Source organism: Cupressus sempervirens, chromosome 7 (assembly GCF_028749045.1).
Source record: "Cupressus sempervirens isolate cs-2001-9-10 chromosome 7, ASM2874904v1, whole genome shotgun sequence".
NCBI classification, from domain to species: Eukaryota; Viridiplantae; Streptophyta; class Pinopsida; order Cupressales; family Cupressaceae; genus Cupressus; species Cupressus sempervirens.
This window is the reverse complement of record NC_143124.1, coordinates 105,417,795-105,489,883: the sequence shown is the minus strand read 5'-3', so window position 1 is coordinate 105,489,883 and position 72,089 is coordinate 105,417,795. Positions and strand designations below refer to the sequence as shown.

The 72,089-nt window shown below is 33.0% G+C and overlaps 1 long non-coding RNA gene across 2 annotated transcripts; it reads right to left on the bottom strand.

Annotated features, from left to right (window-relative positions):
- Window positions 1-44,422: 44,422 nt before the first annotated feature.
- Window positions 44,423-49,991, bottom strand: LOC149545710 (uncharacterized). 2 transcript variants are annotated; one of them, XR_016354283.1, is made up of 3 exons: window positions 49,885-49,991; window positions 48,552-48,660; window positions 45,776-48,437 (listed from the first exon to the last, which is right to left on the bottom strand). It is a non-coding gene; the product is annotated as an uncharacterized LOC149545710 (long non-coding RNA). The 2 variants fall into 2 exon arrangements; XR_016354284.1 differs by lacking the exon at window positions 48,552-48,660 and having other exon boundaries at window positions 44,423-46,279; window positions 49,885-49,990.
- Between the last annotated feature and the right edge of the window lie 22,098 nt (window positions 49,992-72,089).

The following is a 72,089-nucleotide window of genomic DNA, read 5'->3' as shown; positions in this document are numbered from 1 at the left end:
AACAAACTAAAACTTGGTTAAAGAATAAAGTCAAAGAAGTCACTACTACTAAATCAATAGGAAGAAGCAGTGTAAATAATAATAATAATTCTCAAGAAGGAACGTCAGTTTTAGTCATTCCATCTTTTATTCCTACATCCTTGGACTCTTTACATAGCACACAGGGGGGAGATGATGGTGAAGATCTAGATAAACAAGTTGATCTAGTTTCAGCATGTGAACTCAATGTGGTCACCAGGAAGAAGAGATCAAAACCCAAGGACAAGACCTTAAAGCCAGTTCAACAAATGATTGATGAAGCTCCTGAGATGAATACTTTACCATCATTTGTAGGTGAGATGATTCAATCCATAGCATCTCCTACATGCTCATTGTCTCCCGAAAGCATAGAAGCAATTCAAGAGGAGCCAGTTGTAGAAAATATACATAACTTGAACTTGTCATCTATAGTCTCACAGGTTCCTTCAGTAATCAACCCATCTACTAGTATTTAAAGATCTTGGTTACAAAAAAGTTTAGGGAGAAAGAAGAGAAGGATGATTCAATTGGAAGCACCCAATCTAGATGTTGTAGCTAACTTAATGCATAGAGGTAAAAAGATAAAGAAGACAAAAAATGATTCAAGACTACCAGTGAATCCTACTTCAGGTAATTTATATGTTGAAATTTCAGAACTAGTCTTAGAGAAGGACATAAATGATGCAAATGAATCTGATTTTAGCATCACTAAAGTGGATCTAGGCTGAACTACATGTGAAGGGAAAGAATAGAATTTTTAAGTGTTAGTTGCTGTCCTAATAGAACAATCAAGGAGAGATAAGCAAGTTAAGAATCAACTCAAGTGTCAAGTCTGAGCCCTTTCTTCATGCATTAGATTGATGGTTGGTGACTCCTTTCCAGATTCTATTTCATCCACAGAAAGTATAGAAGATCCAAAGAAGATGTTTGATGAAGAAACCATTCAAAACATAGGAGAATGCCAAACTTATGGTAAGAGGGTGAAAGCGTGGGTAGAAAGGATTAAAGAATAGGCATCAAGCTTATTTCAAGATACATTTACCAAAGCAGATCATATACAACAAAGCATTCAAAAAGAAACATCTTGGAGATAAATTGATGCCAATCTAGTAGAGATTAAAGGCATGGATAGCGATATCGTTAAGTCACTAAAGTTAATCAACACTGGAGAAGAAGAGAAAATTGATATATGGCTGGAAAATATCTGATGGAAGAATGATAGTATGAGTGAACAATTGAGTGAAGGAGAACAATTCTTAAACTCATCCAAGTTACTGAAAAATAAGGCCTTGGGGGATATATTGATGATCGTAGAAGGTGTTCCTATTAGTGAACACACTCAAAATCAAGACATATCTTCCATTTTGGAATGCATAGAAACAAAAATCAGCACTAAACTTGGTAGTAAACGAAGTTCAAATGCTAGTGTTATGACAAGATTGAGTAGTCTCTTAGTAGCATTGAACTCCTGTACTCAAAACTTGCCAGGTTGTGTCACAGAATTGGATGAAATTAGAAAGAGACATGAGCTATGTAAGCTGAAGATGCAGAGTTTAATCATCATTAAGAACAAAACTTTAGCTCAAGTCATCAAATCATTCAGAGCGTACAAGGAAAACTTAACTCAGTTGCTGACAGCACCTATAGATCAAAGGTCGAGTTTAGGGAATATCAGTGGGCACAGTTTAAAGTTAGAATTATATTTCTCTAAAGTTGTCTTAAAATTTTATTTATATATTTTGTAAAAAGGTCAACTTTAGAGTTAACTCTGGTTTTGGTTTTTCTAACTGTAATTAAGCTTTAAAGGTTAGTGTTGGTTACGAACCATCTTCAAGTAGTCCAAAATCTAACTTTTTGTGTAGTTACAAACCCAAAAAGTTGGTTAATCTAGATTGGCTATAAATTCCTAAAAATCAATGTAATAAGGGACTTTTTGGGACTTGGATATAAAGAACACCTATGCCCTGATAACAAAGCAATTTTTGGAAAGTGTGTACAATTGTTGTTTTTGTAATCAATTATTTCTAACTTTCTTGGTGCAAAGAAATAAAGGAAGTACATATGGTGTTCTCTTTCTAAAGGGTCTGAATTGTTGAGGTGTTGACTAATTTTTGAGCATTTTCATGGTATGGTGTGTGTATTCATGAATGGTTAAATTAGCATTGTGTTGGTGAAAGTTCTCAAGCGTAGTCCTTGATTGCTCTCATTAATAGTTTACATCATTTTTTTGAAAATGTTGAAGGTGTGTGGTGCATTCACTATAAATGGTTTTCCTTTCTATTTTTTAAGCTCTTCTTATATTTATTGAAAGAGCTAAAATTTTATCTTACAAGGGAGCTACCCTTCTAAATGCAAAGGAAGGCTAGATATTCAAAGGCCTATCCAACTGTTGTGAATGGTTTGCCACACACTCCATTGGGCATATTCTGCTGTGACAAATCTGTTTACCAACATAGTTCGAATAGAAATCATTCTAATACCCAAAGGATGATAAATAGGTCCATATCCTTACATTAAAATATCAAACATTTTTTTGGGATTATTTTTAAGTTACTCAAATATACACGCATACAAATTCCTTTGTACAAAACAAATATGACCATTACCAAATAAAAATTTTAAACAATACCATTAGAGAGCATTATAGAGTCTTTCAAAAATGTGACAAAGTTTTAGAGTCTGTTCTTTAGAAATGATGTCATGCGGATTATATTTTGTTACAACTGATTTCATATGTCTCAAAAATTTATTATTCCCTGAGTTTGATTTTTGGGGTTACACATTTTATGTGACCAATTTCTAATACTTCACAGATTTGTGGTACTTCACAGACTCAAATTTTCAAATTAAAAAAAAAATTGTATGCCTCTCTTAGTTGTAGGTAGGGTAGCTCTAAATCATCATGCTTTCAAATTGTACCTATGTATGTAGGTATGTACTGTGTTAATGAAGAAATAAATTTAATAATGTAACGTTACTAATGAATGAATAATCTATTTATTATTAAAGACTATTTATAATCTACAAATATGTCTATTTGTAAGAACCAACATTATTTTGATCTTTTAAAAAATAAAATAGTGATCCATGGAATATAGTAATTTGTTAAAAAAGTAATTAGACAAATTATTATTTTAGTTAATTTTTTTTTGCCAAATTATGCCTCTCGATTATATTAGACAATAATTTCCTTCTCTTACATAGTTAGATATAACAACATTTTACAATGAACTAAAATTTTAATATAAGTCACTTAACAAAAATAAATAAAAAATTTATATATGAGAAACAATTAATTTAATATTCATCTAAATTATTGAAACAATTAAGAGTTATTGAAAGAACAATAGCTCTACAATTTAGAGTCACAATAGAATAACATAAAATCAAAATTGAAAACTTCCATTTGATGTAAGATAGGATAGCTCTTATACCAATTCAATGAAATGCTGGACAACTCTAATACCAATCAGATAGATGAAACACAACACAATGTGCTGCCACACAATAAAATATATTATATTTCCTTTGCCCCTATCAATTACATTACATAATGACTCTATTTATAGAGGTCTTAGATCATTTTTGGGAACATATAAATTAGCTAAAAAAACTTAGATAGACTTTTCTAGAATTATATGTGACTTCTAGAACTTTACCTAACCCTACTCGATAATCCTCTTTGAATTTCTAGAATCGCCATTATTCTTTTACAAGGGGAAATTACACATTCCAACACTCCCCTTTAATTTCAACCTCAAATGTTGTTACATACATATTCCAATGTGCCATGGTTATTATTTTCTTTTGCCTATTTCTCATGTCCACATCCAAGCTTGCAATCTTTGAAATCTCAGATCATAATGTTTGGGCTTTTAAATTCTCTTTTCTCTTGCCTATTATTTTCCTTTTTCTTATCATTATTGACTATTCAAATCCTTTCTTTTTCCTAATGCCCAAATGTTATTTTTCCATAATCTTCATATCTGTTAATGCCTTTGTTAATACATGCCTATCGCTTGCCTCATCTTGTCACAAATGCCGATAACCTTTTTTCTCTTTAATGCCTTTCTCTAATCTACTTCCCAATGCTGCTGGATTTCTTCTTATTCTTGAACATTTATACCTAAATAAACCTTTGATCATATTGACGATCTTTTGCCAACTTGATCCATAGCTCCATCCAAAGTTCATTTTTAAGCACTTGTCCATACAAATATTTTTACACTCCCTATTCCAACACATCTTTTAACTAACTCTTTAAGCCACAAATATTACATGGATGAAGATCCCAACATTTGTCTTTTGTATGCCCTTTCCTATTACAATTTGAACATTGCATATATGGTTTACTTTGAACAAATTTTCTTGAGCCAATGACATCATTTTTTTCATCTGTTGCATATCCTAGTGCTTCATATTTTGGTCTCATGATTGGCTGAATAGGCTCTATGATTCCTTGTTGATGTTTCCCAATCCTTTACCTTTGTAACCCATTTTCTTCATTTTATTCCATCCAACATTCCTATCATCAGAACTACTAGTATTTAATGCCACATTTTCATACTCTTTCTTATATTCTTTATCACAAACAACTTCAATAGAATCATACTTTTTGAGTGGTGAATTCAAGTCATTTGTACTACATGAAACATCACGTACTAATTTTTCTTTGACATATGCATTTCTTTCAATGATGGATTGATTTAGTTCACCCTTTAACAAGTCATTTTCTTCTTTTACTTTCTTCATTTCTCTCTCCAGCTCTTCATTTCTTTTCCTAACATCATCAATTAACTTTAGTTTCTCATCTAAATTCTTCATTTATCTCTTTTTGTCATCATCATGTAGTTTTAACATTTCTTCTAACTTCTCATTTTTCTATTTAGCTTTGATCAATTCCATTTCTAAATCTTGAATTTGACACAAATACTCATAATTTTGTTTTCCAACTTCTTTGAATCCTTTTATCAAATTTGAATTTGACTCTTTAACATTCATCAATTCTTCTTCCAAACTATCTTTTTCCTTCTTTACTCGTTTTCCAGCTTTCCCCATTGAAACACAAGAATTCAACACTATGATCTTCTTTCTTTTTAATAGCAATAGGAAAATTTCTCAAATGAAATTCAATAATTATAAAACTATGCACCATACCTTTTTTTTTGCCAACTTTCCCTCTTTCTTGTTCAACACTTCCTTGTGGTCTTTTTCAAAACAATTATCTTTCTCACAAACAATCCTCCACCATTTAGTAGCACAACACACCACTTGCTCTTTGATCACAATCTAAAATTATGTACAACCTTCTATCCAACTAGGCTTTGATACCAATTTGATGTAACATAGGATAGCTCTTATACCAATTTGATGAAATGCAAGACAACTCTAATCTGATAGATGAAACATAACACAATGTGCTACCACAAAATAAAATATATTATATTTCCTTCACCTTTTTTCCCCTATCAATTGCATTACATGATGCCTCTATTTATAGAGGTCTTAAATCATTTCTGGAAACATCTAAATTAGCTGACAAAATGCAGATAGACTTTTATACAATTATTTGTGACTTATAAAACTTTACCTAACCCTATTCGATAATCCTCTTGGAATTTCTAGAATCCTCTATTATTCTTTTACAATTCATTTGAGGGAAAATTACACATTCCGACACCATTTAATAAGAAATTCTAGGCAGACCATAAAGGAAAAAAAAATAAAAACTCTCTTGACTTATAAAATTATGTTGATGTAACAATATTGATTTTTGTTAAAATTTGTTAGCATTAATATATCTATTAATTTTTTATTTTATTTTAGTAATTTATTCTTTGAATTAACAGAAATCATATATATTCTATATTTAAAATGTCAATGTTTTTAATATTTACAAATAAACTTTAAAAAAATTACTACTAAGATGTAACTGAAAAGAATCATATTTAAACTGACTAGAAAACAATATAAATAAATAAAAACACATGAATACTATGTAACTGAAACAAGTGAAAAAAAATCATAAGGTAGTTGTTTTGAACCTATATCCTTATACCCTTATACCCTTATGTTGAATCTTGCTCAAGTTGTATTGCTACCAAAGCATTGTACTTAGCAAGGGCTAGAACTTGTAAGGAAAAAAAATAATCTGAGAATTTATGCTAGAATAAAGCATTAAAATTCTAGTTTTGTTAGAATGATTACATGAGAGTATCTAGACTATTGCATATATATATTAAGATGACTTGTTTAATTGAATGGATAATTATATTATGTAACCAATGGGAGTATAGACTCCTTCTAGTTTAGCTTGTAATGAAATATCAATGAAAGATTTTAGAAAATGACATTATTTCTTTTTAAAAGCTAAATAATCCCAAAAAAATATATTTGATAAATTTTAATTTATGAACAAACGAAACAAACTTTAATAAAATTTAATCCATCTCTAATAACCACTTGTAATATGAAAATTTCTATACTATCAAGGGAGTTTCGAATTCAACAAAAGTGCAACAATTAAAGTGCACCAAAATTGATGTTTGGAAGCACTATGAGGAGGTGTAACCCTCACGATGAAAAACATAATGGTTTTGTCGCAAAACATTCAAATGACAGCTTTTTCCAACACTTCCTGTACCATTAACTATAAACAGATTTGTATATATTTGATCATTCCCACGGAATTTGTATTGGATGTTGAACTATATACTAAACTGCGAGAATATAATAATGGCGATAAAAACAGGAGTAACTTCACGTTTTTATCTTTTATCTGCTTTTTCCAGAGATTTCCAAGTACTATCTGTTTCAATATAAACAGAATTTTGGCGATGTTCATGGAAAACAAGCTTTGAAATACGTTCAAGCTCAAAGTTTAATAGTTGTGAAATGTGATACATTGTTATGCGAATGACATGCGTTTTTATTGGTAGAAAGCTACTATTCTATGTAGTCTTCAAGTAAAGATTCAGTTAACCATATACAATAGTTTTTTGTTTCTTCTTAATGAATCTTATCCATGCTTTCTTATGGCGGATATGAATCTTATTCCATCTCATGGTGGATATGGATGGCATGCATGCCAATACGTTTGAAAACTTTGCAATATTTCAGAATGGAAGTTGATTTAATTTGTTCAATAAACAGATGACTAACAACCCTTTTGAGTTCGTTGCATTTTGATGGGCTCAATTCAAACGATACAAGAATTGTGATGGAAGTTTGATGACGAGTAATTTTGGAAATATATTTTTTCCTTTCCTGCTTTCTTTTCATTCTTACACAAGATCCTCTAATCGAGAGTTTCAGTTTTTATAGATTTTTTTTATTTTTTTATTTTTTTAAATCAATAATATATATAAGGTAGTAGTGGCCTACTAATATAATATATAATTATGTTTATTACTAAAAGTCAAATTATTTATATCATGATTTATCATATATTGTGATAGTGAAATGATGGTTGTATTATTGTTCTCTAAAAGGTTTAAACTCTAATTGGACCATTGTTATCATAGAGAGTCATGTGCATTTTAGTCAATAACATTTCATAGTAAATGCTAATTTTGAAATTAAAATATTTTATATCATTTTAGTTATTCTATTCTTAACATTATTTCAATTTAATTTAAAAATAATTAAAATCATAATATGTTATTTAGAATATTATTCGAAATAATATAATGTATTTTATAATACAATTTTAATATTATTTTATGAAATATAAATTGAAAATTTTTAATTAAGAAATATATTTAATAAATCAACTAATAAGTATCATATTGCAAAAACAAACTTATATCTCCATGTAACTTTTAGTTACATTTCTCTTCACCCTTCACCATTCTCTCATATCTAGTACCACTTTTTCTCCTACTTATCTTCTTTTCTCACTATTACTCATCTTTGTATCTCTCTCTAACTACATATGAGTTCAAGCCCACCTCACATCTCTATTTTCTATTTATTTACATATGTATATCCATTTCAATATATATATCATCTCTTGTATAGCTCCATCAATTTCTAATTGTGTAGATTTCTATCTTTGTTTATCTCTTTTTATCTCCTTGTCACTTCTCTCTCACTCTCTCTTTCCCCATCCAACTATCAGTCTCTTTCTATCTTTCTTTGTGTATGTACACACAAAAAAACTCACTTTCTCTCTCCCTCTCTCTTTCCCCATCCAACTATCAGTCTCTTTCCATCTTTCTTTGTGTGTGTACATAGAACAAAAATCACTCACCTACTTACTCATTTTCTTTCTACTTCTTACCATCTATCCCTCTCATTTGTACACTCTATTTGTCCACTACTCTAAATTTTTCTCATCCAAAAAAAAATTAAATAATTAAATAATTTGAAATATTATTCATTATTATATGTCTTTCTTCTTAAACTACATTTTATTTATATGTACCTAATTTACATTTTATTTCAAAAAACTTAATTTTTCTAAAAGATAATAAGTTTCAATTTCAAAATGCCCAAACCTACCAACTATATTCTTCCAGTAACAAAAATCATTTTTAACTTAGCTTTAATGAAAATTTTAACGAGAGAGTGGGAATAAAAAAGTTATTTGTTGTCATCCATCCTCACAAACTCATATATTTTCTTTAGTATTTGTCCCATATTATCGAAGATGGTGAGATATTTTGTAGCTGGAATAATGATATGCTTCATGAGGAACTATTAATGGATGTAGGAGTTGAGAATCTGACTCCGATAATATGCCAAGATCACCTATAGTGCAAATAGCTTGCTGAAGAGAAACCTAGGGAGCAAAGAGCTTGAAGCAAATACTGTACAAGAATATTTCAAAATAGAAAATTAGAATTGCTATGTGAAAATGGAAAACAGAATGAAATTACAATGAGTGAGAGACCGAATAAAAAGGTATCATAGAAGCTTGTAGAACAAGCTAGAATGAGGTAGAAGATAAGGTTGACAACTAAGCATACATCCACAAGAGGTGGAAAAGATAAGTGTGTTAAGGGAACAAACTCTCATGTTGTCAACAACTAACCTCAACTATACGCATTAAACTAAGTAAGCTTAAGTAATAGAATAAATAATTAGTAAATTAATTATTTACTCTAACACCCACCCTTAAGTGCAACTTAGGGAAATGCTTTCAGCTCACAAAACTAAGATGAAATTCAGAATGGGTCCCGACAATGAGGCCATGTTAGGTACCCAAGTACAATGCAAGAAAATGCAACCTCTGTAAAATGGGGAAAGAGAGAAAACTACATGGGAAAAGCTCTCCACCAAAAAGAGGTAAAATAATATGTTGAAAAAACATGAAGTGAAGGAAGGAAGGCCTCAACAAGACCCCCCAAGGACAACTTCCACCAAAAATGTTTCAAGAGACTCTCTCAAAACCATAAGTACAACCAGCCCCCCCATGAGAATAGACACCAAAGCCCCCCCATAATGATGGAGCTCCTGTAGAAATGGTCGAACCAATGAAACTCCAATGTGGAAGGAACAAAGGCACATAACAAGGAAACCCTTGAATGAGAGGGGAAACTAGAAATCCCAGCTGATGCCCAGAAGAGAATGTATGAGGAACCGAAAAGGGAATCCCCAAGGTAGGTGTGATGACACTATCATGAATGTCCACTCTAGTATCCATGACAAGTGTACCTGGAGTCTTAATGAATGAAGTTGGAGGATCAGGTAGAGTGGAAGAAGAATCCTGTAGAGGAGAAAATCCCTCAACTGGATGTGGTGTAGTAGCCAAAATAGGGATCTTAGGAACAATACAAAGGTTCAAGTATCCAAACTGCACCACATGATGCTCTTGTGAGAGAGAAGAGCCATGCTCTCACAATGGAGATGGTGGACGAAAGTGTGAGAAGGTGTAGAGATGAGTGGAAGGATCAACTGCCCCTATAGCAATAAGATCTCCTGTAGCACAATCTCAAATGAAGACTGAATCAGTAGAACTCGACTATCTTCCCTGATCCACTGCGTGTAATCTGAGAAATTGAGAGAAGGTTGGCAAAAAAAGATGGAACATACAATACATCATTGAATATACCATCTTGGATGTGAACTGAACCTTTCCCGCAGACTGGTAGTGTAGTGTTATTCCCCATGAGAATATGAGGAATAAGAGAAGCCTCAAGAGTAGAGAAGACACTATGAGAAGATGTCATATGGTGAGAAGCACCTGAATCCAGTATCCAAGGAACCTATGAAGGAGATGTAATGGAAGCCTGTAACGCATGACCCTTTCCAACATCTGATATAGATGTCAAAGAGGTGGAAGAAGCCTAAAAAGAACACCCTTTTGAGGTAGAAGAGGATGGAGAGGAAATAGTGCTCTTCTGAAGGAGAGCTTGCAAATCAGCAATTTATTTCTCATAGCCATCAAATCTCTTCTGAAAACAACATGCCTCATCATGAGATCCTTTCTGAGAATAGGAACAGGTAGGAGTCTCAGTCTTCTTTTTCTCCTTCTTCTTAGAAGATGATGAACCAGTAGAAGAGGGATCTGATATCTACTTCGACTTTTGTTTCTATGTATCCTTGGAAAGCAATTCCTATGACTGTGAACTTCAAAGTGAATCCATTTGAGTAATCTTGGACTATTCACGGGTTAACTAATCAAAAAATATTTCAAATGAAGGCATCCTGTGTCTATCATCCAAGGCATCCATATGGAGTAGAAAGTGGAAGAGAAGATCTGATACTGTCCCTTCAACTTTGAGAGTATCAAAAAGATACAATCATCATCTATCTTGTTCTTCCCACATCCCTATAAAAGTGTACGTAGAGATTTGAACTTCATCAAGAAGTCCTCAATGGTGGGAAAGTTGTCAAGTGTCAAAGAAGTCAACTCTACATTTAGCTAAAGTGCTTGGAACTCATTCACTGTGCCAAAAAAAGTCTAAAATTTGAGCCAATAAGCTCGTGGAGTGGTCAAACCATCTAAGTGAAATAGTAGATTGTCTAAAACATTCAATGCAATTAATCCCATGGCTTCATCCATTTTTTTCCTATGCTGTAGAACCTTAAAAGGTCGCGTAAGAACTAGCTGATTCTCATCTAGACAGGACCATAGACCTCTAAACATGAGAAGCCTAGTCATTTGTGCCTTCCAAGTGTGATAGTTGTGTAGAGTAAGACGGGTCACAGATGGATCCGCCATTGAGAGAAAGAAGAAAATAGAAGTAGAAGGGTCTTAACTATGGAAAGCAAAAAATTGGAAAAGAACCTGGATTTGTTGATGCATAATAGATGGAAACAAAAGCCTCTAATTTGATGCCAAAAATGAGAGCTCAAATGAACTCAAAATCTACTAAACCACCACCAATGTCTTCATCTCTGAGTTAGCTTTTGAGTGCTTCTTTTGGATTGGAAAAACACTTTTGTATGCTCAAGTTATAGCCAAAAAACTGACTGCTGCTCCAAAAATGTACCTTGCTGGAAAATTATAGACACTGTGTTAAATTTGAAGCTCATATGGCCATCACGGGACCGTCACTAGAAAAAAGATCCATCACCAAGAAGATGATGTCAGCGGCCAAAATGATGACATCAGCAATTAGGAAAGTGATGTCAACTAACGAGAAAGTGACATCAGCAGGGTCGCAGGTATAAATGATGTCAACAACTAGGAAACTAACATCAGCAATGTATGGTCCCCGATAAATAATGTCAACCGTCTAAAAAATGACATCAGTTGATGGAGCTGTTGCAGGGTGGAGGAGCGATGAAATCTGCCAGTGGCAGTGACGCTTGAGAGGAAAACTCGAAGCTGCCGATGGCGGTGGTTGGCCTTCGGTTGCGCGTGAGTGGTGCACAGGTGGCGCGCTGGCAGCAAGAACCACCTATGGCACTACGGCGAGAGTCGCCGGTGGAGCGGCACATCGAAGGCGTGCTGGTGGTGCGCAGGTGGCACCTAAAAATTTAAAGCAATTAGATTTTTTTCGCTCTATTCATCCATACGGCTACTTGGGAGGCCAAAAAAGAATTCTAGAAAAATGCCTGAAGCCAAAAATGAAAAGTTTTATATGAATCTTAGCTGTAAATAGCATTCTGGATCCAATGGCAGTATTCGTTTGGGCTGAAAATGCTCCAAAAAATTGCTCTACCCCCAATTTGAAGAAAAATTGCACAAACAAAGTAGGTTTTGTGACTCCAAACTATGGCTTTAAAAATCCTTCAAACAAGAAGCAATAGGGAGGCTCTGATACCATGCAGGAGTTAACAATCTAACTCCAATAATGTGCCAAGATCACCTACAGTGCGAATAGCTTGCTGAAGAGAAACCTAGGGAGCAAAGAGCTTGAAGCAAATATCGCACAAGAATATTTCACAATAGAAAATTAGAATTGGTATGTGAAAATGGAAAATGGAATGAATTTACAATGAGTGAGAGACCGAATAAAAAGGCCTCATGGAAGGTTGTAGAACAAGCTAGAATGAGGTAGAAGATAAGGTTGACAACTAGGCACACATCCACAAGAGGTGGAAAAGATAAGTGTGTTAAGGGAACAAACTCCCATGTTGTCAACAACTAACCTCAACTATATGCATCAAACTAAGTAAGCTTAAGTAATAGAATAAATAATTAGTAAATAAATTATTTACTCTAACAATGGTGAATTGATTTTTTTTTAAAACAAGATTTGTCAATTTGATGAAAAAATGTTTTAAAAGTACATCAATATCTCTTTATTTTCTTAGGATCTCTTATTAGTACTTGTTGCTGCCACTTTTTTGGATTACTCAGTTAATTAGTTATTAAATGATTTACTTCATTTGATTTGATAATTTTTACAAATATTATGTTTGTAAAATGCACATGTCAATTTTTTACCTATGTAATCTACATATACTAGTTTTATAATTTTGATTGAATGAATGAATTAGAGTCTTATATAAGCATTTGTGAGTTTATGTGATATAATTTTTGATACAATATTTGAATTTATTTCCTTATTTATATTTATTTTCTTATTGCTAATTTTAAGCACACATTTGTTATCTATGTACATTAAATTTCTATTTTAACACTTAATTATTGTATATGAATTTTATGCATTATAATAATAAAATGAATAATTTGATCTATCATTCTTTTATTCATTATAAATATATGTTTAAAAATCATAAATAACTAGATTGAAATAGTTTTTTTTAGAGATTTTAAATGTATAGTCAAATTATTTATTACAATTCTTAGTTGAGTGCTTTTCCATTTTTTGTTATTAAATAGTGATATTGTGAAACAAAAAATTATTCTTCCACTTATATAATAAATATATAATATAATTACAACTAATTTAGATATAAAATAAAATTAATACTATTAAAGGAAAGTACTAGGCTACTATGTGACACTTTTTGTGCTTGTTGTAGGTGTACCGGTGAAATGTGGGCCTCTAAACCTCACAGACACTTCAGCATGGTCCTTATTTGCTGATTCATCTCGAAATGAACCTTGGATGGTTCATCCAAAAATCAGCCGGCAAAGCGACTTGTTGCCTTCTATCTAAAGGGAATTGCTTGTTCGATATCCTTAGATTTGAGGTGTTAAGCAACCAGACCCTCAACGAACGAATGATTTAACAGAAAATGTGACTAATCTATATGAGAATGCAAATTGATCTAGAATGGAGTATGCCTGTTTAATCTAAGAACATGTAAAAGAAAATTATGCTAAAATGTATGCATATTACTTCTATATGAAAATTAAGCCAAATGAGAATGAAGTGAAAATGTAATAAGCTTGAATGAGTATGCAACTTGGCAGCAATTCGATAGCATAAGAATTCAACCTCTCAAAATGAAGAGATGAGGGTTTGACTTTCCTGGAATCCATCAATGGTTGAGATCAATTTCAATCAACGGTTAGGATTGAAGATGAAGTTCAGTCATAAAGGAAGATTCACAAATTAGAGGGAGTTAACTGGTTCAGATCTAAGTGTAAGAGTTACTCAACTCAGATAGACTTTAGTGTAAAAGCAAGTGATCTGGGTCACTTCTAATTTGATCAACAGTGAACTGGGAATTTCCTTTTTTGAACTGAAGAGAGATTTTGGAAAGATATTTAATTTAATAAAATGAGATATGCTCTCATAATTACCTTTTTCATTTAATTAAATAATTCTATTTAATTAATTAGAGACACTTTTCTTATTTAATTAAATAATTTCATTTAGTTAATTAGGAATAACTTCCCATTTAATTAAATAACTTTGTTTAATTAATTAGAAGTAAGTTCTCCATTTAATTAAATAATTCTCATTTAATTAATTAAAATAGGCATATTTATTAAATTAAATAAATTTAATTCCATAGTACATTAGCCTTAGGAGATAATTTAATTTAATTGAAGTATAAATACTTAATAATTAAATTAAATTGTAATCAATAGGTTTAATGTAGCTAATGTGAGTCAATACTATAGGAATTAAATAGAGTCCGATTAATGTAGATTAGGGTTTTAAGCATTTGACAATTAAGTGAAGTAGCGAGTAGAAAAATAAGAGTTGCCTAGTGAAATAGGACTTAGGATTGATCAGAAATAGACTAGAATTGGTATCATGGCAATGAGCCAATTTTGGGGTATTACATTTTGCCCCTCTTTGAATGAATGTGTGAGCCGCACGTTCAATTCAAAGAAAATAAGAAAGCATGATGCAAAGATGAGATTAGTTCTGAAATTGATGATACGAAGACCAATCGATAAGCTTTTAAGGACTATCTCTAGGACACAGCTTAATCCAAAGGGATCCAAGTAGAACGCCTAGATACCTAAGATTGATAAGCATTTAAAAGACTCTCCAGAATGAAGTGTAATCTTTAAGGATCCAGAAAGAATGTCTCGATACTTGAAATTGATAAGCATTTAAAAGGTTTCTTTAGAATGAAGTTTGACCTTTAAGGATCTAGATAGAACACCTAGATACCTGAGATTGATAAGCATTTAGAAGATTATCTCCAGAATAGAGTTTAACCTTCAAGGATCTAGATAGAACACCTAGATACCTGAGATTGATAAGCATTTAGAAGATTATCTCTAGAATGGAGCTTAACCTTCAAGGATCCAGATAGAACACCTAGATAACTGAAATTGATAGCATTTAGAAGATTATCTCTAGAATGGAGTGTAACCTTCAAGTATCCAGATAGAACACCTAGATACCTGAGTTTATAAGATCCAATTATGAGTCATAGAATCATCCCCAAAATGAGACCTGATTCTCAAGAGTCGGGGCCTAGATTGTCTCGATACCTTTCCATTAAACTCAAAACCAAAAATGTTATAAGATGTGATCAAATGATCAAAAAATGAAAAAAATGACAATGATGCCAGAAAGAGGGGGACAAGATGCTTAGAGTGATGGGATGCCCCAAGTGATAAGGACATAAGATGGGAACCAGATGCCCCAAGAAATGAGATTTAGATTGAGTTACACTTAGTTCAATGATGTAATCATCCTGCCCCCTCGGGAGTGAAATCGAAGTGATGACACACCATAAATATGATGTAGGCAACATAAAGAGATATTAGAGAAATCCAAGATTCAGCAAAATATGGAAGAGATCGGGATGATCAAAAGATGATTCAGAGTCAGTTTAGCATGCTTCTGAGGTCCAAAAGACCAAGTTTGACCAGTAGTTGACTAGAATTAAGCAAAGTTGACTTGAGTTGAATATTTTCAAAATGAATTTTGAAAACAAGAAGAATTTAGAATTGAAAGGATTTTAGGAATCCCAAGATATTAGATAAATTCAAACTGCACAAGCATTTGATCGCGTTGGTCTCCAAAATTTTAAAACACATTTTTGAGGCACTTAGGTGTGTCAGATTTTGAATTTGATCCCAAAAATGAATCTAGAATGGTCCAATTATCCAGCGGAATGATTTTTGCACAAATTTGAGCACTTCGAACAATTAGGTCCACCCCTATATAAGGTTCCAAGGTGTCATTTTCAAACTCAATTTTTCTTTTCTCTTCTAGTGATTTGAGCTCTAAGAGAGACATGGCAGTTACTGTGAGATATCATCAATTTGAGTGCTCTAAACGTCACAGCTGCATAGCAGACTACAAACCACCGATGAGTCATCAATTCTGTACCTTTGTACTTTTTCTTTCAAGCATTTTGATTTCATTTATTGAATTTTTCGCTTATTTTAGGATTGTCCAATCGATCTTCACACGAGACCTATCTCTTTTCGCGTGAAGATCTTCTTTCTTCGCTCAAAGAAATAGGGTGCACTATTTCTTCACATGCTACAAGGAGGATCTTCGTGTGGGATGCACTATGTCTCGCACAAAGAATGATATTCTTTGCATGAGGTGAACCGTTTCTCGCGCAAAAAGATCTTTTCTCATGTGACAACGTGATTCTTCACGCGAGATATGAGAGCTTCACGCGAGACATTGAGAACTTTTCCTGAGATTTCCTAAATGTCACATGAAATCCTATGACAATTATGTTTTAAAGTTTCTCAAAAATTGTATTTTAATTTGTTTTTGTTCATCATTTTGACTTGATATTGATTGTTTTGTGTGTTAGTTTTTGTTGTGCATGCAGGAGGTCTTTGGTGATGTTGCATTCAAATCGCATTACCCACCATATGGGGAGTTATTGCGAAGTCTTGATGATGCTGATCAAGCACACATTGCTCGATTGGGTTTGTCTTCACTATGCTAGATTCCAACTTTGATGGTGAATCACGACCTTTTCACTGCTTTGGTAGAGCATTTCCATTCGGAGACAAACACATTTTATTTGCTAATGGGTGAGATGACTATCACCCTAGAGGATATATAAAGGATACTGAGGATCCCATTTCAAGGTGCTCGAGTCATTTATGATATAGTGCCCCGAGCAGGGATAGAGGCACTATCCTTTGTGTTTGGGAGAGAGCTACCAAGGGGCAGTGCCATCAACACGGATGAGCTGGTGCACACCTATGGACCGACGCACAGGCTAGCATCTATGCTAACTATATTTTTGAGTTGTTTCTTATGTCCTGACAAAGGACAGCATGGTTTGTAGTGTGGATGGGGAGTCATGCTCCGTAGGATGCTAGAGGCACTAGAGATCTTTGGGTGGGGTCAGTGCATGTTGGCCCACCTTTCTCATGAGATGCACAAGGTCATCTTCCATGAGAAGAAGATGATGGCAGCTGGAGTATATGTGTTGCAGATCTGGCCATGGGAGTTCCTTCCTGTGTGTAGGTCCATTTTTTAGGATGCCAGAGAGCCCATGGAGTCGTATATATGCAGATATCAAGGGCACGTTACCCAAGTCCACTTGGGTAAGACTGAGCACTGGCATACACATCTTGATGACTTGGTCTCCATTGTATGGCAACCTTGGCAAGAGAAAGAGGACTGGGAGGATGCCCCCAAAGAGTTACCATGGATGTTTAATTCTCTAACTCTAGCGGGTAGGACTATGTTAGTTATAGAGAGGTTTGTGATATCATGAATGTGGCGGTAGTATGGTTGTCCTCAGGACATTTCTCATGAGTACTATGCCTATTGTAGGTTGTAGAAGGATGTTGAGTGGGGATGGCCACCATGGATGGACCCAAGGTGATCTATGATAGATATTCACAGCCTAGCTGCAGTTCAGTGGGACTAGCTACCAGAGGTACTAGATGCAGGGATGACACCTACATATCAGGCATTTTTTATTATCCATTCATTCCCATTCTTTATAGATCAACTGGGGATGGAAGGGTAGGCATAGAGGTAGGTGCCTCAGCAACAGTAGCCACAGCCATAGCTACCAGGTTAGCCACAATAGTAGCCATGCGTCCAGTACCGAGTATAGCAGATGCAGATTCCTCCATGACAAATGGGATCAGACCGAGGTGCCAGGGGTAGTGGGATTGGACAGAGTCGACGTTGCAAACACAGGACAAAGGAGGAGGCCCCACAATAGGAGGCTCCATCATAGTAGGTACCACCATAGCCGTAGGCACCACCACAGCAGTAGGCACAACCACAGTGGCAGGCACCTAAGATGCTTGATGAGGACATGTCGGATCAGCCTGCTGCTGGGGTACAGGATGTAGTACGGTGGTATCAAGAGCAGATTCGTCAAGCCTCCTGGCAGTTGGGGGACCTATAGATTTCAATGGCAGTCTAAGATGTGCGGCTAGTGGATGGACAGTGAGAGATAGATCAATGGAGAGAGCGTGCTAAGACTTCAGTGCGGAGATTAGAGCTAGCACAGGATGAGATCCACTTCTAGTCAATACAGGAAACGTACTATTATCTTGCATATATGAGTGCAGTACCTAATGAGACACTTTAGGTTCGGCACTTTTCTCAGTATGCACAAGATTCTGGAGGCACATGCCCTCTTGTCAAACTAGATATGCCATTGCCGCCTCTACCACCTACTGCTCCTACTTCTCCTAGAGGCGAGAGTATGGGACAGAGCTAGATGCTTTGGACCTGATTCTGATTTTGATCTCTGGCTATGTATCGACTAGTGTGCCAGCACCATATTTATTATTTTTTGATCGATTGTGCTCGAGTAGCGCCCATTTTTGTACTGATCCATTCTTTTGATATATATATATATATGAGATCTTGAGCTAAGTATCCCTATGCATGTCATTGTCTATATTTGTTTCACTTTGATGTACATGAAATGTATGTTGTACTTGGATAGAATGCATATGGAAATGGACTAACAGCTCATGTAGTGTTATATGTTTTTGCTTGACAGTGACAGGTATTCCATCGAGGAGTGTGAATTGACAAACCAAATACTTGTGCAACCATTTAGAAACCTGACATGTATCAAGATGTCCCCAATCCTCCCTCATAGAGGGGAGACATTGATTCACAACTGAATTGCAGGCAAATGCAAGTGAAGAATGCAATGTAAGACTATGTTAAATGTAACCCTAGGTCTGGTTACCAAGCCTCAACATTTAATCATCACCGGATATATAAAAAAGCTCGTAGGTCATACAATTCTCACTGACATTGCAATCATGGGAATATGAATATAACCTACGTTATTGGTTTATTGGGATGGAATGTAAGCATTCGAGGCACAAGAAGCTAGAATGACCAGAACATTTGTCCTTTTTAATGTAGCAAGTTAACATAAGCATCAAAGCATAAATTCTAGGATGACCAGAATGTTACTTGCATGACAGACACACCAAACACATGGGAGATCCCTCTTATGCTAAGTATTCAGTATTTATTCTATCCGCAATGACCCTTGCATTCGTAACTTGAGATAGAAGTGTTTTAGGTATACTCGCAGTGACCCATACGTTCACTTAGCAGGATGAGTATCAATATTTACTGTAGCATGAAGAGTTTACCCCAACAAACAAGGAGAAGAATCAACGTAATTGGCCTATTCATACAAAAGGAGTCGAGGTACAGCTAGCCATCCAATATGAGATGGAGGCTCTTATGGTGGACATGCCTTTTATAGGAATATACCAACTTGTTGGAATTAAACCATAGACAGAAAGCAAAGAAAAGATCATGCCCCTAGTCATTGCTGCTCTTGTCAAAGATGATATCATTGAGTTGCTTGAGGAGACATGATAAAACAAAATGAAGCAAACAAAGAAAATGCTCAACATATCCAAACAAGTATATCATTTTTTTGAGTTCAATGTTTTTGGGATTGATTGTCAAGTGTCAGTGTCCAAAACATGTTTTAAAGAAATCTCTTCAGTAGGGTTGCAACAGTAGGCAGACGCAGTCAAAATGATTGGTGACTGAGGTCAAAGAGGAATCTTCATGATGAAGAACCTAAGAAGGACTGAGCGATAGTAGACAAACACAGCTAGGATGACTGGTGACTGACGCAAGAGAGATCTTCCATAAAGGAATTTGGAGACATGACCCAAGCAACAATAGGCAGACACAGCTAAAACAACTGGTGACTATTGTGAAAGAGATTATATGAGGAGAATCTTGAAAAGAGTGACACTAGCGATAGTAAGTAGATGCAGTGAGAACCACTGGTGACTATCGTGAAAGAAATTCCATGAGGAGAATCTTGAAAGTAGTGACACTAGCGATAGTAGGCAGATTTAGTGAGAACCACTAGTGACTATCACAAAAGAGATTCTATTATGAGAATCTTGAAAGTAGTGACACGAGTGATAGTAGGCAAACGCAGTGAGGACCACTGGTGACTATCACGAAGGAGATTCTATAAGGAGAATCTCAAAAATAGTGATACTAGTGATAGTAGGCAGACACAGTGAGGACCACTGGTGACTGTCGCGAAGGAGATTCTATGAGAAGAATCTCAAAAATAGTGACACTAGTGACATTAGGAAGACACAGTGAGAACTACTGGTGACAAGATGATTACATCATTGAACTAAATGTAACTCAATCTGAATCTCATTTCGTGGGGCATCTGGTTCCCATCTTATGTCCTTATCACTTTGGGCATCCCATCACTTGGGGCATCTTGTCCCCCTCTTTCTAGAATCATTGTCATTTGTTTCATCTTTTGATCATTTGATCACATCTTATAACATTTCTAGTTTTGAGTTCAATGGACAAGTATTGGGACAATCTAAACCCGACTCCTGAGAACCAGGCTTCATTTTGGGGATGATTCTATGAATCATAATTGGATCTTATGAACTCAAGTATCTAGGTGTTCTATCTGGATTCTTGAAGGTTACACTCTGTTCTAGAGATAATCTTCTAAATGCTATCAATTTTAGGTATCTAGGTGTTCTATCTGGATCCTTGAAGGTTAAGCTCCATTCTAGAGATAATCTTCTAAATGCTTATCAATCTCAGGTATCTAGGTGTTCTATCTAGATCATTGAAGGTTAAGCTCTATTCTAGAGATAATCTTATAAATGCTTATCAATCTCAGGTATCTAGGTGTTCTATCTGGATCCTTAAAGGTCAAACTTCATTCTGAAGAAACTTTTTAAATGCTTATCAATTTTTGGTATCTAGACGTTCTGTCTGGATCCTTAAAGATTATGCTTCATTCTGGAGATAGTCTTTCAAACACTTATCAATCTTAGGTATCTAGGCACTCTACTTGGATCCCTTAGGATTAAGCTCTTTCTTAGAGATAGTCCTTAAAAGCTTATTGATTGGTCTTCTTATCATCAATTTCGAAACCAATCTCATCTTCGCATCATGCTTTCTGATTTTCTTTGAATTGAACGTGTTGCTTGCACATTCATTTGAAGACGGGCAAAATGTAATACCCCAAAATTGGCTCATTGCCATGATACCAATTCTGGTCTATTTTTTATCAATCCTAAGTCCTATTTCACTAGGAAATTCTTATTCTGCTACTCGCTACTTGACTTAATTGTCAAATGCTTAAAACTCTAATCTGCATTAATCAGACTCTTTATTTAATTCTTATAGTATTCACTCACATTAGCTACATTAAACTTATTGATTAAGATTTAATTTAACTATTAAGTATTTATACTTTAATTAAATTAAATTATCTCTTAAGGCTAATGTACTATGGAATTAAATTTATTTAATTTAATAAATATGCCTATTTTAATTAATTAAACGAGAATTATTTAATTAAATGGATAACTTACATCTAATTAATTAAACAAATTTATTTAATTAAATGGGAAGTTATTCCTAATTAATTAAATGAAATTATTTAATTAAATAAGAAAAGTGTCTCTAATTAATTAAATAGAATTATTTAATTAAATGAAAAAGGTAATTATGAGAGCATATCTCATTTTATTAAATTAAATATCTCTCCAAAATCTCTCTTTAGTTCAAAAAAGGAAATTCCCAGTTCACTGCTGACCAAATTAGAAGTGACCCAGATCACTTGGTTTTACACTAAAGTCTATCTGAGTTGACTAACTCTTACACTTAGATTTGGGCCAGTTAACTCCCTCTAATTTGGAAATCTTCCTTTATGACTGAACTTCATCTTCAATCCTAACCATTGATTGAAATCGATCTCAACTGTTGATGGATTCCAGGAAAGTCAATTTAAGAGACCCTCATCTCTTCATTTTGAGAGGTTGAATTCTTATGCTACCAAATTGCATACTTATTCAAGCTTATTGCATTTTCACTTGATTCTCATTTAGCTTAATTTTCATATAGAAGTAATATGCATACATTTTAGCATAGTTTTCTTTTACATGTTCTTAGATTAAACAGGTATACTCCATTCTAGATCAATTTGCATTCTCATATAGATTAGTCGCATTTTCTTTTAAATCCTTCTTTCATAGAGGGTTTGGTTGGTTAACACCTCAAATCTGAGGATATCTAACAAGCAATTCCCTTTAGATAGAAGGCAATAGGTCACCTTGCTGGCTGATTTTTAGATGAACAATCCAATGTTCATTTCAGGATGAATCTGCAAACAAGGACCATGTTGAACTGTTTGTGAGGTTCAGAGGCCCACATTTCATAGGTACATTTCTCGAGCTTGCTCTGTTAGGTCTACTAGAGCCTCTTCTTTGTAAAGCCATGCGGCAATGGCTCTGTTTTCACTTTCATCTTCTAAGGGAATGGTAGCCTTGACAAAAGTGTCATTATACTTGGTTTGGGGTGTTAGCACGAAAGGTTTCTTTTCCTCTGAGGGTCTCCCATAATGTCGAGGAGAGTTTGGGAGAGATGTTAATGACAACATTGGTTCAATGTGATACTCTCCCATGCCAATTTCTTTTAGTTTGAATGCCTGCTCAATTTTTTTTAACTTATTATCATGATAATCAGTAGACTAACGATTACCAGGAACAAAATTTTAAACAGCTTTAAGCATATTGCAGGTGTAGCTAGTAGTGGAAGGAATAGTAACTTTAGAGCCATGAAATGGGAACTCGGTGCATTGGTGATATTTGGATGGTACAATGTGCATCTCATGTATCCATGGCCGTCGTAACAGAATGTTGTAAGCCAAGGGAATGTCAAGCACCTGACAGGTGACATCTCTTTCGATAGGACCAACGCGAATGGGTAAAACCACAAGACCTAGAGAATTTTGTTCCACTTCATCATATGACTTGATAGTGATCTTTCATGGAGGATCAATAGATTCCTCAAAATAATTCAGTTGTCTAAGAAGAGCAGCAAAGAAAATATTTAGGGCAGCGCCATTATCAATGAGTACCCGACGAACATGTGTCTAATGGATCGTAACCTCGATGTGTAGAGGTTGATTGTGTGGGTGACTCAGCAAGTTGTCATCTTCCTCAGAGAAAGTCATAAGATAAGGTGAGGTCAGGTGACCTACCATGGATGGGAATTTCTCAAGATCAAGATCTTGAGGAACATTTTCCTCAGCGAGAGCTTTGTCCAAAATCTGCCTATGAGCAGGTGAGATTTTAAGCAGCTCAAAGATGGAGATCTAAGCATTAGTTCATTTTAGTTGATTGAGAACACTATAATTGGTTACAGTCAAGTTTGTTGTGAGTTTTACACCTTTTCTAGATGGACCAGCAAGGGCTTTATCTTTGTTTTGTTCAAGATCTGAAGTAGGAGGCACAGGGCCTTTGAGCACCAACTTGGCGTGAGAGTGAGTAAAAATGTTAGCATAGTGTTGCGAAGATGGATTATCCATTGTATTGGGAGTAGGGCCTCTCGAGAAAAATGGTGTCTTGGGTTTGTCGTTATCTTATTTTTTGTTAATGGTAATAAAATTGCAGTATTTAGAATCCACAGGTTCAACCATGTGAATGACATTTCATCATTGGAATATGCTTAGTTGACCTTGTTGTTTGATTGTGGTCTCGAAGTCTCTCCCTTTTCATAAGCTGGGACAAGCTCTTTGAACGCCTTGTGATCTAAGTTTTTCTTATGTCCATCTACCACAAGATCACCAGCATCAATCATGTCTTGGACTTTATGGCACAAGTTTATACAGTTGCTAGTTTTGTTTCCCTTGTTTTGGTGATACTCACAGAAAGAGGTTTCATTCCACCATGGTGGATGTGGTTGTGGATCATAGGGACGAGGGTTATCCATTGGTGAAATGAGCTTATGTTGTAGCAATATTTTGTAAACCACATCCAAAGGTTCTCCCAAATGCGTATACTCTCGCTTGGGGTGTGTTGTTGATGACTCTCTCAGTTTGTTCCTAGACGTCTTATTGTTAGGAGGTTTCTCAGCATTTTTGTTTGCTTTGAGGCCATCTATGAGATTAAATGCCACTTTAGTAGGTTTGGGTGTGACATTGTCAACAACTCCATCATGTACGATTTCTTGATTCTTGTTGACGTGTTTGGTTTTATCCCTGTTGGAAGTGGAACCTTATTTTATGTCTCTCTAAAGAGTGAGTTCACCTTTCTTGACCATAAATTCATCGATACAGATAGCCTATGTAATCATGTCTTCAAAGGTGCATGGACCTTGAAGTTAGACTCTATATCCAAAGTCAGGTAGGAGGTTATCAATGAAAATCTCAAGCTTCTTCGTTTCTAGAATTTTGCGAGAATATTTAGTGTACAGTTGTCTCCATCATTAGAGGAATGTGCGAAAAGGCTCACCAACTTTCTGTTTAAGGTTGCATAGATCTCGAATATTGATATGGTGTTTTATGTTATGAAAATATTGCTGAATAAATAGATTGGCAATTTCATCAAATGTCTTGATACCAGGAGGTAAATGTGAGAACCATTCCAAAGCCTGACCACTTAGGCTTCAAGGGAATAAACACATGAGGTAAGTTTGATCATGTATAAACTCCATGGACAAAGCACCAAATTGTCGCAAGTGATCTTAGGGATTAGTAGTATCAAAGTACTTCTCATATTTGGGTAGCTCTACGCCTCATGAAAAAGGTAGCATGTTTATGCTTTTGTCAAATGGAAATGGACAAAGAGAATCCAATGTGTATGTCTTTGTGGGTTTCTCTTTCTCATGCATCATCTGAGCCAATTGGTCTTGCATAATTTTTAGTTTTTTTTGGAGTTTAGAAGTCTCAATTTCTTCTTCAGGTGTGATAATGGTTTCCATATTGAAATGAGAGGGCAGTTTAGCTCCCTCATGGACAAGTTTCAGAAAGTATTTTTCTTTCTCTTCATTGAGTAGTATTCCCATGACCTTTTGGAAGTTTTTTTCTCTTTGACATTTTGCTATGTGTTTAGGGAGTATTTCGACTTCTTCATGTTCCTCATCAATGCCATAGTCTTTCTCTTTCTCTTTGTCATTCCTAGGTGGTTCTTGATGTCGACTATGACCACTATGTTTAGGTTCACAGTTAGTCATTATAGGAATATGTTCAGTTTCAGTGTGTCATGTTTCAAAAGGTCCTCTGAAAAAAGGATCAGACATCATGTTTGGGAATGCAGGACCTCTACTTGTCTCACTATCCTCTTGGTACAAAGGATTCCTAATTTGTTGCAAATTTATGGAAAATGTTTGTTGAGTTCGAGATGACCTGGTAGGTGAGGGAGATCCTGAGGATACCTGACTAGCTGAACTAGATATAGACTATGTAACAAAAGGTAAGTGACCTCTACCATGACTATGACCTCTAGCACGACCATGTCTAAGTCTAAGAGGATAAAACATGTTGCTGCTTCTGGTTGTGACAGTCATAGACAAGGACAAGAAGCTAGAACCTGGACAAGAACTACACTAAGACTGAGTCTCAAAAAGGACAAGATAATAGCAAGAATGTTGTCCACCAAGGCACAAATGATCTGATTTAAAGCCTAGAACAGCTAGAGATTATGACCAACATGACACAAGGTATGACAAGCATTAAGAGATAAAGACAAAATATAACTAAAGAGATGAGACCAGTCAAAGTACGAGACACAAGTCTTCAGCTAAGAAAACTGCTGCTATTTCAAAACTGTTTGTAGATAGAGTGATAAACGGATGTAGAAAAAGGCAGCGTGTAGGCTGCAGATTGCTAAAATAGACCAAAAGTGGTAATACTAACACAAGATCTTGTGAGAGAAACCTTTATAGGCTGCACGAGGAAGTTTTTTGAGCCACACGAAGAAGTTTCCTAGATCATGCGAATGTCAGTGACAGTGGTTTAATTTTGCTCCAAGAAGTTCACAGGGTTGTGCAAATACTGATGACAAAATTTTAATTTTTCATGAGGACAGAATGATTTCACACGAGACCCAAATGATTTTGCATGAGAAGGTAGACCAGTTTTACAATAGTGACTGATTTGGACAAGGTTTTTGGACTTTTCGAACAGATTGGGCAAATTTATCAGACAGATTCAATTGGACAGATAGTGAGATTGACCTCACAAGATGTTTGGACAATGTTTTGAGTTTGCAATTCAATAAAAATGTTCAAAGAAGACAACAGGAATCAAGCAGTAGTTGAAAACAATCCTACCAAGGACAAGGCAACTCGACAGGATAGGGGAGTCTTGACTTTTGTTTGTTGTAAAATGGTTTGGACTTTGTTGATGACTCGATAACAAACACACTTTATCCCTAGAAAGACAAATTGGTAGAGAAGGAAAAACCTTTGTCCCACATCTTATGCGCATGCGTGAACCTCACATAGCCGTGTCACCCCCTAGACGGCATTCGTGTTTTTGGTATATTCAAGGAAGTCAATAGTATACATTGAACGAGCACCCTTGTGGTAGGGGATGAGTGCGCATACCACCTTCAAACATCCAATAGCATTCCTATGGTGAGTTCTATAGGAGAGATTCTTCCCCCTCCTTGCACAAAGATTATGCCTCCTTTCAGAGGTGAACTGGGTGGCTTCTAACTAAGAGGTTTTTACTTGACTTCCATTCGTATTAATTCCTGGTGGCTCCACAAGTGGAGTTGAGACCAGCAGCTCACACCAGCATCTGAAAGTGCACACTACTTGCTTAGCAAGCCTGGGGCTGGTGCCAACCAGTGCATAGACAGAGCTTCCCCTTGATATGCGATATCAAGAATTAAGTGGAAGAAATTAATCCGGCTTTGGAGTCTTTCGCTCTACAAAGCATCTTTATTATAGTGAGTTGGAATCTCTTACGAAAGGAGTGTTCTCACTTGGGTCATTCTCGAAGGTTGGATCACTCTAGCAGGCCCTCTAAAGGATTGATAGGGAGTGGTGGTTTAGATCTAAGGGTCTGAGTTTCTGATTTTCGTCAAGGGGAAAGAGCATAATCCTCTACTATATTTCCTCACCCAAACATGCCAAACAAGTTAATTATTGACTTGGCTTAATCAATCCAAACTCATTATTCCTTAAAGATTTTGATTCCCTTAAAGGAAATCATTGTCTTATCATAGAAGAGAATAAGTGTTGTAGAACCACCAAGCTACTTTCCTTCTTTGGAATGCCATCTTTCGAAAGCGTCTAGGTTTCTGATTCACTCTTGGTCATGACCTCCAAGAAGTGAAGAGCATATTCCCCTATTCTTCCATCTTGCACCCTAGGAAGTTCACAAGCCCCTAATTAATCTAGTGTGGAAAGCAAGAAAATAAGACACACTATTTTGTGGGTTTGAAATATGGTCTTTGACAGGGGTATCTTTGACAAGCGTCCTGCAAGCAAACAGTCTGTCTATTTTTGAGTGAGTTTTAAAACAAATCTTCAGCAATTGTCTTGCAAAGAATGGTTAAACTGCAAGAAATCTAGAGAAACAAATAAAGAAAAGCACGTTAGTGAAATCAAACAATCTAAAGATCGAAAAAAACACTTAAAACCAAAGTTTCTATCACAAGATTTCACGTGAAATTTTTGATAGAGTCATGCGAAATTGTTTGGAGCCCACACGAAATTATTTTACAACCAACGTGAAGAAAATAGGTGTTGCAAAAAGTTTTGCGAGCTTAGGCACTTTCTCGCATGACTCGGAGAGAATCCTCATGCAAAGATTCTAGATCCTCATTCAAAAATGAATAGTCTTGCGTGAAGATTCCCAAATCTGTATGGAACAGTACAAATAGAGAACACGAAAATTATTTTAAAAATGCAAAAAGAGGCTAGAAAATTTGATTTTCTTTGCCCCACGGTAGACTCCAAAAATGTATATGTGAAAATGTGGGCCTTCAACCTCACAGACACTTCAACATGGTCCTTATTTGCGGGTTCATCCCAAAATGAACATTGCATTGTTCAATCAAAAATCAGCCAACAGGGCGACCTATTGCCTTCTATCTAAAGGGAATTGCTTGGTAGATATTCTCAGATTTGAGGTGTTAAGAAACAAAACCCTCTACGAATGAAGGATTTAAAAGAAAATGTGACTAATCTATATGAGAATGCAAATTGATCTAGAATGGAGTATGCCTATTTAATCTAAGAACATGTAAAAGAAAACTATGCTAAAATTTATGCATATTACTTCTATATGAAAATTAAGCTAAATGAGAATCAAGTGAAAACACAATAAGCTTGAATGAGTATGCAATTTGGTAGAAATTTGATAGCATAAGAATTCAACCTCTCAAAATGAAGAGATGAGGGTCTCTTAAATTGACTTTCCTCGAATCCATCAATGGTTGAGATCGATTTCAATCAATGGTTAGGATTGAAGATGAAGTTCAGTCATAAAGGAAGATTCACAAATTAGGAGTTAACTGGCTCAGATCTAAGTGTAAGAGTTAGTCAACTCAGATAGACTTTAGTGTAAAAGCAAGTGATCTTGGTCACTTCTAATTTGCTCGGCAGTGAACGGGGAATTTCCTTTTTTGAACTGAAGAGAGATTTTGGAGAGATATTTAATTTAATAAAATGAGATATGCTCTCATAATTACCTTTTTCATTTAATTAAATAATTCTATTTAATTAATTATAGACACTTTTCTTATTTAATTAAATAATTTCATTTAATTAATTAGGAATAACTTCCCATTTAATTTGATAACTTTGTTTAATTAATTAGAAGTAAGTTCTCCATTTAATTAAATAATTCTCGTTTAATTAATTAAAATAGGCATATTTATTAAATTAAATAGATTTAATTTCATAGTACATTAGCCTTAGGAGATAATTTAATTTTATTAAAGTATAAATACTTAATAATTAAATTAAATCTTAATCAATAGGTTTAATGTAGCTAATGTGAGTCAATACTATAGGAATTAAATAAAGAGTCTGATTAATGCAGATTAGGGTTTTAAGCACTTGACAATTAAGTCAAGTAGCGAGTAGCAGAATAAGAATTGCCTAGTGAAATAGGACTTAGGATTGATCAAAAATAGACCAAAATTGGTATCATGGCAATGAGCCAATTTTGGGGTATTACAGTAGGCCATGTACTACTACATTCACTTTAACTGATAACTCAATTAACTCAATCACTATGCACCAATCGCATATAATTATTTTTGGGTAACTTACATATTTCTTAAATTTTGTAATTTATTTAGTTTTTTTTATATTAGAAAAGTTAAATATCTTAAATTTAATTGACTTAATTCATTTTTTCTTATAAGAGCCTTTTTTTCAAATGTTCTCATATTTCATATTTTTTGGCTAAATTTTTGATATCCAAATGTAATATAGTTAAGAGTTAAATAATATACTATAGTTATATTTGAACAATAGCATACACTTAAATTTTGTAAACAAATTATAAATGATGATGTTTTTATTAAAATATATAACTATATTTCATAAAACTATATAATTACATATATCTCTATCAACTTTTTCGTACTCTTGGCTTCCATCCTGGTTCCATGCCCTCTATGGAACCCCCCACTAGAGTCGATCCTTGTGTGTCTATATTTCAAACTAATTTTGTTTGCTAAGCCCCAAAATGCTTATGTCCTACATTAGGGAGAAATTCTTGGCCTGATGGAACCATGTGTTGTTCATGATGACTGTGCCTACTTGGTCCCCAAACCCCTCGATGGTCCCATGTTGATAGTTGAAATGGCAATGACCCCTAAGTCAAACTGGCTTCAGGTTGTTCATAGATCCAAGATTCCTATGCACTATTGAGAAAAACCCATAGTTTTCTTAGGGGCCACTAGACCTATGATCTCACTACTGAACTCAATGGTTGATTCAATTTCCTTGGGTTTTACCATATTCCTTGTTAGAAAGATTGTCTCATTTTGACCTATGATGGATATGGTGAGGAAATGGTACTCGATCAAGTGGAAACTTATGTGTTGGTTTCCATTTGTGTGATAGTCGACTCCCTCTTTCTATTCAAATTCACTACTAAAAGCCACACATGATTCAATCATGGAAGGATCTTGAAACTTTGGAAAATGCATTTTATTTCTCATGAAATGTAGACCAAGCTTTACATTAGAGAGTGCTATCTAAAAGAATCCACCAATCTAGATAAGATTACCCAGGACTCCCTTTGGAGTTCTAGGGTGAGTGTGTGGTTAGATGGATTGAAAACTTAGTTGGACAATTCATCAAATTGGATATAATGACTAGCTCCAAGACCAAATTGTGACTTGTGTTTGGTTCTATGTGAAAGTTGGTATGAACAAACCCTTGGCAACCATGATGGATCTGAAATCTAATTGAAGTACCTAGTTGCAACTGATAGTCTGTGAGAATATTGCTCCCTTCTAGAAAAAGTGGAACATGTTTGGGCATTTTTTTGTGGATTGTATCAAGCATGAGAAAATTAAGAACAAAGTATCCTCACTAGGTTTGGTTGTAGTTGAAAGCTCACAAATAGCCAAAAATGGCTTAAATTCCCAAAAGTCAAGATAATATGGAACTAATAAGTTTGTTTGAAATGTGCATGGAGAACTTTTAGAATATGAATGAAGACCCTAGTAAAGATGGTGAGAAGTTTAAAGCCCCTATGAAGGAGGATGTTGTAGACTAGGGTGAGGAGACCATACATAAAAAGGTTGTTTCTAAGCATGAAGAGTAGGAGATTGTTGATATGTATTGCCTGCAACTGGCTCAACCTGATGTTGGACTACCAAACAGTAGGATGGAGGATGATGGGGTTGTTAACCCTTGCAACCCATCTCTAATCATGGGAAATGGCTTACTGCTCACAACTACAACCCTAGTGGTCTCACTCCCAAGTATTGTGGAAATACTTTCCTCCATGTCTAAGTTTCCAAATCTTGACTTCCTCAGAAATGATGTTGAATGGATGATCTTGAAGGAAAAACCCAAAGGAGGAAATATGGCTGATTTAGGGTCAACCACAAGGGTTGGGAGACCTCTGATTAGGAACATCCATCAAAAGGAAATAAAAAATAATATAGCACAGGGGAAACAAAAACTCTTGAAGGAAACAAATCATCATAAGAGATCAATATCATATCCTGGAATGCAAGAGGGCTTAATAACCCTATGAAGTAGTATCAAATTTTAAGAAAATATCATTGTGCCAGAGTGATCCCACAATAATGGGTTCCACTTTTTCACCAATTTTGACACTGAAATCAATATTTTTGAAACAAACCTCACATTCGAGTGACTATATCTTTAAAACTATGAATAATTTCAAGACGACATAAACTAGTGATTTGTAGTACTTTGTTCCTACTTTGTAACCATATTTTAAATTTTTTTTTTTTTTAAAAAAAAAATTATGTCAATTTTTTCTTCTCCTCTGAAAGTGGTACATGTTATAATTCAATATTTTTAAAGAGTGACAATCCATTTGGCACACATAACTTTTTTTCTAGAAAAGATAATGAGGTAATTCTTTGGGCATTAGATTTGTAACATCAATATCTAGAGGATGCATTTAGTTTGATTCAATTTGGTTGAATATTTTGTAGTTTTTGAAAATTAAATATAAAGCTATCTCAATAACCTATTTTTTGGATTTTTTCAAAAAAAAAAATTGACCTAATTTACTAATTTTCTCGAAGTGTCAAAGTAAGTTGATGTTCAATTACTAATGAATATGTATCATAGTTATAGCCATTAGAAAGCTTGCTCCAAGTAGCACAAATTGGCAATTTTTATTATATAGTAAGGAATCAATAATTTTCAATTTTGGGTGTCAAAAGACACAATTTTTATTTTTATTTTTTGAAAAAGGAGGGTCAAAAAATTGTAATTTGACCTATTCGCTCCGAACATAGTGTTTGCAACAAACATGTTTTATGAGTTTGTTGTGTTCACAACAAACCTGCACACCAAAGTTTTTAAACTACAAAGATTCAATTTAGCATGTTCACTCGAACATGTTAAATTTTTTATGTTCATGCAAACATTGAACAATTCTGACATCACTAGAAGATAGGTCAGTTTTTTTTTTAAAATGTGAAGTCGTACCAGGCAACATGTTTATCTAGTTATTGTGCAAAATTTCTCTTGAGGCAAGGGGTAAGATTTTTTTATGATTTTGTAATGGGGAACAAGAAAGGAAGAAAAAAAATACGTAAGGAAGAGATCTAATGATGTAGAACAAAGAAATCTTCAGAAGATTGTTGCACATTATCATCGAATTAAACAAAGTATGTAATTTTATATATATATATATATATATATTATGTTCTTAAATTTAATTATTTTTCAATCTTATTTTTTATCTAATTTGATTTATTTATAAATTTGTTATAGATAATCAACAAGGTGAAGGAAATTTTGAAGAAGGCTCAACAGAAGTAGAAGAAGTGCATATGGGAGAAAGATTAGGAACACTCCCTATGGAATCTGAAACAATGAATGTTGAAGAAGGTTCAAGATCACTCCCTGTAGAGGTTCAAATAATATAAGTCAGAGAATGGTTAGAATCTTTTGCTATAGAATTTCAAAAAAAGTATGGTGGAGAAGGCTCAAGATCACTCCTTATAGAAATTCTAGTAACAAAAGTTAGAGAAGGGTTGGGATCACATGCAAGAACTGGTATGGATAAACTCCAAAATATTGCTCAATCTATAAAGAATGGTATTTCTCATAAAAATTTAGATCATTTACTTAAAATGGATGTGGATAAATGGACAAGACTTGCAACTACTATTCATCCCTTAAGTTTATCTAAGAAAAGGTCAATGTTCATAAGAAGATAAGACAAATTATGTCTAAATTTGATAACACTGAAACACTCGAACAATCTTAGTTGCTTTCATTTTTGCTTACAAAAAAGAAGTTGCAAGAGGCATTGAAATTGTTAGATGTAGACACAACATCAAACAAGAGAAAATTTTCTAACATGCAAACTGTTGGTGTAAATAAGTATTTACTTATTACACTTACTTAAGTTTACTTAGGTTAATGCATTATTTATTTATTTTGCATTATTTTATTTGTGAGACACTTAAGAGTTTGTGCACTCTTGTGAGTTGTCATGAGGACATCACAAGGGGTTTGCACCTCTTTTAAGCACATGTTGTCTACAACATAGGAATCTTCTACACACATATGACACTTAATCATTCTTATCCATTCATCTAGAATGTTGCATAAGGTGATCAGTTGTCTTATCTTCTGGTTGTTTCTAAAGACATTCTAGGTTCTTCCTGAGAGGCCTTTATATACAGGCACTCCTAGTGTGTTGAACATCACATTCTGAATAGAGCAATGTATTCGGATATACTCTGATTAATTGATCATATCTATTTTTGGTCTATAGTTGTGCTTGTATTTGAGTTCTTAGTTCCTGGGTGAATTTTTCCCTTAGGCAAATTCTTACAAGGTATCAGAGAAACTTGGAGACTTTCTCATCACATAGAAATTCAAGACCACTTGCTTCAGCACCTCAGCCTGAATTTAGAGTGTTGCAGAAATTGGGAGCGTCTAGAGCCAGATCTGACCTCGCCATTGCATTTGAAACACTGAATCGGTGAAAATCGGCTACAAAGTTGCCTACCCTAGGCCAAAGTCGATTGTGAGGCAATTTTTTTTTTTTTGCAAACTGACACTCGGAGGACTGATTTTCAAAATTGGTATGATCATTTCAGATCTACATTTGTTTCATCTGCATCTCTACTATTTTTTCAAATTTGCATTATTTTCTAAAAAATATTTGGCCATGGGGCCATAGGAGAGATTTTTTGCAAGTGAAGATTAAAGCTTGTTGGTGCAAATTTGATATTTGCATCACATTCAGAAGGTCCAAAAACTTCCAGATCAAATTTTGTTTCATCCAAATCGGACATCTGAGGCAAAATCTAGAGCCATTTGTTTTTTGGACGCGTGGCGGTGATTCAAAAAAAATAACAGTAGCAACGATTTTCAAACAGTGATATCTTCCTCATACAGACTCCTTTTTGCGAGCAATACTTTTTGTTTTGGGGTAGGATTTCATTATCTACACATTGGTGTAGGTGGTTTGAGATCTCTGTTTCTGAATTTTTTTGCAACTCCAAAATCTCAAATTTTGCCACTTAAAATGCTTGGTATGGGCTCATCTAGACTCCAAATCAGGTTCCATTTTTTTTGAAAGTGCATTTTTTTTGTCTACTTTCCAAATTTGCATTCATGGACCAGCTTCTTCATTGAAGTGGCTTTCACTTGCTGGTGTTCTTCTTTTGGGGGGGGGGGCGAGGGCGGGGGGGGGGGGAGCCTATTCTATCTCTCTTCCTTCTCTCATTCTTTTATGTATATATTGGATGTATGTCATAATGGGAGGGTCTTGATTACTCCATCCATCGATGCATTCTTATTTATCTCTCTTTTTGGGGGAGGTTTTTTCCCATGAGGTTTTCCCTCTTTCCTTGCTTTATGGGAGATTTCCATTTTCATTATGAACATGGGTACCTAATATGGCCTAGTAGCTGGGACCCATTATGCATCTTCATCATAGTTCGTAAGCTTAAGGGCATTCCCCTAAGTTACACTTAAGGGGGGGTGTTGGTGTAAATAAATATTTACTTATTACACTTACTTAAGTTTACTTAGGTTAATGCATTATTTATTTATTTTGCATTATTTTATTTTTGAGACACTTAAGAGTTTGCGCACTCTTGTGAGTTGTCATGATGACATCACAAGGGGGTTTGCACCTCTTTTAAGCACATGTTGTCTACAACATAGGAATCTTCTACACACATATGAAACTTAGTCATTCTTATCCATTCATCTAGAATGTTGGATAAGGTGCTTAGTTGTCTCATCTTCTGGTTATTTCTAGAGACATTCTAGGTGCTTCCTAAGAGGCCTTTATATACAGGCACTCCTAGTGTGTTGAACATCACATTCTGAACAGAGCAATGTATTCGGACATACTTTGATTAATTGATCATATCCATTTTTGGTCTATAGTTGTGCGTGTGTTTGAGTTCTTAGTTCCTGGGTGAATTTTTCTCTTAGGCAAAATTCTTACATAAACTAATGTGATTGAAAATGTTAAACAAAGTTTGAGAAACATAGGAAAACACTCTCAAACTAAAGACAAGTATGTGGCAAGAAAAGTGATGTTGATGTTAGTTGTAAATAAGAATATGACCCAAAATAGATAAATATCTTCAATTTTGTCTAAAATGGTTTTTAGTAGGAAAATAATGAGAGAATATGTTAAGAGAAGATTAATTTTGGATGATAGTACTATGGAGGACAATTGGAAAATCATGTGTAGAGCACCTCATTCTGATAGAATTGAAGAGTTATCAATAAATTTAGTCATATCATTTTGGATTTATAAGGCTCATCCTTCATCAAATAGTAGAGATGTTATCAGGCATACGATTGCATCTAGTCAATATGAACATCATACAGAACATTGGTTGGACACAACCCAACATGAGTTATATGTGTTGTTTTGTAGTGAACATCCTAATCTAAATGTTGGGCAAATGTTGTTTGAAAAATTGAAGCCATACTTTGTGAGATCAAACAAAGTATTGAAAACATGTTGTTGTCATCATCATATTAAGTCCAGTCTCCACTATCAGGTATTTTGGAAGTTTGTAGAAGACACATATGGTTTTCATGCTAATCCTAGTAGGAGAGGTGAGTTTATATCATCCATTATATGTGACAAAATAGATGATCCAGCTGGTCAAATAAATTGCATCAAAGGATTATGTGAAACATGTGGTGAATTGACTCTATTTCCTTTGAAGATTGAAAATATTGATTTAGCAAAAAAATGGAATTGCAAAAGTTACAAATATGGGAAGAATGAAACAAAGTTGAGGGAAGAGAGAAAAAAGTTGGAATATATTGAAGAGGAGTTACCTATTCTAACATTTATGGATAGATTTAAGAATTTGATTCAACCTTATATTCATCACACATTTTTTGCAAAGTGGCAAGCAAAATAGTCTGAAACTCTGAGAGATAATTTCCCACTTGGAATGATTGTATCAATTGTTGATTTAGTAGAGAACTATTCCTTTTTTTATTAGAAAGAAATTCAATCAAATTATTAATTTTCTAAGCATGTCACTATTATGGTACATGTTTGTTATAGATATGCACAATTAGATTTGGATGGTGTTCATAGTACAGTTCAAGCACTAGTAATTAAAAAGGAATATCATTTATATATAAGTGATGATAAATAACATGACATTCACTATTTAGAACATTGCTTCAATATGTTTTTTCTTATTTGAAAGAAAGAGACATAAATGTTGATAAACATTATTTTTGGTTTGATGGATGTGCCACATAGTTCAAATCATCTAGATCATTTTATGCATTATTTAGATATAATTACAATGAGAATATAAAACACATATGGAATTTCTTCTAGACTGGTCATGGGAAAGGTGAACATGATGGCGGTGGAGCTTGCATCAAATGTGCTTTGCAAAAGTATCAAATGAATTATTAGGGAGTTTGTGTAAATGATGCAAATGATGTTTTTGAATGGTGTAAGACACATTTTGCATCAAATAAGGTTGAGACATCATCAACAACGAGTCAAAAGGTACCATATAGAGTCTTTTGGGAGATAATAGGTATGGATGTGTACATCTTTTTAAATTTTATGAATTTAAGTTATAAGATTTTATTGTTAAGTTTTATCTTTCAATTCATTGAATTTTAAATTCATTTTTTTTCATATTTTCAATTTAATGAACTTTCAGGTATTAATAGAAAAAAAAGAATGGTTGCAAGAGGATAGAAAAGACATGTTCCTTACATTCAGTCATGAGTACAGATAATTGCAATTGGACATTGAAGACAAGAGAATACTCATGTTTTCATGATAGTTGCATTGATGAAGACTATCAAGAATGCATCAATCAAACATGTGGATATATAGGTGAATGGATTTTGGTACCACTTGATGTTACTGATACATTTGATAAAGATGATGAATATTTTGATGATATTTCATTGATTTCTAGTGATTATAACCATCTTTGGATTGGTAAAAGTGGGTAAGTATCATAAAAATTAATCTTAACTTGTTAGTTAATTTCAACTTATTATTTAATTATCAATTTAAATTTTCTTATATATGTTGTACACATGTATGTATACTTGTTATGCAACAGATTTCTTTGTAGTTATTGTTGAGCCTAGAAATCATAAAGGTGTTAGTTATTATTTATTGCAATGTACTATAGAGAGGACAAATTTATATGATCCTAAAGAAAGTGATGGAATTTTGTCCCCCATAGGTATTATACATGCATATTTGTATGTACGTATATATATATCAAACTCTAAAATATTTAAATTTTTGGTGCAGGTTTTGTTGTGATAGAGGGAACATATTTAAAGGAAGACAAAATAATCTAACATGGAATACACTTTGTTGATTATCAACCTGACAACAAGGTTTTATAATACAACCACCTAGTTGTTGCTACTAGGCTTTGTCTACATCCAGTCAAACTTAAGTATGTATGTTGCAAGTGGAGACTAGATAGTAAAGATCATGAGAAGATATTACATGTTATAAGTGTAGATCATGGTTGAACTAACCTTTGAGATTTATTTTATAATAATCTGAATTATTTTAAAGTTGTTAGTTTACTATACAGGGTCATAACTCTTAGTTTGTTAGTTTATTAGTGTGTTTTTAATGTACATACATTTTAATAATATTAATTACCATGGATCATATTGGGATCCATTCTCTTGGCAATAAGGTTAATATATTTTTTTGTGAACTATCGTATCTTATTGTCATGTGTTCTAACTAGTAGTTTGAAACATAGCTTCTCAAGATCGACATTCTAAATTAGTTTAAATTGTACTCTCCCTAAATTGTAAACCATTAAAACCCAATATTTCATGTTCAATAACCTAATTGGAAGTTGAAAACCAACTCAATAGATTTTCACATTTTCTATTCAAGCCACCAAAATTTGAGTTGTACAATATTATATAAGACATTAAGCAACCAAAATATCTAAGAAAAGTAAGTTCAATAATAAATTAAATATAAAAAATTTAAATAGCATACAATCACAATCTGAATCTTATGCATTCCTGGACATCTAAACAAACCCATGGCTGAAAAGTGTTGAAAGCTTAGGATGAGCTAACAACCAAGAGGGAGCAAGCACCTCTCAAAACAACTCTAAAGGAGATAAGAAGAATTACAACTCCAATAAGAGCAATGTTGAATGCTACCATTGTCATAAGTATGGGCATTATGCTAGTGAATTTTGGAAGGAGGGTGATCAGTCAAAGAAAAATGCAAATGTGAGTCATGTAAACATGGGAAATGGAAAAATTCCCATAGCCTTCATCATGTGTAATATTGGAGAAGAAGGCATCCTTAAGGTATGGTACCTAGACAACAGTTCTAGCAACCACATGAGTGGTATTGAAAGTTTATTTTCTTTCATTGATATGACTTTCAAGTCTCAAATTAAGATGAGAAATAATAGAGCCATTCACATAATGAATATTTTCCCCCCAGTATGAAGCACAACTTGATGAGTATTGGACAACTTATTCAAAATGGTTACAAGGTGCTGATGGAAAATGACAAGTGTGTCATTCATGAAAAGGATTAGAGTAATAAATTACTTGCAATAGTCCAAATGACAAAGATCCAGATGTTGTCCTTGAGGATAGAGATGTGCTTCTCTTGTCCAGTTAGTGTTGCACCTCCCAAACATGCATGTACAATAATACATCAGCAATCATCTCTTAAGAGCGTGATTGAAGACCCCTCCATGTGGCATCTTAGGTATGGACATCTTGGCTTTGCTGGTTTAGATTTGTTGTCCTAGAAAAGAATGGTAGATGGTTTTCCAAGCATTGTAGATTCATATGACAAGTGTGAGGCTTGTATTTTGGGTAAGAAACATAGGCTTCCTTTTAATTCTAAAAATTCTAGAAGGGCTAGAGCACCATTAGAATTGCTGCATTTAGATTTAGTAGGCACTATGCAAACTTTTTTTTAAAAATTTTTTTGGGGTGGGGGTGGGGAGGGTGCTTATTTATTTATAGATGATTTCAGTTGTAGGACATGTGTGTATTTTTTGAAAATGAATCTAAAGAATTTGACAAATTTGTTGAATTTGAAGCCCTGACTGAAAAATAATGTGGACACTATGTAAAGGTCCTTAGGTCGAATAAAGAAGGGGAGTATAGCTTCAATTTTCTTGTAAATTTGTGCATGAATAAGGACATTAAATAGGAGCTTACAACTAGTTATACTCTACAAAAAAATGAAGTGGTTGACATAAAGAATATGCCGATTGTTGAAAAGGCTGGAAGCATAATGGAAGAAAGATGGCTCCCACTTGAATATTAGGGAGAGGGTGTAGCAACAATAGTGTATTTGATAAAGAAGTGTCCTACCAAGTCAATTCATGACAAGATTTCTCTTGAGGAAAGGTCAAGGAATAGATGGATAGTCAAGCACTTGAGAGTGTTTAGATGTGTAGCATATGCACATGTGTGAAAGGAAAAAAGGTAAAATCTAGATCACAAAGGTGTAAAGTGTATCTTCATGGATTACAGCTTAGAATAAAAGACTTATAGATTGTAAGATCCGATCACCAAGAAGATCATCATTTCAAGAGATGTGGAGTTTCTTGAAAATTAGTCATGGGATGGCTCAAAAAATGAATCTTCAAGAACATCAAGAAAAGTGTCAAGTATTGATGAGGAAGAAGATGACATTGATTATTAGATAGATTATGGAACATCAAAAATGGATTGTAAGCAAAGGAAAAAGGATGAGAAACCTCTTACATGTTAAATGATAGCTCCAAGTAGTTCAAGACATCCCAAAGCTAGTATGCAAACTAGTAGCAACAACAATACTAAGAATTTAGATCCCACTCTCACTTCCCTATTGCCAAGAAAGACTAAGTGTCTAACGGAGATATACCAAGAAGAAAGGTATGAGAAAGATTATAATGAGTGGGTTAATTTTTCATTATTTTCTCATAGTGATCCAATTTACTTTAAAGAAGCTATGAAGGAAGAGAAATGGAGTACTACCATGGATGAGGAAATAGATGCTATTGAAAGAAATGAGACATTGGAGTGACCTACTATTCCTTCCAAGAAACAAGTAATTGGAGTGAAATGTATTTACAAGAACAAGTGTAATGTTGAAGGAAAAATAAATAGACATAAGACATGTTTAGTGGTCAAGGGGTACAAGCAGTAGTATGACAGATATTATGATGAGACATATGCCTTCGTTACAAGGATGAATACCCTACGTGTTGTCATAAAGATTGCAACCCAACACAAATAGAAGGTATACCAAATGGATGTGAACTCTACCATCTTGAATGGTGTATTGAAAGAAGAAGTATATGTGGAGTAGCCACCTGGTTATGAAGTTTCAAGTGAAAAACACAAGGTGTATACATTGAAGAGAGCTCTATATGGGCTCAAGAAAGCTCCAAGGGCATGGTACAACAAAATTGACTCATACTTGAGGAGAAATGGCATTAGAAAAAGTGATGGTGAGCACACTCTTTATATGAAGGAAGAAAATGGTAAGGTTTTGATAGTTATCTTGTATGTAGATGACTTAATCTTCATGGGAAATGCCAAATTCCTAATTTGTGAGTTCAAAGAGGTAGTGAAGAATAAATTTGAGATGATAGACCTTGGTGTCTTGAAGTCCTTTCTAACCATAGAATTAAAACACATGCATGATAGCATCTTCATTTCTCAAGAAAAATATGCAAAAAAGATCTCGGAGAGATTCAAAATGTAGAACAATAAGACAACCCCAACACCAACAATAGTAGTTCTAAAGTTGAACAAGGAAGATTGCAGTAAGACTATGAATCCAATATTATACAAGAGTATGGTTAGAAGTCAAATGTATTTAATAGAAACTTGGCCTGACATGATGCATGCATTAAGTTTGATTTTGAGATTTATGGAAACACCAAAGAATTTTGATTGGCAAGTAAGAAAGAGGATTCTAATATATGTGAATGGTACCAAGAGATCTGGGTTTTTGTATACTACAAATAATGATTTTACATTGGTTGGTTACATTGATAGTGATTGGGCTAGAAGTCTAGATGATAGGAAGAGAACTTCTAGATACATGTTCCATATGGCATTAGGTTCAATTTCATGGTCATCCAAGAAGCAACCTATTGTTGCTCAATCTATAATAGAGGTTGAATATATAGCAGTCAATGCAGTAGCATATCAAGAATTTTGGTTAATGATAATCTTGACAGCTTAGAATAAAAAGCAAGAGGATAGAACCACAATTTTTTGTGGCAATATTTTCTTAATTGCACTATCTAAGAATCTAGTCTTCCATGGGAGAAGTAAGCACATAGAAATTAGATATCATTTCATAAGAGAGTTGGTGGAGAATGGAGATATCAAAATGGAATTTTGTAAGTTTAAGCAATAGATAGGATACATATTTACTAAGCCTTTGGCAATAGGAACTTTTATGTACCTAAGAGAGAGTCTTGATGTAGTTGATTTGGACCAAGAATGATCCTTACTTTGTTTGGCTTGCGATATAGGGGGATTGTCAAAAATTTGAAGTAACATTGGTTAATTTCCCTTGGAGCCAAACAACCACCTACCCATCTGACACTCATTAACTCAGTTAGCTGAGTATTAATTTAGAAAAGAGAGGGAAATAAGTTTTGAAGCTAGACAAAAGGAATGAGTATTCATTCATTCGATTAAGGAGAGTTAGAAGACAAAGAACAAGAGCATAGATTAGAGATAGGAAGAATATTAGTAGATCAAAATAAGGGAGGAATATTAAGAATATAGACCAGAGGACAAAAGGAAGGTTCAGCTTCAGTCTATGCAACTCCAAATGTTTTAATCTCTCTATCATTCTATAAGTTCATCTTGTTTCTCTTGTGAAGCACTAATTTCTCTAGGAGTTACTGTGGATTAATTTTTATTAGTTTAAGTCTTTAGTGTTTTTTGATTAAACCCAAATGCTCCTAGATTTTGTAATGGTTTTAACCTAGTTGAATAGAAAGCAAGCAAGAATGCATACTAATTGATCCTATTGTGTTGGCTCATTGTTTTCTCCTTTCTATTCATTATTGTACGGTGCTTAGTATTTGAGAAGTTCTTATTTAAAAGTTTGGTAGATTAGACAGAAATTTTAATAATATCTCACTTGATTCACTCCTTAACTGAGCTCCTCTATCTAACATCTTGGTTTTGTGTAATAATTGTTATTTTACTTGAGCCTAGCAAGTAGCTAACTTTCTCTCTTACCAAATTAACTTAGTGCCTTCATTGACCGAATTCACTCAAGCTTCGTGTTGGTTAAGTGTTGAGACTACTAAGCTCCACTCTCCTTTGGTGACTGAGTTCCCTCAGCATCCTCTCATATTGAGCTCTCATTACTACTGAGCTAACTTGTCTTCTCCATGCGCCAAGTCACTTGGCACCTTCTTCTACTCTAAAAAATTGACACTCAATATCTTCTTGCATTGAGAAAATTTTTTGTTTTTGAAGTTGAATTCTTTACAATATCTACTATTGGACTCAAATCCATGTGAGTCCTAGGCATGATAAGTAAACATAGTTATGTGGGTGATAATTTTGAGAATCCTTGCTATAAGAAAGTATTAGATTTCATATTTCATTGGATTTTTGATTTGATTTATGATTGACCGATGTGCACATTATAAGAAAGGGGAAAATGAAGGGAAAAAAATCACCATTTTTTTGGGCACAACTATTAAAGTTCTTCCCCTTATTGGTAATGGGGGAGAGAACTTGGGGGTGATAGAGAAATTGCAAAGTAAAAATTTCTTCTTCATTCACCTTTGGTATGGGAAACAAATGAATTTAATAGATATTCATGAAAGCATTATGCTATCTTCATAGGGACATCTCCAATTCTACTAATTCTCCTTTAAAGAAGAACCTGTCTAGTTTTTCTAATATATAAGTGAAATTTTGCTTCTATTGTTCCATGTGAACATTCCATTGCTAGTAGGTATTTCTAGTAGTTATTGATTGTGACCCATTCGTTGAATTAAATTATTACCCTAGAAATAATTTGGGATCCTCCAATTTTTTCTTTGAGGTCCAGTATTACATTAAATTTGGGATCCTCCATTCGTTGAATTAAATTATTACCCTGGAAATAATTTGGGATCCTCCAAATTTTTCTTTGAGGTCCAGTATTACATTAAAGTCACCACCTATAACCATGTTAGTCTCAGGATATGATCTTATGAATATAGTGATTTCATCCCATACTTTCAGCTTGACCATTGTTTGTATTGTTCCATATATATTAATAAGTACGACTTGGAGACTATGATTATTGTTGGATAGCTTATTCCCCATCTAATTACTTTTTTATGCTACTATTTTGATTTCTATTGTTTGTGTATTTCATATGATTCCCATACCTTGTGATGCTTCATCTCATTCTTCCACTTTTACTTTCAAATCTAAATAGTTTTTTTCCTTTAGTTTATCCACTTCTTCTTTATTTATCTTAGTTTCTTATATCAAAATTATGTCTAATTCAAATAGGCTAAGATTATGTTTTAGCAACTATTGTTTTCTAGAGCCATTCAGGCCCCTAGCATTCCATGTAGTGATCCTCATTAAGCATTGGAAGGTCCTTCCCCTTCCCTATTTTCAAAACTTCAAATATCTTTTTTGGTTCATTAACTTGACCATCTTCTTCTCTTAGCTCCTTTAAATATTTTCTTTCTCTTTTCAATTTCCATTTGCCACATTTTGGGGTTCTAAACCCTTCCTAATTAATGGAGATACCAATATTGTTTATTATTGTTTTTATCATTGATATTTGTAGTGATCTCTTTTTTGTCTCCATCCTCATCTATTAAATCCTTGAAAATATTCTCTTCTACTTCATAATCTTCTACATATGTCTCTATTTCATTTTCTATGTTATCCTTTTTCTGTGTTATAGGTGTTTCATTTAGTAAACCAAATTCTTCCCAATTTTGCATGTCATGATTCTATTCTACCTATGTGTGATCTTCTTATTTTTCGCCCATTCCTAAGCTTCTAGGAAAGTTTCTACTTCTAGAGGTACCAAATATTCCTCTGGTGTATTTGTATCTTCATAATTTTTAATGCCAAAGATATATTTTCCATCTATTGGTGTGTGCCAAAATTTGTAGCTTCTTTTCTTTGCTTTCTTTATGATTGTTATATTACTCCATTGTTTTAAATCTACTGTTGGGATTGAACTTTCTTCTTTTGCTGAAATTTTTGGTAGTTTTAGAAGTTCCTTATTTATGATCTCAATTGTTGTGTTTTCTTGATTGTCTATGTTTGCATTATTTATGATATTCTTTCCATTCCTAAGATTCTGATTGTTGACCTCTCTTGATCTATTTGAACCTAAGTTGTTTGTCAAGTAGTTTTCCATATTATCTATATTATATGTTTCTTTAATATTACAGTCTTCCTCTTTTCCCTCTTGATCTGTATGTAGTTCTCTAGATTCATGTTCCAGATAGCATTGTTCCCATAATATAATCTGGTCTTCAATATCTGTCTAAAGGAGCACGATGTCATGAGTCATTTTGTGCCACTCCTGATTGCTACTTTCTACTTCTTTAAATATATTATTCTCCTTTTGACAGATTTTGCATTCCTTTAGAGCTACAACTATTGATAGGCTCTTATGTATCTATTTATTTCTCTTTTCTTATTTAGTCAAACATTCTTGTCTGCCTTGTTCTATGCTCCGCCCTTCTGATGATTTTCTTGCTAATTGAGTGTTTTGCCCGATGACATTTTCCCTTATGTGATTCCCTTTTCCACTGATCCCTGTTCACCTTGGTGCTGATACTTTTTAACATGTGTCTTTTAGATTCCAAATGTTGTGGTCTATGCATAGGTTGGGTCTAATATTTCCTACATATCTTGTGAATTCTAGTTCATAGATGGATCTATTTATGATAATCTTTTTTTATTTCAGTTTCCTTAGATCAGATTCCACATCTATAAAGAATTTAATATCACTTGTTTTATCATAATTTGAATTAATAACTATTAGTTTTCCTAGAGATTTACCTATTTTAATAGGAGTATATAAATGTTTAATTTCTACTGATAGATTTTTACATTCAAACCAAGTAGGTGTTAAATGTTATTTTTCCTCATTTTTATAAAAATAGATCGATATTAAAGCTATTTTATTCCTAATTTTTCTATTTTTGCGATGTAAATAAATTGACGACTTTGGAGAGGCACTATGATACTTACCTATTGCTTGCAGATTTTCTCTAATTTCTTTATCAGATTTTCTAAATACTTACTTGGTCCACTCTAACATGAATATACTCCCACCTCTGAGCATTCCTCCCACTTTTCTTCTATGTACCCTGTCACTGATGATTAGTATATCAAAAAAATTCAATCCAGTTAGGTTTCGTTACCTTAGATGACGACAAATTTGTATCTATGTCCTTCCTCACATTAATTCCTTTATGTGGGATCTTCTTAGGAGACACTTTTTCGTATATACTTTTATGCGGTGCGATCTAAATTTTTTTATTTTGCTTGGGAGACCTAATTTCATTTCCTAGTGGCGCTCGATGCTGATATTGCCCTAGTGGAATGCGATTAACTTTTAATATTTTGGCAGGTTTAAGTAAATTATGGATACAATCATTTCCAATTTTTGCTTCTGATGGTGCCAAATCTGACTGCCGTGCTTGCGTCTTTGTATATCTTATTTTTTCAAAAAGATGCTTCTGCCTATCAGTCTGTTCCTCCATCTCCATTATTTTGTTTACCGCTTTCTGACATGACTTTTACCTTCTCTATTGTTTGATATTACTTTTTGCCAGCCATCATCTTCTTTGGAGGTAAGACATAAGTTATTATACTCTGTGGTGATCTTCCTGTCTCTTGCCGAATGTGTCTGTCTTCCATTTTTCCTTGGTGAACACATCAAATCTGATGCTGATCGGAATACAGGGCAGCACCTGTCGTCTTTTAGCAGAGGTTCCTTTGTCGTGGACATGTTTCGTGCTTTCTCGAGTTTCGATTCTGTAGCACTCTGCTTTATTCGCAAATTTTGCACTTCCTGCTTTTTCGGCCATTTTTTCCTGACAAAAAATTTAACTTGTTCATATGATCAAACGTCATTATCAAATGCGAGGCCTGCATGCAAGTACTAATAAACCAAAAAGATAAGGGGAGCTATCCACCATCAGCATGAAGAGAGAAAAAGTACTAACCCAACTTGGTAGCAATTTTGGCGAGATAAATATGGCCCGTAAATATAAAATCTGAAAATTAAAGCACTGCAAAACTTGTCTTTTAGAAGCCTGAAATGTTGTTGTAATTGAAAATTCAATAGAGGAAATAATAGGGTAGAGTAATTCTCTTCTCGAAACCATGGAATGGGGTTAAATAGCTGCTACAGTCAATTGACTATATTTCTAAATGGTTTTCTTAAAACAAAGATGCAATGATAGGAGATATAGTTTAAGATTTTATTTTGTTGTGCTTGTCTTTCAGCTCATATTGTTATTTTAATAGCTCCTTCAAAATTAACTTGGTCTGCTTTTCCCTTATTCAACCCTTTGATGTCTTCATACAGGTGTTTCAGCTTAGTAATGATTTACTGAAATACCCTTTTTAACAGCTCACACATTTAATTGGAATGAAATCACCCCTTTCATGAAATTCATGGTTGCAAAATTGTCCTTTAGAGCAAATGCTCTCACATGAGAACCAATGAAAATTAATTATTTTACACTGTTTCCACATAAGGTCTTTCTGAATCCAGTTGATTTTTCTTTAGTGATTTATTATCTTTCCTAAAAATTATCAATGAATTAGTGGATTGAATTGAAACAATATAATTCCTCCACTTTAGTGTATATTCTACTATTATGATAGTACATAATTTTATATGGTTTCTTATGGGGTCTTTTTTCTTATTCTACATTATAGAAATTGTTTCCCACCACTTGTAGTTGTTGGAACTGTTCTGTTTTATCTTTTAGGACATATAGCTAGCAATCAACATTGCTTCCTCATCTTTTGCAGAGTTAATGAATAAATGCTTGTTGATTTTTTTTTTTATAATGAATAGTCATTTTTTGTAAATTAAATATTAAAGTTATATTTTCTCAATAAAGGAGTCTGGAATACAAGATCAGTCTGCTAGCATACACACAAGAAAAAGACCAAAAACTTATAAACTATTTGTCAACAAGAACCCATATATCATCAATTTAAAAAGTTATTATTTTCTCTTCTACTTACTTCTATCTGTATGCAGCCCAATTGATAGGACTTGAACGGGAAGCTATATCATCTTCGTCAACAGCCACATTTCTCTCCTCTCCACAAGTTATTTCAATTATCAGCTGGAAATGTAGAAACTCTTAGAGCAATAGCTGTTGTGTAGTAATTTCCTTATTTTCTTTTGATAGAAATAGATTCCATTAACCATTCAATAATTGAATGCTAAGTTGATATCCTTATTTGTTTATGATGGAAATAGATTCCATTATTTTTTGATGCCATTGAAAAATATAAGCCCTCCCTGAATAACTTATTAAGAATAACTTGAGTTCTAGAAGTAAGACAAAATAAAGGTCTCGTGAAGTACATACCAATTTGTATCTCTTATCACATTATTGTGCCAAAATTGTTCCTCAAAACTGTGTTGACATAAAAGATACCAATAATTTTGACCAGACTCTTGAGTCCTGGTAAGGTGCATAAAATAATCTGCTTCTGACTAGTTTTTGGTATTAGAATCGTGGTCGTATTCATTTTCTATTTTTACATCTTGAAATGCTTAGTGAAGTAGATAGAACACTTAAATCAATAGTCCACATAATTGCATTTACATGTCTTAGATATGTACATTTTGGAAATGCTTGTTGAGGTAGATTGAGCACTTATTATGTTAGAGTGCACATAATTGCGTTTAGCTATGTCATATTTAATACATCCACGGTTTTACTTATTATTTCAAATCTTTGATTCTTGGAGTGTTACTCACATGGAGGTAGTAAAAGCTTTCGGAGTGAAAAAATAGAAGGTTAATTATCTATTTGTAGCTGGGACTTGTATGCTCATTTAAGTTTAGGTAAGAGGCGGAAATATGAGACTGAACACTGAGGAGAGTTGCTTATGTTTGGCAACTACTGGTTTTGTCAGAATAATGGGCAGGCTTCCAACTAACATGGCAAAGAAGGTAGAAGCCGAAAAAAAATAGAAAGTTGGGAAAGATCTCCTGAATCCCTGCAAAATATAAAGAGACAAATAAGATGTGTGTTCTCCTTCTCATGGACGCCTTGTGTTATATCTCATTTTAAAATTAAAATCGATAGGAAAAGAGCATTGAAAGAGCCTTACCGGATCTCCAAAAGTGGATTTCAAAACATAGAAATTTTCTCTCTTTACCGCCTAAGACAACATTATCAGGACAATCCAACCCCACACTCGTCCGAAATAAGCCCACGGCCTAACCAGCTTTGAAAGAATCAGAAACGATGGGAAGCCATACCGTGCGGTAAAAAAAACTATTTAAAAGGATGAAGATCTCGATTCTCGTATATTAATGCTTGCAAAACATGTAATTGTAGGTATGCCAAACTCAAATTGCTACGTAGATCGAGGAGCTCACCCATATCATCTTAACATTTATTTAGTTAGCAAAAAAATTATCGTATCTCTCAGTAATGTAAGCATTAATAATAAATCTTTTGAAAAAATTGAATCACGTATATTGTAATATGATCTTTTTACATTTTTAAATTACAAATTCATGTACTTCACTAATTCTAACACTAACAACTACTTTATTTTAAAAAATACTAAATTAATAATAAATCATATATACCAACAGTAAACTAATTTTTTAGCTGAACTTTTTAATAGATCTATGGAGTTGAGATACAATAAAAGAACACCATAAACTATAAAAATAGAAGATGAGTAAAAATTTAAGAAAAAACTCTTTTTCCACACCATGTCAACTTTATAAAATTTAAGATAATGCTCGTCTAAATATTAGAAAAATTCTTTTTCAGCACCAGGTCAAATTTATGACAGAGACATTGAATATACTGATCAAATTTCAATTCAAAAATCTTTAAATCAATAAAATAAGTTTACTTGAAAAATACACCATAATAATAATAATAATAATAATGTCTATTTAAAAGTTGACAAATTAAAAGACAAGCATATCTATGATAGAAATTTCTCTCATTAACAGTTCTCATAATCAATGAATGCCCCGTCTGATAGTACAATTTAAAAAAACACTAAAAATTCTTTCAGAGTCTATGGGTAGAATAATCTTGTAGGGGCCAAGTTGAGATCAGGAGACATATTTTGTAAAAAGACTATTGAAATGTCCAACTTAAACCGACTAAGAATTGTATTCGAAAGCATTATTTTTTATTTTTTTTAAAAGTTTTTATAACTTTTCATTGCAACTTTTGAAGTTTAATATAACCATCAACAAACAATTATCAATTTATAATATCTTTCAATAATGTATTCAAAGTGTTGATTGTATTTTGTTCAAAAAATATATAGATTGTAATTTTGGTTGTAATTTGTTGGAAAAATATAAATTGTATAAATTACAGCTTAACTTATTAAATTATAAAATTAAAATCAAGCTATTTTAAATAAAATATTTACACCATCAATTCAAGGAGAGAGAATAAATGCATACTTCTTTTAACGCTGCAAAGTGCCCAACAATGTTTTTCCAAGACTTCCTATACCAATAGTTGAAAACAACATGAAATCGCTATCTTTGATCATCATAAAACTGTCTTCGAGAAAATAGTTAACGATGTTCAACTAAATACTCGACTTAGAGAGGTAGAAGTCACCTCAGTTAAAAGTTGGTTTGATGGAATATTCGATACAACAAAGTCATGTTTTTCACTGCGTGTCATTAACCAGGGATTCCCGAGTACAATCTGTTACATTAATAAGTTAATATCATCAAACTCGCGTGATGTTTTGGTAAAATAAGCTTTAAATTAATTCTGAGCACTTAATACACGGATTTAAAGCTTTGAAACATTACGAAATGCGTAGTGTTCCTCGTACTTGTCAACTAAGGATACCCTTAACAATATGGAATATCCTATTTTATTATCATGTCTCTTCGATCTTTCTGTTTTTCACTCTTTGATTTGGATGTGTTTCCAATATAACAGTGTTCTGCCATTGGGATATTAAGTCCCGTAATCGTTCGCCTTTTCCCTTTTTTCTGTTGGGTCTTTTGATTTATTTATTTTTCGAGGATGTGAATCTCAATTTTACCTTTTTAAGTCATATCCATTCTATTTTTATATTATGTTCTAATTATTTTAGTAAACTATTGTTCAATTATATTCAACGTTAATATTTAGCTCTATCTCATATGTCTCTTTTTCTCTCTCCTTTCCCTCTCCCCCATTCCCCTTCTGGCTCCCCCTCTTACCATATATTCACCATAATTTTCATCTTAGCCTCTCTCTAACCATAGCTCCTTCTCTCAATCTATCACATCTATCTCCCTCTAATTTTGACATTTCTCATTTCTCCTCTCACCATCACATTGATCCTATTTGACCCCTCTCTCTCTCTCTCACACACACACATTTCTTTTCCCTTCTTAATAAAATATTTTTGTCTATGTAAATCCTTCATACCTTAAAAACTTTTATTCACTAGTTGTGAATTTAAGTTAAAAAAATGTTCATTTTTATTTACCATTTTTTCTTAATTTTTAATTATTTAAAATAATAGTGACAATTTTAAATGCTTATTTTTCTTTTTGTTTTTGATGGGGGGTTCAGACCTGCGAGGCAACCAAGCAAGGCACGAAGCTTGCAAGCTACCAACCAGCGAAGGCCACCACATAGACTTTTTTAGGAACCCAATATGGGCCCACTCATGCCTAAAACCTCTTTGGCATAGACTTTTTAAGAACCTGATATGGGCCCACTCGTGCCTAAAACCTCTTTGGCTTAGAGCCAAGGAGTGATGGGCATCCACACCATCAAAATCACCCAACGCATGATCTCAGCCTCATCCCTTATGATGTCATAGCCTTGCACTCAAAGACTTAATCTGTGGTGGGCTCTTTGTGAGCCATTCAACTTCACGAGTAGTTTAAGAACATAAATAATTGTTTAATTAATTTAATTTATTCAATAATAATATTAAGGTTAAAAAATTATTTCTTATTTGTTTCTTTTTATATTAATTGTCATTAGAAAATAAACATTTCATCATTTTCCATATGTTTAGCTTCCTTAATTTTTAATTTAAAAAAAGTATTAACAAAGTATTAATTAAATATAGAAAAAAAATTAATCAATTTATTTTTAAAGAAAATCTATTTAGTAATTAATTTGTATGCTAAATATAAATATAAATAAGAAATATTTTAATTTTCTTTCATACTTAAAGATAAGAGGGTACTATTGTTTTCTATTAGTTTCTAAATACCAAATAAACCCTTCAATATAACTTAAAATTTTGAAAACAATTAAATATTTTTATAGACAAAAAAGTTTTTCACTAGAGAATTCCTCATAAATTAGGAATAAAGAATTGAAGTTAAAATCAACAATCTAAAATAACACTTAATACATCTATGAAGGATTCAAAAAGTCAATGAAAATGAATGATTAGAGAAACATGTATCACATATGAAATAAAATGCATATGATGTATTTCAAATCAAAACATTAGATCTTCAAACTAAATTATAAGTCATTCCTAAAATGCGGTGAGATAAGGAGAATATACATGCACGGAAGACATTGCACAAAGTAAATAGTTCAATTATCTTGATATATATATATATATATATTCTAAAATCTCTTGAACTTAGTAAATTTTGCACTAACAAGTCCTATGTTTATGAATTAAAAGAAACCAAAACAAGGGGGCCAACCCTTAAACAATCAAACTGGTCAACTAATAGTAGATAACCATCAACTAAAACTACCTCCTACCACAAGGTTCTAATCCATAATTAAAAGAGTATTAGCAGGCCTAACATACATAATGCCTATGTAAAAACCATAAAAGCTATAGTAATATATAAACAAAGGCATGACAGCCTTAAACCCCATCAAGTTCAAAGACTAACAAATTAATAGCATAAAGCAAAAAATAAAAAATTTAAAATCATTAATGCTTCTTAGCTTCTTTCTTCCCCAAGAGGATGTTAGCCCAATCTTCTGCAAGGAAGTCAAACAACATTTTTGTGTCCTCCTTAGGTAGGTACCCTTCCAAGTCCTTGAGGAGGTTCAATGTGGTAGCAATAGCATGTGTCACTTTAATAGTGAACTTTGTCAATAGGCACATTCTCTCCTCTAGTGCATGAATTCTTTCTTGAACCTCATTGTGAGACTTCTTGTGATCTCCATGTTGGTCTCATGCATGTCACTAGGAAAACCATTAGCCTACATCATAGTAACAACCTACACAATTGGGGGGTTAGCATTATCCTTGGAAAAAACCTTAACAGGGGAGGAAATAGTTATGGGGGAGGGAGTTCTATCCACTATATTAGGGAACTAATCCCTCATTAAGTCCACACATCCCAGTCTGATGGTTGCTGAAACATGTGACACCAACTTTCTCCTCGTCAACCGCTCATCTGAACTAGATCGAGAAGAATCTAAGATCTCCTATAGCCCTATGTTGCATAGAGTGCTAGAAGAGAATAAAATATTATAATGTTTGAGTTTGATGATGTCAATGTTTACCAAAAATTCTACACTAATAAAGATAGCCAGACATGTTCTACATCTCTACCTTCAATAGTATCTAAATGCTTCAATCAAAAACAAATAAGAGCTTCAATTTTGAGAAAAATTTTTGGCCAAGTTGCAACTAAAAATGAAATTTAGTTACATCAGGTTTTTATTATCATTTCTAACACTTTTCCTTGTGAAAAAAATGTTCAGGATATGAAAATTTTCACTCTTCCTCGAGTTTCACTAGTTTAAGGTTCCAAAGTTTAACCATTTCTAAGAGTTTCATAGATTCCAAGGATACAAAATGATATTGTAGAGCCTCTCAATTGTTTTAATTTATTTTATTATATTATAACTATGTTATAATTGAATTATACATGGTAAAAACTTAAATGATTTTTTAAAAACTGTTATTAGTGAGTTTCACAAAATTTACAATCTTTCATGATTCCAACCCTTCACAAATTTTAGGATCTTTATGTGAGGAAAGAGGGAGAATATCATTTAATGACTTGTATAATAGGCAACAAAAGAGGAGGATATCTCATTAAATAATTTTAGGTTTTGAGTTCTATAGCTATGGATGATGAAAAAACAAGAATATTTCTATAAGAATATCCCTGGATCATTTATCACAACAATACAATTCATCAAAAATAAGATCTCTATAGAAATAGTTGAAATTCTGAAGAGGGGGAGGATGAAATTTAAGAAAATCTACTTCCAGAAAATTTCTTTTCAAAGATAATTTTTTTTTTCCTTTTCTTCACTATGAATTCTTCTAAGATCAACATATTTGTAGAAATTATCAGTTCTGATTATCCTTTTGCATAATATTTTTTTTTAAATATTTGAAAGAAAAGAAAAGAAAAGAAAAATGACTATGTAAAAGAGATTAAAATCTAAATAGAATATTTATTAAAAATCTAAATGAGTTCTAGACAAGTGGAATAACTTAACATAGATAATTAAAAATATGTTGTTTAGAAAATAATAAATTTGTAAATTAATTGGCACCAATATGAAATAAAGATAGAATACTGGTTATAGTACTTCAAAGAAAAAGAACACATATAACCTCTAAGTAAATTATTTGTATTATATTTTCATAGAATAACTACCTAAAAATGATTTTATAATTGCATTACAATAAAAGAAAAATGTACTTATTGTAGTCAAAGTTATTGTAATATTAAAGAGAAAAGTTCTATGACATATTTTTCTATTTCTCTAAGCTTTATTTGTAATGCCCTACCAAGGGATCCAAAAGAATTAACCTAAAGTTTTACTAAATTTTCCAAACATTTTTTTTTTAAACATGAAAGATAAATCATTCACATCAACACATAGTAGCGGAAGCAATACATGTAATCATATAAAATCATACATAACAGGTTACATTCCTTAAGGATCCCAAGATATCGAGTCACATTTAATCTAATTAATTCTAAGTCTAACAACTACCACATTCACATGAAAGAATATCCAAATGCATCTTGGCAAATTAATTTGGAATGCTCAATCATCCACTGTACATGTCACAGGGTATGAAAGGCTTAAAAGAATATACATATGCAAAGATAACGATACGCCAACCTTATTGAATCCATGATACCAGTACAATCAAGTAAATGAAACCATCACATGCTTGATATATCCATCCAACAAAATAGATAAAATATCCATCATAGAAGATATAACAATGATCATTAAAGATAACGATCCATCATAAAATACAACTAACTAAGAGTACAGTTCGTCCCAACCATCAATAGCATCATTAGACCATCGTGGACCCTGGCCATTCCCCATGTGTAACATCCCAAGTCATCGAAGAGATCATCGGTGCTATAGTAATAGGGATGTCACTCTTAAACATACTAACACATGCATAAAGAAATCTAACATGGTACAATATATGCATAAATAAATCTAATATGCAAGAGTACAACATAAGATGGTCCTATAAAGTAGATAACATCATCTATCAAATTCTAATCAGCAACATAAAGAAACATACTAGTAAGTAACATCCATCATAATGATCCATGTATAGAATAAAGGTAAATGCCAACAAGGAATGCTCCAGCCACGGTGTCTTGGACGGATCTCAAATGGTAAGAGTGAAAAGCACTACCACCTGACTGTGTGGGACCTAAATGGCCCAGTCCCACCGTGTTGAGGAGATAGTCTCAAGTCGCAAATAGGATATCAAATCACAAAATCACAAGTCCTCTCTAAGTCTAGGAATCTTATGAAGTATACTAACTTAAATGGTTCCAACACATAAATCGACATCTAGACCTAGAGGCACCACAACACATGTAGGAAATCTACTATGCAAGCCGGAAAGTGTCATCACAAGGTCATCTAGAAGTTACCCTAGCAGTTAGCTAGGACTCCAGGGTCCCTACTGATCCTTGCGGACTAAGCATTCTCCCCACCCTAGTCTGTACTAGCACTTGAGGCATGGGCAAGAACATGCAATTATCTTGTTAGGCTCATTTAGTCAGTAATTAGGTGTGATGTTTTCACTTGATAACCAACTTACAATGAGCTATCCTTGGTAGCATCTTAGGGCCCTGGCCCCCATTAAAAACCCACTTCTCGACACTACATATAGATAACCTACCCTAAGCTCATGAAATCATAAATTACAAAATCACCTCAGTCCTATGCAATTGACTAGAAAGCACCAAAAGATAATCCACAATAACAACATCAAATCTCCATGAGCAAGTGAAAAGCATCGAATGATAATCATGATCACAATAGTTCTCTATCAACAACTAAAGGCATCAATGATAATCACAATATCCATCAATTTTCAATGAGCAACCGTAAAATATCTCAAAATAAACCACAATATCCATTGGTTCTCAACAAGCAACCAAAAACCATCTCAAGTAAATCATACTGATCGAAGACTCACAAAATGCTCAAGTCCAACATGTCACAACATGGCATCATCAAGAATAAATCAACACTTCAGTCCCATCAAGGCGACTGGAAAAATAATCCAAGTATAATTGATCAATGACTCAAAAATGTTTAAGTCAAGAGTCTCATACACATACATCTTAGCTTCTCTCAAGAAGACTGATGAGCATCAAAGAATAGCAATACAAACATCTCATAGAGCATATCATCACATCACCATGGTTGGGTTATATAAAGATCGAGACCCAATAACATCAACATGCCATCACATCTTATAACCCCTAAGACTCTGGTAGACGTCCTATAACTGGTCAACACTCTAGGACCACCCAAAAACCCAAAATAGATAGCATAGAGAAAACACAAAATGCAAGCACATGTTTTAGTTTCGTTAAAATCACATAGACGAGTTAAGTGTGGGGTTTCAGTTTCATTTTAGTTATATTTCAAGCGAAAAAGATTCATCATTAATCTACAAGTCAACCTATTTATCCCCCTTGATTAAAAAACAAAGAATTATCATTCCATTATTTTAAAACAAATTTCTAAAATAATAAGAAGACAATTATTTACTTATTTAAATCATTCACATTCTTTCTCTAAAGTGTCCCAAATAATGATTGTTCTCCCAATAAAAATAACTTCGATTTTATCAGAATCAATATCACCATTATTAAGGTGAGTCTAAATTCCATTATGTATTATCATACATTAATTATTCTTAATTAAAATTTTCTAAAAGTTCCAAGTTTACATTTCTAGTATAGGTTATTGTGTAGATAGAAATCCAAAATCTACCCTTGCAAATAAACTTCGTCTTATTTATAAAATCATATTATGACTCAACATAATCATTTATTATGTTATAATAATAACAATAATTGGTTACTAAGTAAAAATATATCTGAACCCATCAAGAATCCAGTCTTGCTATTAAATTAGTTTCAATATTCATTTACATTACCAATTAATAATTATTAATTATTAATTATTAATTAATCAATTCACAAACATTACCAAATTCTTTAGTACCAAAACATATATATGTACTATTAATAATTCAATAATTCTCATAACTCCAATACTTAATTAATCTTAATTAAAATTACATTTAATTAAGATAATTAACAATCACATACTAACCTTATGAATAATCCTACAATTTCCATTATCCATCATTAATTTAACTAAACTAATTTTAATTAAATTAATTGATGATAATCGCCTAATTTCTTATTTTAGTATCTCAACATTTATCACCATATTATAAAATTAAATTTATTAATTATTAACAATAAATCTTTATATTGCATAGTATTAATTAACCTTTTATTAAACTTTATTAACAAAGTAATTTATAATAATTATGATTAAAACTTAAATCAAACTAAATTTTGTATAACTTAATTTCTAAACTTAAACAAACTTAATAAAAAATGAATACATTAAAATTGAATTACAATTAATAATAATTATTAATCTAAAATTCAATTTATACAATTTATATTGAAACAAACTTTATGCATTAACATGCCATGCCAGGCTTTAAAAGCCCTACGGCCCTGTCACGTCACAAGTACACTACGACTGTCGCAGGTACTCTGTGACGCACAGTGCTGGAGACTTCAGCGCCAACGGTAGTAAGAGGGCACCAGCTATGGTGCAACTTATTTGCACCGTCCGGCTGCCCAAACTCTGCCCAACTCTATCGCTACCCCAATACTGCCAATGTACCGCTAAAGTGTCATTTAAGTACGTACTTCTTGTTCAGATTTCTATTAATTAAGATTAAACTTCACCTCATTAGTTAAATCACAATATTCCTTGGAGATTGCAAACTCGTTACTACGGATTTTGATATTCATATTTTAATATAAATGTAGGCAGGAGAGTATTGGCTAAATACCAATAAATTTTATGAGGACAACTATGAATTTTTTTTTTTTTAACAATTTAGCTGTTTCTTAGAGAAGAGTATCACTAATTAAGGAAATTTTCTTAATAGTGCACTTTATGTGCGTTAGATTTCTCAATTATTAATTTTAAGTTAAAAATAGGATAGCTAGAAGTCTATTAGTTTCTTATATATCAATGATTCATCATATTTTAATCTTTTTAGTTTACAATTATTTCATTTGTATACCAAGAATATATGCTTCTAGTTAAATAGCTTGAAAGATGCACTTGATTTGACGGTTTTCTAAAATTATTAATTAATTTATAGTTAATAGGTTTTGTCAATTATAAATTTAATATTTTTTTTAAAAATTCAGAAAATATCAAATCAGGTGCATTTTTTCGGCTGCTAAGACATCACCAGAATATACAATTATTGGAGGATTGAAGTTGATATCTAATCACTTAAAATGGTCATTCAAGGCTAAATAATTATAAGTTGAGCATCCTAACTTTGGACTTCTCGAAATCTTGTTCAAAACTTTCAAATCACTCATTTTTTTTAGAGCGCCTTACTTGGCAACTTATAAGGAAAGTTTTAAGATCATACCATCAAATATGATGTCACATCAACATGTTTTTTTGGCTAAGGTGTTCACAATAACTTCCAAAAAAAAGTGAGACCAACCATGTGTATTAAGGACCCCTATACTTTTGCAGCTAATGTGGCATCACACAATTAGTTTTTTTTTGAGAAAATAGACTCATTTCTTTCAGCTATGGGACAATGTCACTAAAAAAAATAACTTTAAAGCTAAAAGATTGTAACTCAATCTTTTGTACACATTTGACCAGGATCATGGGAAGAGGAAATAATGTCATCCACCAAGGTTCAGACCCCCTTGGACCACGCTCAACTCCTGGATGATTTTGAGGGATGAGATCCCCTAGTGAATATTAAATTACCAAATATTATGCTAACCACTGTCATAACCATTAGAATATATTGAACTATATGTCCCTCCCCTACAACAATTTGTTAATACCTAGAGCCAAAAAAAATTGTAAATAACTAAGTCCCTCAGATGTAAAATGTAATCTCTTTTACTATAACATTAGGGGTATGCTTCCCCAATGTAATTAAACTGAACATATATTTGCTAGTGTCCACTTCATCCACAACAGATGCCTAGCTCAATAGAACATTTGTAGAGCCAAAAACTTTACATGCAATCACAAGAAAATAGAAATTGCAAGGATGTCAAGAAACAAGGCATGATTGGAGATAGCCAGAGAGAGTTGGATAATGGATTGCTTTGCGACGGTTGCATGTAGGAAAGAGAAGAGACAAATGGAGGGAAGAATAATTGCTTCATTATATGTTGTTCCTGCCATAGGAACTGAATAGAGGGCACCACCGGCCACCTACACCAACTTCTACGACTGCCCCAACATCTCTGCCAAGTGATGGGATGGACATGTCAGGGTTGATCGGACAAACATGTCAGAAAATGAATTTTTGCTTTTAATCATATTTCAATACTTATATGTATTGTTTTATTCAAGTCATATATACTTATAAATATTTTTTCATCTTGAATGAGCAATATATTTCTAACTATAAAGTTTACTATGAAACCATTTCATAATTTTTAATAAATTAATCATATTTTATATTTTTAATTTTGAATATGAAGAAATGTTTTTAGAATAAAATTTTGAAAGTAGAAAAAGATTAATTTCATAATTGAAATGAATTTAAATATTTTTGTAAAGATATTGTAGTTTATTTTTATTATAATAATAGACTTTATTGTTAATTTTATTTTGTGTCTTTATTTAAATAGTGGTACAATTAATAAAATATTGTTATTATTATTTTGAATATAGCATTCTAATCAACATTTAGAGTCATATTCTAATATTTTTTTGGATCACATTTTACTATGAAATAAGTACATTGTTGAATTTTTTTAACATGTAGTTCAAAATGCACACTAATCATGTTTTTACTTAAAAGAATCTTTAAAAGAATTCTAAATACAAATAAAAAAATGCACATGAATGGAGAACTCAATAGTAAAACCATCTAATTTTTATAATTCAATAAAGACTCTATACTAATGGTTTTTTTACTAAATCATGTTTCACCATCAAAATATGAATTTATGCTTCAAGAGTAAAAGAATTCTAGACACAACCATGTTTTTAAGAAACAAATAGTATAACATTATTTAGTGTTGTACATTTGCCAATATGTAGCCTAAAGTTCAAAACAACCTAATTTGATTGGCCCTTTTAAAGCTTGAACATTCTTGTGATAGCTAAGTCTCAGAAGGAATTAGGAAATTCAAAAAGGTTGAACATTCCATTAACCTTGATAATTGAGTCTTCTAGAAAATTCAAAAAAGTAAGATGGAGATAGAAACAAATCGGATGCATCAAAGATCATATCATAAAATTATTAAAAATACAATTATTGATTGGTCCATTATTAAAAATATAATTATTGATTGGTCCTTTAGTTTGATACATTTAAGGTGGAATTTCCACAAGAGATCTAGCTATAAATTTAATTCACCTCTTATCTATTTTTTATTAAAAAATTATTATTTGCTAATGAAAAAAAATGTCTATTTTAAATCTAATTCACCTCTTATGCAAGGTTCAACATAGTCATTACTAAGAATGAGAACAAAATCTTTAGTTTGATCATATTATTCAAAACCATGCTCATGTGTTACAAAAAAATGCTTATCTAACCATGTTATTCATATCATACACTTATATGTTACTTCAACATTTGTGTTATTACAATATTAAAGTTGAGTTAAATATACATCCTAACTTATCCAAAATGCTACATGAGAAGTTTGAAATAACATAAACACATGACAATGAACAACTATAGTACAAAAACTATAACTCAAAGCATCATAATGCTTTCACCATGACAACAAATCAAATCCGTTGCAAAAGCACAAAATCAAGAAAGTAATATTTGAATGATAAAATACTACAATAAGTTCTGAAAATCCCTCATAGCAAAGCTTTTTGCCTTGAATTAGATTAAATCCTCTTTTAATTGGAACCAATTTTATCAGTTCAATCAATTTACAAAAAAAAACATTTATCATTATACTTCATAGATATCATCAAGACCTGCAAATGCATTGAGTTAATAATAAGAATAATTTTCAAACTAAAGATACACAATTGATTGAAATTAATTTCATATTTTCCTTACGATCTCCACTTTGCATTGTGTTCATTTATGTTATTGTTTGATTAAGATCAATCAAAGATGCTTCCAAATGTTTTTTAATGGTTTGTTGATCAGCTAGATCTGCAAAAGAAATAACATTTAACATCTATATTGAATAAAATTAAGATGCATTAGTAAATAAAATACTAAAAGGTATATTCATTTCATAATTTCATTACCATATCGCACTTCCATTGCATCATTTTTTGTTGGTGTCTGATTGGATTCAATGGAAAAAGGTGACATGTGTTCTTCATTTTTTTGTTGATCATCTAATCCTGCAATAACATGAATACTTAATATGTCAATTTTGATAAAATAAATTTAGAAAGCAAAGACTATTAATTGATTTATTTATGATTTTATAATACCATTACCATATTTAGGTTCTATTACATCTATTGTTCTTAATGCTTGGTTAAGATCAATAGAAAAGGGCAACACAAGTTGTTGAGCTTCTTGCTGATCATCCAAAGCTGCAACAAAATTCATATTTAACATGTTATCTTAGATAAAGTGTTCAAGTGTAAAATTAATTTATGTAATTAATCTAAAAACTATTAAAATTACTAGCTACATGTAATAGTTTTTTAAAAGGTATAGGTGGGGATAATACCAAGCATTGAATTTTGATCTCTACTAATTATATTTGTTTTGATTTGTTTAAAAATATACAATAGTGGTTAGAAATAAGAACAAAAGTTTTTTTTATAAAAGTAATAAAGGTATTTAACAGTTTAAAACTTACCATTTGTAAACTGCACTTCATCTATTATTGTATGGTTTAGATCAATGGAGAAAGGTAACTGACGTCGTACAGTGCTTTCTTGATCAACCAAACCTATAATGACATATATTTAATCAATGAAATAATAGTAAGGAGTAATTTTATGTAACTTACTAATTTTTTTTTTTTTAAATGCACTCACCTTGTTGCCTAATAATATATCTTTCTTTTTCGATAGCAACACCTGAGCGATTTGTGACCTTTTTTTGCTTTTTCTTTTTGTGTCCTATTGAGGGGAACTGGAAATTTTCACACTCCTCAACTCTACTATTTAAGTTTCTATATAGGGATTTGCACTTTTGGTTAGTAGAATGGTTTTTTTCATTTTGCTTGGACTAAACCATGGTGGAACTCATTTCATAGACATGTTATCTGAGCCAAGGATTTGTTCAAATTTGGATGATGAAGCAAGAGATGCATGAATATCTCTAAATCTATCAACTGATTGACTAAAAATGTCTTTGTCATGATCACTGGTTGGTAAATTTTGGAGCAATGACTTTATATAATCAACTGATTTTTGAAACTTATCATTGATAATGCTAGATGAATTTTGACCATCTGTAATATTAATAACAATGTAAAAGTCAATAATATTGTGAAAAATCAAAATTTTGTTAAGAATAATGGTTTTGAAATTTAGTAGTTGTCTCACCTTCACCAACATTAACAAGCTCAAGAACATCTTGATTGTCTGAAAGTATACAACCATCTACAATTGAAATATCAAGTAATTAATGTTGAGAATCATAAAATCATTTAATATTTAATTAAACAAAAATATCATCATTACCAATGACATTAATTTCCAGATTGGAACTTCCTTTCACTTTCTCATCATCTACAACCAATGGATTACAAACTTTTGTCATTTAAGATGACTAATATAGTTAATTAAAAAATACATTATTAAAATATAGATAAGTTAATCTTAAATCTTAAAAGATACTTACCAACAACTTCATTATGTGTGTCCCTCTTTAGAATATATAAGACCTTCAACACATGTTTGCACGTGTTTCCTCTTTTTGCCCACTCACAATCACACACATGCAAATTTGGTCCAAAATTCCTAACATAATACCATTATGTTGGAATAGTTTGACTTCTAACTTTATATGTGTTTGGTAGGTGACCATCTAGATAGCAATCTGCATCTGGTATTATTTTTGATCTCTCTAAAGCAGTTTTGTAATATCTTTCCTTTTTGAAGTTGGTTAAAAATCCAGATAGCTGCAAATATCTTTTATTTTTATAGAATGGCTCTACCTTATGGAGAAGTGTATAAATGAGCCAATCCATTCTTCTTGTGCATTTCCTAGAACGATCACTTAAATGTTGACTCTTGATGTGAGAGTGATATGATTCAATTGAGGCATTAGTTTCTTGATTTGCATGAGGGAAGCTTCGAAAGTTTTTTGCCCACATTTCTATACAAATAAACATTATATCTTAGCATATAGAATGAGCAATTTAAATTCTAAAAATACATAAACATTATAAAGAATAATTTTGTAACCTTACCAATGCGACTTTGATCATGACACCAATACTTCTGAAAGTAATTAGTGAATTCCTTCTCTTCTTTGAATTCCTCCATGAACTCTATTATCAAATGAGTAATGACATCTTCATTCTCACTCATTAAATACATTATCTCACCCAACCTATCAAATATTCTTGTTCCAACATCTTTGTTTTTAACAAACCTGAATTATATCACACGATATGGAGTTATTATGTGATGTATGTGATTTTTCATATATTCTAATGACATATTAACTTACTTGTACACATTTTTCAACCATACCCTACGTACATGCCAAATGCATAACAACACCCAACAATTAAAGGATAATCTACAAGAAAATACATTATCAAAGTTCATAATTAAAATTCTACTAAAATGATTCTTAAATTAAAACTAGTTAATTCCAAAATTGGGGAAAAATATATTTGCAAACTAAAAATAAATAAATTACACTCTTATAACTATAGAGAAAAGTTGATAAAAACCCGATTGCTTCAATTTCAGCACTAGCATCATCTGTCATGAATGCATTGACACTCCAATCTTCTCTACATTGTTTCCCTCTTTTGTAAATTTTAGTTAGCCATTCATTTATATCCTCAACTTTTTTTCTAGAGGATATAGCCCATGCAATGGGTACACTAGCTTCTTGCTCATCAAATACAAGCAAGGTATATAGTTGATACTGTGTTTAATAAATTATTAATAAATTAGTTTTTTATTCAAATAATGTTGATGATTAAATTAAAATTCACAAATAAAATTACCATTGTTCTACTTACACAATATTTATTTGTTGAAAATGTGGAGTCCATTGCAATAAGTGACTCATGTGAATGCTTCATCATCATCTCTCGCATCCATGGTGTTTGGATGCCTATAATAAATGGAATATTTTTCACATTTTTTGGTTTTTTATAGAAGAAGAAATTATCTTTCTCCTCTAAATGCCACAAGCATACACTTTTTGCATCATCTTCATGTTTTTGAGAACATAAGGAACGTACTCGTTTCCATGCATTTAACACATCCTTTCTTAACAAGCATGTGTCCATCCTATTCATCAACTTTTTGAGACCAGGATCTAAGTATTGTTTTTCAGATATTGTGTCGATCCCGACACCCATCAATAGTAAGGATTCAATGTATGATTTTCATTCTCTTGACAACCTTGGTGCAAAACTACTCCTTGGATCACCAGAAGGGTCATCCTTTCCATGACAATATTCACCATTAACATCCTGATGGCTAAATTTATTATATGTAATTATTGCAATATCTAGTCTACCATACATAACCCTAACATGAAAGTGTGTTTGACAACCCCTTTTTTGAATAAAATTGTGTTTTCTTTCCTTGCTTGTTGGTGAATTTCTTTTATCTAGCAGCCCAAAAGCACAATGATAACTCTTTATACACATTAAAAATTTATTCATTAATATAATAAACAAAATAATTAAATAAGTCACATGCTTAATCAATTTATTAAATATAGACAAACCTTGAATACATCTTTGTGGCATGTTTAGTAGGCTTTACCAAATTAGTCTCTAAATTTTTTTTACGTATAAATGTTGTTTCAGTACTTTCCAATAAACCTTCTCCTTTGACAAAGTGAGGGAGTCTCTCAAGAGGCATCGCAGCACACTAGTCTATTTGTTGTTTACTGTCATCTCCAATAGGTGTCCATTCAAGTTCATAACTTGAGAAATGACTTCCATCATTTGGGATGTCTTGCACGTCTAACTTAATAAGTGATTCCCACTTATTCTTTCTACCCATCCTGAAAAATATGAATATTCCTAATGACCCTTTATATTACTTAAATAACGTTTCTATAAAAGAATAATTTTCTTACTATAAGTATGGACTAAAAAGAGAGACAAAAATAAAAAATCTTGAAGCCCCTGTTTGGCTTCAAGTAAGGTAGTTGCAAACTAACATGACAAACCAAAAAAACAACTCTATAATTATTCAAGTGGTAGTGACTCCTAGTATGGCTCTACCAAACAAGCTACTACATTTTTTAGGTATACTAAAATAAATAACTAATTATCATATTGTTCACAAAAGTTAAACTTTTTTTTAAGTTAAAACATGAAATTTTTGAAATATGAAGTAAATGTAGTTGAAGATTCAAGAATAAAATACTAACACTTTATGCAAATATTGGTGCTCAAATACAATTTGTTTGCTACTTTATGGATGTAAAATATTATGAAAGTAGAATATATTTAAAAATTACATATTACCATGTGTCAAAACCTAGATAATTGAAATAAAATATTTAATTGCACTTTGTATATTTTTCATTTCATACTTTTTATTATTAAGCTCTAATTATTTAAACAAATATAAAATAGATTTTAAAAACTTATATAATGAAAAAATGATCTTATAATAAATAATTTAAAATTAATATAAATACAAGTGTATTTGATTGATTTCTCTACATTATTTGGAATAGTTTGATTTTATATATGTGGATAACATTAATCACAAAATTTAATTAGATATTTTTTCAAACATTAGTCGATTCAAGCTTAGTGGTCCTAGAATATAGTATAAAAGATGTAAAAAATGATGCAATTTTAGAAATTTTTTAAATATTACAAACATGCATAAATTTGTCAAAGTGAAAAAAAATAAGGGGATAATTAGAAAGAATTTTCAAATTAAATTAAATGTATATTTTTCAATGAACATTTTAGATCATATTCTAATTGTTTAAAATAAATAAAAGTTAATTTAATTAAGTTATATACTACATATAAATTCTTCCATAATAGAAAATAGAAATCAAAACAAATAGAAGTGTTTGACAATTTTTGTTTATAATTTAGAATAGTTTGATTTTGTATGTGTTAGCTTAAAGAATAAATTTGACAACTGAGTGTCAATACACTTAACCAAGATCAAGAATAGGTGCCGAGTGCAATAGATGTCGAGTAATCTTCAGGTGCCGAGTAAAGTGTAGGTGCCGAGTAAAGTGTAAATGCCGAGTAAAGTGTAGGTGCCGAGTAAAGTGTAAATGCCGAGTAAAGTGTAGGTGCCGAGTAAAGTGTAAATGCCGAGTGAAGATCAGGTGCCAAGTAAAGTTTAGATGCCGAGTAACACAGTTTTGTGTAAGTGCCGAGTAACTCAGTAGAACAGCATGTGCCGAGCAACAAAAATATTTCAGGAGCGGACTAATCCAGGATATCAGCATAAGAGTTTGGAATCGCACAAACTATGATGAAAACAGTCTTTATAGCCGACATAAGGAAATCTCGAAGGATTTAATGATCAGATCGAATCTTTTATATTTCCTATCTAATTTGCATGCAACTAATAAGAAAAATGATAAAGGCATGCAACCAATCAGCAAAAGATAAGTATTAAGCAGAAATGAAGATTGAATATGGATTGTAGATCCAGACCTAACCCTAAATCCTCGAATGTCTTTATAAGGAAAACGATATCTTGTAGACAAGACATGATAGAGAAGGAGATGATGAAGATGATGATATAGAGGAGAAGATATAGAGTGGTTGATATACTATTTTCAGAAGCGAAAGATATCAGATCACAAAGGATCAAGATCAGACGAAGCAGAATAGAGCCAGCATTCAGCAATCAAGGATTGTAAACTATCAGGTTCATTTTACCTAATACTTTCTAGCCATTGTATTAGCATGGAAATCCTATGGTGATAGGTTAGCTTAACATCTATTTCATTGATCCTAGAGATAGGTGATTAAATCCTTTAACAGGGTGACACTTCATGTTAAGTGTTTGTAAATCCTCTAACCAGGTCACTATTGACATAGTGTAAAGCCTTTAACAGGGCAAACCATCAGAAGTGGTTAAACAATATTGCTGTAGTAATTTTTGTGGGTATCATCCCACCCCAGTTTTACCTTCTTATTCCTGGAGGGTTTCTAGGTTACCAATTTCAGGTGTTATGTGATGCATGTGTTAGTTTCATGTTTACTTAATGTATTTACATGCATGCAATTTATTTCCACATAAAAGTTTTATAGGAAAAATTTTAGTACTTCTGATTCACCCCCCCCTCTCATAAGTACTCTTTCCACATTTGAATATTCCAACAATTGGTATCAGAGCGTTACCAGGTTCTCATAAGGAAAAGTTTAACAGCTTGGAGGAAAAGATCTAGAGATGGAAGCTTTCAAACTTGGAAAGATCATTGAAAATCAAGTGATAGATGTACAACTTGCTCTACATAGCTTGGAAGAATTTAGAATCAATTTGAGAAACTCATTAAAAAGAAGGAAAGATCTGGCCATAGCTGAAAATGATATACACTACAAGGAAATTGATACCACCAACATATTTTCCAACGGAGATACCAAAGAGTTTGATGCAGCAATAGCAGAACTGATGGAGAAAAAAAAAATTCAAGCAGAAGAGATTAGATCTCTCAAGATGGAACATGAATCACAGGCCATAATGATATGTGAAATTATAGAACAAAAGAAAAGAGCAGTTGATGATAAGGTCATGATGGAAAATGACAAAAGGAATCTTGCAAACAGACTTGAAGAAAAATGTACTGAACTGACAAGGATCTCAAACATGCAGATGGATACACTTGCTCAAATGATGAATCTTCATCATGAACTCAATGTGAAGGACATTGAGATCTCTACTCTGAAGATGCAGAATGAACAAATGAAAAATGAATTGAACAGAGAAAAAGAGGTAGCAAAAAATCTCAACAAGTCAAGTGAAGCCATCAAGTATTTTGAACAGGTGCTGAAAACTCCAAGATCTGCCCATGATACATCAGGACTTGGTTACAATAGTAGTGAAGTTGGAGAATCGTCAAAAAGTGCTAAACAAAGAAGTGACAAAAGTAAGAATACTAAACCCACTTGTCATTATTGTAATAAGAAGGGACATACTGCTAATGTGTGCAGGAGCAGAAGATTCAATCAACCAAACACACCCAAGAGTAAGAGTTTCTGTCACAAGTGCAACATGCAAGGACATATGACACAAGATTGAAGATCCAATTTCACAAGGACTCAGAGATTTGATGGACATTGTTATAATTGCAATAAGTATGGACATAGGGCATTTGAATGCAGATCAAAACCTATGTGGACATCAAATCAACCAGCAAAAATAGAAGGAAAAGAAAGTCATCATCATTGGGATTACAATACTATGTACAGTTGTCATTATTGTCAAGAATATGGACATACACCATAGAACTGCATAAGAACACATTTCAGAGGGAACTACAAAAGATGGTTGAACCAAACCACATGTTTCAGTTGTCTGAAAACTGGTCATATCAGCAAAATCTGTCCTACAAGATCAAAGGCACCCAAGTCTGAAGAGAATAAAGGCAAAGAAAAGATTGATATTGAAAAGATAAGGGGGCAAATGAACAAGACTTGGAAAAAGAGAGATGAGTGCAATACATCAAGTGAAGGAATCACTTCACCCAATGGGTCAAGTGATCACACTTCATCAAACTAAGCATGAGAAGTGTATGGGACTGATATACAAAGTTATATCAGACATCAGTCCCAAGACAAAGAAGCAATTCAAAGTATTAATCTACATGAAACAAGATGTCAAGACGAAAACTAAATGTTGATGCCGAGCTACCTTTGGATATCGAGTCAAAACTCAAAACAAATGTCGAGCTCCCAACAGCGATCGAGCTAATAACCGATGCCGAGTTAAAAAAAAAAACTCCAATGGAAGCCGAGTAGAAAGGAAATTTAGTAGACGCCGAGTTAGGTTGAAATTTCTTCATAAGCCGAGTTGGCAATTGAGCATTTAATGCAATGAAATCAGGGTATATTATCGCGATTTCAATCAGTTTTTCGCATCGCGATCAAGAAGCAAAGCCGAAAAAGGAGCGGAGAAGATCAATAAAAGTTCAGAAGAAATTCGTGAAAGATTCCAACAACAATATCATCGATTCAAGGTATTTCTCTTAAGTGTCGAGCTACGTAGGTCTCACAAACTTGTTTGAATTATAAAACCCTAGTTTGGAAAACAATGGCATCCGGGTCAGGAACCACCAAGGGTTTAGAAAGTCATGAAGTTCAGTTGATCAGCAACGAAGTAAAACAACCTGAATTTAAGTCCATACCTGAAGTAGCATACAAGAATGATCCTGCAGGTGCATTATCAGTTATTCCGGATAAAGTTGTTATGGTAGAAGATGTTCGCAGATGCTACAATTGTAAAATTGGTGCCATAGGAGACTTAGAAATTCATAATGCATATGATAAATTATGTGAAAAAAAAGTACTGAAAAATGATTTTTCCATTGTAGAAAGAAAAGGATTAACCAAAACCCTAGCATTTTCAACTGTCTTCAAAACAAAATGGGTACGGATAGTTTTGAGCCGAATACATAACGGAGCTTTTTGGTTACATTCAGGGCCAGTAAAATTCACCAAGAAAATCGTTCATAGGGTTACTGGTATTCCAACCCTAGATCGGCCAAAGACCCTGCGAAGTGACAAAAGGGAAGTAATTGAGAGAAATACAGGTGCAAAATGGAACAATAGAGGGATGACTATCGACACAGTCACTGATCCTCTACTAGACTTTGCTGTAAGAATTATTTCACACAAATTCTATCAATCAAGTAGATTAAATAGTGTACCTTGTATAGCAGTTGATGTTGCATACAAGATAATAAAAAGGGATCACACTTATGATCTGGCAGAGCTCATGTTTCAACAGATTAGTGAAAATCTGGGAGCTATAAGGAAGAGCAAAGGAGCTCAATGTAAATTTGGATCAGTTTTGATATGTATGTTTTTCTATCTGATGAAAGAATTTCCTTCTATAGGGAAAGTTAAATGGAATCCAGACAAAACAATTGTTGAACAAATTAATGGCTACATTGAACAGATGGGTGAAAATTTTGATTCCCAAATGACTGGTTATTTTGAGAACTTCAAAAAGTCCATGAAACAAAGAATGAGAATTCCAGTTTCAATGACTGAGAAATATGAAAAAGATATTTTCTTTCTTGTAGATATAGATTATAATTATGTGCAAGCAGTTATACCTAGAATAAGATGGCTTAGGCCACTAGGATATGAACTTGATGCTGATCAAGCCTCTACAGCAATAACAGCCTTACTTGCAAAAGAAGTAGACAAAAATGAAAAAATCTTTGGAACTTATGATGTTGTCAAATCAAAGATAATAACAGAGTTGAAGACTGCTTCAGCAGTAAAGAAGAAAGAGAAAATGGTAAGACAAATCAAAAGAAAGTTTGGTGTAGAAGAAGAAGGGACAGCAGAAGAAGAAGGAGATGACATTAAAAAAGAAGAAGAAGTCATTGAAGAAGAAGAAGACAAACTTCAGGATCAGACTCAAGGGTCAGAAGGAGACAAAGAAGAAAGTGCTGAGGTTGAAGTAGCCAAGGAAGCACCAGTCAAGAAAAAGACCACAACTCCATCTCCTCCTAAATCCAAGGGGAGGAAAGTAGCTGCCCCAGCACCAAAAAGACCAACCACAAGGGCCACAACTCAAAAAGAAAAAAAAGAGGCTAAAGGGAAGAAGAAAGACTCAAAGAAGACTGTTGCTGAGTCAAAGAAGAGGAAGTTCATTCCCCAGCCTGAAACAGATGAGGAGGAAACAAAGTCAGAAGACAACAGTCAATCTCAAGAGGTAAGACAAATACCCCAGATTGATGTTGATAAATTATGTACAGAAATTAGAAATAATGATTTGAAAGGATTAAAGAATCTGATTTTTTCTAAGCTCACCAAGGGAGAGCAAAATAAATTAGAGGAGTCTGTGTATGCTATGATGGCTGAATATAAGCACACACCTCTAGAATTAGATGACTCTATGCCGAGAGAACTGTATACAATCATAGAGGATAAATGGCATTTTTGTTTACAAATGGAAAAAGAAATAAGGGAGTCAACATTGGTAAGATTGTTGCCTGATTTGACTAGAGATCAAATAATAAATGCTATAAAATGGCATAATAATAGATTCACTCCCAAGTATAGAGCATTTAGTATTCTACAGAATAAAATTGAAGAGGTAGTTACCAAATCCACAAGATTGTGGAAAATAGTTTACAAGAAGATTGAAGATGTATATAATGAGGAATGTAAGGCAGAAGCAATTGCCAAGATAAAAGAAAAGGGAGCATCAGAAATAAAAGAGAAGAAACTAGTGGAGAAGGAGAGTAAAGGAGAAAAGGAAGGAGAGGCACTCAATGAGGAGAAAGAGGAAGAGAAAGATACAACTGAGCCACAAGATCAAAGTATGCAAGACATACAGGTATCTCCTCCTAGTCCTCCTCATGCCACCATCACACTTGCAGATTTCATAAAAATAAAGGATGTTACAGAAACTTTAGTTCAAAACATCAATCCATTAACTGCAGAGGATTTGGAAATCCTTCACCAATCATTTTTAGCAGCAAAATTAAGTTCAAATCCTATATTGGTCAGTGTTGATGAATTATAGAATCCAGAAATCAAAGAAAAAGAAAGGGTAAAATCACAAATGCCACCTTTGATCACACAAACTACTGGTATTCTATTCCTTCCACCACTACCTTCACCAAGTATAAGTACTAATACACTCCAAGTGCCAAGTATAGCAGCAGGGGAAACAAAAGAAAAATTTGAATAACCACCAAGTTCAACCCCATCTAGCATTCAAAAAGGGGATACTAAAGTTGAAGAAAAAGAGACACAGAAAAAGGAGGAGACTGCAATACAAACACTGGTTGCATTACCCA